Consider the following 72,089-nt stretch of genomic DNA (forward strand, 5'->3'; position numbering starts at 1 on the left):
ATACAATGCCAAAGCCACACTGGAATGGTTTAAAATGAAGAAAGTGATTGTCCTTGAATGGCTCAGTCACAGTCCAAACTTGAATCCAATTGAAAATTAATGGCAAGATTGCAGTCCATCAGTGATGCCCAACAAACTTCTCAGAACTGGTGCAATTTTGCAAGGAAGAATGGGCAAACATTACATCATCCTACTGTGCCAAGCTGGTTGAAACCTATCCAAAAAGACTCACAACAGTACTTGCCAAAGGTGCTTCCACCAAGTACCAACTTAAGGGCTGAATACTTATTTAATCAGTACACTTCAGTTTGGTGACTTTCAGTCTCCTTAACATTGTTATGTTTGATCATTAGTGCTTTGAATAATAAAAAAGGTAATTTAAAAAAATGATTTACATTATTTATAATTAATCAAAATGTGAAATGTCGTGGTAGGGGTGTGAATACTTTTGCAATACCCATTTCTGACTGATATATTGCCTGAAGCTGAATCACAATGTTGGGTTTGTAATTATTATAAACCATTTTAAGTGGTAATTGTACAATTGTAAATATATATATATATATATATATATATATATATATATATATATATATAGTTCTTCCATATTGAGAGAATATATAACATTAATTCATAATCTGCTGTTGGGATGAATATGAACAATAACTCGTTAACATTAAAATACAGTTTTACTGAATTAAGTATTTTATATTCGTGTTGAGATTAATATTTATTTAAATTAAAATAGTTTTATTAGCATAATCATTTTTCAAAAATGAAAAAAGTTCACTTCCCATATCCTTGCCCAGGGGTTTTTGAAATGGAAAACATAAAAGTTGCTTAATGTCAGATTTCACACAACAATAAGCTTTTCTTCTAGCTACTGAGGTATGCTACATCATGAATCATGCATAACTAATACAGCTTCTCACTTTTCAAGATGTTAGAGCGGGTATTCTGAATTGGGTATTGTATTTAAGGAACTGTCCCACCCCCCTGTTTTATCATTGGCACGTTAAAGATTTCATGTGAATATTATTTGGATATCTTATTTACATATGTACCATAAAACTTCCAATACTCGCCGGGTTGATTTGCATAATCATGTAAACAAAAGCTGATCTCTAATAAACGCCGGGTTATTTATAAATAAAGAAAAGGGAAAATCGATAGTTTCTAAAGATGCATTAACACATTTGAAAGAACCTCCCACAACATATTTATGTAAACTTTTATTTTTAGTTTTTTTAGTTTTCTTGGCATTAAACATACATACTGTATATTAAAAAAAAAAAAAAACACCATTACGGGTGTTTTTATTAATATATTTCTCACTTTAACTATATATATATATATATATATATATATATAGCTGTATATTTGTACTGCTGTTAATTGTAGTAATTGAACTGTCAATTGTGACATGAACAATGCATTAATGAAGTATAATGTTGACGGTTTGGTTTAAAGCGTATTTCCACAGTTTTCCACAAAAGTGCTTTTTGTTTATTTAGTGACATTTCACACTGTTAACACAATTACCGGTATCTTGTTTTCAATCCAGTGGTAGTTCCCCATACATTGAGTGTGATTTGTTTGCATGTTTGGAAGACAAATTATTAACAAATAATAATAATTAAACAAAAACAATAATAATAATATAAAAAGCCTGGCCGCGATGTCTTTGTATTTATGAATGTTTAATACAAATACCAGTCCCCTACAATCGCAGGTCTCCAAATGACGCCTGGGCTTCTTGCAGTTATTTGGAATAAACGCCGGGGCCTTTAATTTAAGTTTGCAATTTATACAACAATTAAACTTTGTCTTTCTTTAAAATCTGAATTATCACCCAGAACCTGTTCTGCTTATGTCGCTGAACTAGGAATTCAATAAATTAGTTGTGTGTATTTTATAAGCAAACAATGATTCAAACAGTCTCTATTATACAGATTCCATTCCAGAAAGTTTTAGATTGAGATTCAAGAGCCACTGATATGTTAAAATTGTTCAATATGGAAGCCAAGGAGTGCAAAGTGATGGCAAATCATTAAGGCGACATTACAGCAACCACGGCAGAGAAAGGGGTGGTGACATTTGAAAAATGTAAACAGCATGCAGAAAAACACCGACATCCCTCAGAAAGCAGCAGCAAACATGAAGAAAATGTGTGGCGGAAATAGGGTCCTATACATAGGGCGAGGAAACAAATTAAATGGATGAAATCAATTACATATATTGTTCATTTCTTGAAATGAAATTTGTATTACGAGCATGGAATTATGTATCCATACAAAATGGCATAAAATGCACCTCGAAACACATCTTTTTCAACCACAGTACGCTATTTCCACCACGCAATTTCTTACTGTTTCAAAAATAATAAGAACAAAGGAATTATAGTTTGGGATCTGAAGTTATTTCCAGTTTTCCTAAAATAATAATAATGAATAAATACATACATTAATGTTCCGTTTAGATTCTTTTGTTTATTTCATCTTTTGATAATAAGAATTGTCTGTAAATGGGAGCCAAAAAGTAATCAAGATTTCCTGAAGCATTTTATTGAACAAGGTTATTAACTACAAGTCATGTATAGACTACTGTAAGTCTGAGCTCTGAGCATGTGAATGTTTGCGTGACAGAATCTGGCAGTCAATTATAAGAATATAGCTAAATTAGTAAAAAGGTACTTTATAATTTGCAAAATTAACCTAATTTAGTTTAATTAGTTTTGTACTGTCTTTTCTGCTGGCCACTTATTTTAAAATTCTACTTGGTTGGCCTTGTTATTCCCACAAGCTTATACTTTTTTACTTACTGAGGTAAAATATAATATGTCTTGACAATTCTTTAGCCCTAGTTCAATTGTAAAATAACTGTAATATGTGCAGTAGAGTTCATGGATGTTAATAGTTTGTGACAGGTAACCTGCTATAGTGAGATTTTTAATTCCTAAAAAACAAGGTACAAATATGCAAGACCATTTGGGGTTTGCATTACCATTACATTACACAAACAGGATACGATGCTTTCAGTCTAAAGTGGTTGAATGTTTCAGATGCTGACAGACCTGTTTTTCTTTTTTTTTTCTTCTTCCGGGTCTGCACAAGCACTTAGCTCATTATTAGACTGCAATTTATAAAATGCACACTTTAAAGGCAATAAACTATATTGCAGATACAGCTATTTGCTAAGTAACTGGTAAAGTCTTCCTGGAATGTGTGATTAAGTGAAAGTAATTCATTCTTGAGTTGTTTATTCAAAGATAGAAAGTAGGGCAGTAAAGATAATAAAAACTAAAGCCCATGTATCATGAAGATATACAAAAATAAATATAATGCATGAGTGTGAAGAAGAATACAGTGAACAATGAAGTGTAAATCTGATTTGATCATGCATCATTTAATTATTTAAATGTTTAAAATGTGTTTAAAAAATACATTTTAATCCACAAAGGACTGGGATCTGATATGTCATACACAGAATAAAGGCAATAACCCCTTGAACTCTAACCATCCACAGTTGGACACCTGGTACTTCATGGTGACTTTGTTTGCTAGATTCCTCTTTCCTCTTTCTTCTACCTGAATGAAGACATGCACTCATGTAGTGGGACTGTCATTTTAAATTCATGAGTGCCTAGAAATTGTGACATTAACCTTTATTATGGGAGGAATTAATTGTGTACATTACTGCATGAAATGTACTTAATTTACTCTACTGTAGGTTTGATATAAATGTGTACAGCCCTAATCAAGCTTTAATAATATCTTCATGTATTTAATATGTTGATATTATTTAATTTCTGTTGTGTGGATGTTAAATTTATACTTTTGTATACAGCTATCAACGTAGAGAAGTAAAATGGGGTAGTTCAAATTAAATAACAACAATTATATTATATGTACATATTAGGTTAATTTGGTTTACAAACAGAAGATCTGGAGGAAGTAATCATTATTAAAATCATTCCTGGTGTCTTCCATTTTGTCATGGAGAGGAAATAAACATCTGTACGACACATTCCATCTTCCACAGCACTACAACCATATCCTGAAAAAAAACACTGCAGTAGGTGGGAACATTATGAATAAGCTCAATAGGAATTTGAAAACCAAACAAGCACCTACAATACACATACAATGATATGACTGATGAACGAACAAATAATTAAAAACAGGACGGAACTTACATGACTGCTATAGGTTATGAATAGAAAATTGCTGTCAAGAATGTAGATACACTTGACACTTAGTCTCACAGCTGTAACATTATTTGTAGCTCTGAACACAAACCTATAACTTTCTCATTTCGGGCAGCCTTTAAAAAACAACTGATTATCATTGCCTTAGCTAGTGGTCTTACAACACTGAAATGAACTGTTTGACTGCACAGATTGTGTCTATCTTAATGAAACAGTTGCACAACAGAGCTGGAGGAGTTAGAAGGTCAGCTGGAACCTTTTGTGTCATCCAAACAGCATTGACTTTAGTTGATACCAACATGACAAATCATAGGCTAATAATAATAAAGTATATATTTCTGTTATACTTCAATATGTCACACTCAGTTTCTTTAGGTAGGGATATTTGATTTCAGGTTGTACAATTATTTGGGTCATGTATTTGTTTGTATTTCATTATAATGTTTGTGTCTGGTTGCCATGAATAGCACCTTATTATTTATCCTGCTCAAACCTTGCAAACGTCAAATTTTAGTAACCATTATACATATCAACACATATCCGCATACACCCATGATGTACACTTGTGTGGTATACCCAGGGAAAGCATTACATATGAACATTATTACATAAATAGTTGGATAGTTGGCAAATCATCTGTTTTCAGTTATCAGAGCTTTTTTAATTTTTTTTCTGACACCACATTGGCAGTTCTCATGATGATGATAATGTTATTTTTTTAAGTATTTTATCACTTGAAGATTTCCGATACCAATTACCTTTTTCCTGTTGTGATAATACAGGGATAAATAAGGTTCTTAATGCTAACTCAAATGTTAATGAATTAAATAATTATATAGCATTAATTCTGACATTTTCAAAAGGGCACTGTGTGCATTTCAGTCACTATAAGATGATCATGCTTAATCTATCTCCAAACATTTGTTGATGAAGGTTAAATGACGGTAAATGCATAATTGGTGTCTCTCTGCGTTTATTATTGGTTACTGAAGAATGCAAAATAAAAAGAGCTTTCTGAATAAATCTGCTTGTGTAATTGTTTTTTCAAGTCAATTAGTTTACCATATTTTTCTATTAAGGAATGCTGTATCAAGGATTTATATGGAAAAGCCAGGCATTTGTCACCCTGGGAAAAGTTGCACTTTCTGATCACATATTAGACATATCATATTTAGACAATTATGCATTTTGTGTGATTTTGCTACTTGCTTTACAATTCTATTGTGTGTTTACTTTAAGTATCCTGACTTCTTATCAGTTGCCATAATGGTGATCACAGAACAAGAAAGACAATAGAAACATTGGATAAGTAAAAGAGTGAGGGGTTAGCCATGGAAAGTTGGTTGGCAGAGATTTGAAAGTGCAAGAAAATATAGGTTACACAGTGTGACTGAACTAGTAATACATGAGGCTAATACTTGCTAAAGGTTGGGTTGTAGGTTCAGCTCTCTTAGACAGGGTTGTCAGTTTACTTTAAGATCACCCTCTTGTCAGTGTGGTGGGACTTAAGAGATGTCCCATATACAGGGTTATGATTACGTAGCTCACCAGAAGGAAAGAATCTTGTTTTCAAAATAATTTCAATCAGGTCTGGGGGAAGTTATACAGAAATGGACAAGTAAACCATTGCAGAATACTGTTTCTTGTATTGCTGATGAATTTCCCATTCTTAACCTGCAAATCTGATCTTTTTCTTTTATACCAATTAGTTCCTCTTGATTCTGTTTTTATGGAAGCCGTTTTAAAGGGGTTAAATCTAGCAATAAAATAAGGTTTCAATAACAACAAAAAGCAGAAGACAAGGTGGATGTTGAGGACCAGGACTAAGAAGGCCTGTTTTAGACACAACCAGTGTTGTTTATTCCTAGCATAAGCCTTACTTAATCAAATGGAGAATATAGTCAACTATCTGTTATCTATCCAATGCTAGACCGAATCTTGGTTCATTCTGCAGTAACTCCCTTTAGCTGAAAATTGACGGTTCGGTATATGCACACTAATGCGTTCAAAGAATAAAGATCTCTGTAAATATAACTGAAATGACCATGCACATAACCTAGACTGACATTGATTTGTATTTTTGAATGCACTAACAGATTAATAGAAGTAATGGCCAAGCCAACAGATAGATATACAGTAAACAGCTATACCTATCTATGAAGTAAAATGTGTTCATATTTGATTTAATTCAGAGAGATGGGAGGAAAGAAGAAAAAACTAAGAGTGACAGGCAGTGCCACAGTTTTCAAGGGAACCATTTACTAAAAGGTTTGTTTGCTTTTAAATTCTGCATGAACATCACGGAACTGATGTACTTTGAAATGACTTCTTGAAAAGTGGCACTGCAGGAGGTTAATATTTGCATATTTCTAAATATTTAAATACTCTTGAAAGTATAATGGTATTTGTTTTGATTGGGTACTTGTAAGAACTTTGAACAGAACTAATTTAATAAAGGAGAAGAAATTCAATTGTCTGTTTGCTGCAAAAGAAAAAAACAAGTGTTGCAGATAAAAAGTAAAGATTAGCCTTTGGGGAAAAAACAAAACAAAATCAAAAGCCTTTTTTTAGCAAAGCCATTTGACCTGAAGAATGCAAGTATATATATATATCGTTATATATCGTTATATCTATATGTGTGTATATATAAACATAATATTTTTCCCCCTTCAAAAGTCATCAGCTAAATTGCAGTCGTGTCTGCATGTGGCAACACGATAATGTAGTGGTGGTAACGAGACATTATATTATTTTTTCCACTTGAACATAGTTTGTGAATGTATTGGGTGATGAAAAAAAGGAGCACATTTTGCACTGAAGCAGAAAGGTTTCAAAGTTGTCCTCACAGTGTTGACAGGGGCTGTGCAGGGAATAATAGCTCATCTAATGGATGTTTTCTTAGTGGTGGAAGCACTACAAATGTAGTGCATTATGGCAACATTAGCTAGTTTCTCCAGGCAGAAATGATTCCCTGTTTCTAATTAGGGGTAATAATGGTACATTGTAAAGCCAGAAAAAGCATTAGAAACAATAAAACTTCACACGACACTAGACACATGCATATTAAGTTCCATAATTTTTTGACAAGAAGCACAAAATGTTATTTTTCTCTGAGTTACTGTATTAGTTGCAAGTAAGAAATGCTCAATCGAAATGAGGTGGGCATTAAATCAGTAGGGAAGGAACTAATAGCTGGTTTCACAGAGCTTGATTAGGACTACTCTACCTAAACCAGCCCATAGAGTTGTTCAAATAGATATACAAATGAATAGCCTGGATAGGAACAGGTGTAGAGGGTATACACAATCCCAGAGCCAGAATCCCATCCATATTGAACATTATTACATAATGTAAACTGTTTATGGTTTAATTTGTTTATGTATATGTGGGTATGATGTTCTTTTTCCACAATATATTGCATTTTTTTTCTGACTTAAATCTTTATTGTTTCATGAAATACTAAATTACAAGACAGGGATTTTACAGTTATTCAGTTTAGACATTTGGTTACAGACATACAGAATGTATACAAAAAGTTAATTACAAATATCCACACACTTAATTAAATTAATTAAATTAATAGTTAGTTGACACACCTTAGCAATAGTAAGTGATGTGGATATTTGAGCTATTTGAGTCAATGTGCTTTTCCCAATACTCATTATTTAACTTTATACATGTATTGTGGATAATGTATTGTGTGTTACAAAGATACATGTAACTCTGTGGCATTAGTTACCACTAAGTGAGTTTGAACTGCGTCACAACATACAGAAGTAGCATTGACAAAAAATACAGAAGTTCTGACAAGATACAGAAATTAATAATTGTATAATTAATTACTTGGATGAATAAATGACAAGTAATTAGTTTAACCCTTAATTCAGTTATTAAGTTGCTACTTAATTAGTTTACAAATGTCTTTGTTTTAATTGAGTCTACTTATTCAGAAGAAAGAAATATGCAACAGATAGACATCTACAGCAGGGGTAGTCAATAGGCGGCCCGCGGGCCAAATCCGGACCGCCAGACACTTTTGAATGGACCATGAGAATAATTTTAATTAACTTATTATACATTTTTTTTAAATGTAATGTTATGGAGTGCTTGTTATTGTGTGGAACCTAGTCGCAGCCAGAAACCGCATCTAGTTTGCATGTATAATCTCGGATGATGTGTGATTTTTCACTGGTGATATGTGGTTGTGAAGCAAAGATATGTTTGATTCCAAATCTGCCTGATTTCATGGAGATTTTGAGCTGAGTTTTTGGACTTCGAAATGACTCCAGATCTCCAGTTGTCAAAATCTTATGGGGGAGGACCCCCAGACCCCCCGCCCTGAATTACTTTGCTCTCATTTTTCAACACTAATTTTGTGCAGTGCACAGTGGGACAAAGGCAAATGGGAAATACTTGAATCTAATAATACACAAAATGCTTGAAAGTTTCTATTATGTTTATCTATATGAATACAATAATCTTTAACATTAAAAAGTGGTCAGAAACGGTTTTAATACAAATATATACATTTATTAAATATTTTATTTTTGTACTTTGTCAAATGAATGTGCTAAAAATAAGGTATGGGGTATATTAATAATTCACATAATTGTGTGTGTGTGTTGGAAAGGGTCATTTGAAGGTGTGACGCCCCCATGTCTGGACCTTGACTATACCAAGAAATTTGGACCCTGACACAAAATAATGGACTAACCCTGGTCTACAGTAACCCATGGCTACCATTTCTATTCTCAAAACATAACTTGATTCTAGAAAACTGGAACATACTTCAAATAAAAGACTATAGAAAATATTAATCCAAAATATATTTGCTCTCCAAGTACACCAACTGAAAACACTGACGTGTATATCTCAGATATTAGATTAAGTGTGACCTACAAATTGTACGGTACTACTCCTCAAGTTGTTTGGTTTATTAGGGATAATTGTCTGCAGTACTATACAGTCCTCCAACAATAAATAAATATATACATACACTCACCTAAAGGATTATTAGGAACACCTGTTCAATTTCTCATTAATGCAATTATCTAACCAACCAATCACATGGCAGTTACTTCAATGCATTTAGGGGTGTGGTCCTGGTCAAGACAATCTCCTGAACTCCAAACTGAATGTCTGAATGGGAAAGAAAGGTGATTTAAGCAATTTTGAGCGTGGCATGGTTGTTGGTGCCAGACGGGCCGGTCTGAGTATTTCACAATCTGCTCAGTTACTGGGATTTTCACGCACAACCATTTCTAGGGTTTACAAAGAATGGTGTGAAAAGGGAAAAACAGAGAGTATGCGGCAGTCCTGTGGGCGAAAATGCCTTGTTGATGCTAGAGGTCAGAGGCGAATGGGCCGACTGATTCAAGCTGATAGAAGAGCAACTTTGACTGAAATAACCACTCGTTACAACCGAGGTATGCAGCAAAGCATTTGTGAAGCCACAACACGTACAACCTTGAGGCGGATGGGCTACAACAGCAGAAGACCCCACCGGGTACCACTCATCTCCACTACAAATAGGAAAAAGGGCTACAATTTGCACAAGCTCACCAAAATTGGACAGTTGAAGACTGGAAAAATGTTGCCTGGTCTGATGAGTCTCGATCTCTGTTGAGACATTCAGATGGTAGAGTCAGAATTTGGCGTAAACAGAATGAGAACATGGATCCATCATGCCTTGTTACCACTGTGCAGGCTGGTGGTGGTGTAATGGTGTGGGGGATGTTTTCTTGGCAAACTTTAGGCCCCTTAGTGCCAATTGGGCATCGTTTAAATGCCACGGCCTACCTGAGCATTGTTTCTGACCATGTCCATCCCTTTATGACCACCATGTACCCATCCTCTGATGGCTACTTCCAGCAGGATAATGCACCATGTCACAAAGGTCGAATCATTTCAAATTGGTTTCTTGAACATGACAATGAGTTCACTGTACTAAACTGGCCCCCACAGTCACCAGATCTCAACCCAATAGAGCATCTTTGGGATGTGGTGGAACGGGAGCTTCGTGCCCTGGATGTGCATCCCACAAATCTCCATCAACTGCAAGATGCTATCCTATCAATATGGGCCAACATTTCTAAAGAATGCTTTCAGCACCTTGTTGAATCAATGCCACGTAGAATTAAGGCAGTTCTGAAGGCGAAAGGGGGTCAAACACAGTATTAGTATGGTGTTCCTAATAATCCTTTAGGTGAGTATATATATATATATATATATATATATATTATACATACATAATATTGGAGACTGTAAGAAGGATGTGACAAGAGTGAAGATGGATATGATTGCATTTTTTATGACTGCGTATTTGATTGCCTGGCCAGGCTGAAACTATGCTGAATTATGTATCTGTAAGTGAATAATATGTAAAGGTCAGGCTTTGCAGGAAACAGTTTAATCAGCATCCCTGTTCCTGCACTGGAATGTGTAAAGGATAATGAGTGTGTGCAACCATGTGTTTGATTGGGCTAAAGCCAGGGTAAACATTTAAACATAGTTTTGTATTTTAAATGACAAAAGTAAGATAACATGTTATATACCAAAATAACAATTTAGTTAACAGTGAACACAAGCAGGTCTATTTAACGCCCCTACCCCCCCCCCCCCCAACTAATGCACCCCTATATTGTAATTATTATTATTATTATTATTATTATTATTATTATTATTATTATTATTATTGGCTGACTTACACATTACAAGAGCAATGCAAAAGTGCAATAATACAGTGCATATTTCCGAATCAAGCATAATTACAGTTTTAAAAAAGTACAGTTAATATAAAATACAAATCATACCTCCTAGATCCTATAGACACATTGTAATTCTGTTAAGTCATATGTTCTACCATTCATAGTGAAACCATTCACATTTAATCAGAAATTGAATATGAACATGAATGGAGACCCAAGAACTCCACTATACAGACAGAAACTGCAGAATTATGTTGGATCCTGAAACACAAAGCAGTGAAATGTGATTCCAATAAATTAAAAAAATAACTAGATTTGACAACAAATATCACCCACTTGCAGCAGCTATTTGTTCTGCAGTGGAGAAATGGTGTTGTGTGAGCAGTTTATTTAGAACCTAACAATAAAATACATTGCAAATGATGTACCAGCTTTATGTATAAAATAGTTACAATTAAAAGTAAATAAAAATGCATCCAAATCCACTTTTTCAGCCAAACATAGTGTCATTGTTTGGTTTGTGATTTTGTTGAAGTGGTTGCAGTTGCCAAAAAAACCAATCTGTTGACTGACAGCAGGCTTCAAAGTTTGTCTCTCATTATCCCTGTGGCTGTGTGAAAGGATTATGATGCTATTATACTGGCATCTATCTATATAAGGTTTTGTGCACTGTGATTGTTTATATTTTTTTTAAAGAATGTATGGAAGTACACTGCCATACTGGTATTTCTGAGAAAACCAGGTCATATGCATAGTATGTATATACATACACACACACACACACACACACACACACACATATATATATATATATATATATATATATACAGGTAATCCTCACACAATGTAGTAGTTACACTCCTGTAAATCACTGCAATAAGGGACATCATGTTTTTGGGAACATATTCCTGTGGAATCCATGTAAATGTCTGGAAATATCAAACATGTACATAATATCAACACAAAGTTCATATAAAACACCAAAATAAATTGTTGAACTTTTTAAAATTAAAATTATTTCTATCAGATCCCAACAATCCAAGCACTGAAGTTGAAACATCTAAAAAAACACAAAACATAGAGGCATGGTTTCTTTCCTTCTTCGGCCTTCCTAGCCTGAGCTGCAGCATTGTACAGCCAGGACAACACACAGTTTGAAGGGCTAATGTGCGTGTTTTCTTTTGTGTTTATCACTCCGTCAACTAAGGGACTGTAGTTCAAAATGGTGGGTAGCACTGAAAGACTGTTTTCCAATTCATTCAAATGCACCCTACAAAAGGCAGAAGTTGGAAGGGGTGTTCCAATCTGTAGTGAGCATCAATGCTCCCTTGAAAGGGGCCTTCAAAGTGGGTGTTCCCCAAGCAATGTACACACTTCTGTGGATTTCATTTTTATACCCACCAAGTATTGTGTTAATCCCATAAAACACTGCGTCTGAAAGTCAAAGCACAAAAATGAAGCAAGAAAAGATGGGAGTTTGTCTAGAATTAGCAATCATATAACATAATACTATGTATTACATAAATAACAATGTGATTATTGTGCTTCCCCCGATAGATAAATACAATATAATCAATGTTGGAGACTAATTCATTTGAAATGTTACCTTGCAATTTTTTATTAAAACAAGCTTTGTTACTGCGTATACTCAAGAACTTCAGAAAGCACAGCCTGTCCTCTGGATTTTATTCATAATGAAAATGATAGCGATATAGCACAGAAATATAAAATGTCTCACATGTATATATGTTTTATGACCACCACCAGTCTATTAAATTAACCACAGCTATGGTTGTTGCTACTTGTAGCCTATTCAAATGTGTTTGGCATACCAGTTGTATTAAACTATTTCTGAGGAACATTTCTTATAATCATGTGTCTACCTGTTAGACATAAAGATCTGGAAAATGCCAAACGCATTTAAAGACAGGATTACTTATCTGTTGGTCAATGTGTGTATATTCAGACAGACTTCATACTTCAGTGAAATGTCACACTTAAGCTACAGTGGAAAACAGGAAATTGGTTTCTACTACACACATGCATTTGCATCAGAGATACAACAGAGGTCTGCGCTGAGAATGAACTTCTTGAACTTGAATGATTCTCTGTGTAACCTTCAGATTCCACTTCATTAGCCTTTTGTAAATTGTTAATGCTCTGATGGCACATATTGTCTTCTGTCTGCCCAGCTCTAAGTAACGGCAGTTTGATGTGATAGTATCCACTCTGTACTGCCCTACCAACATGAAAGCCTTTCATATGCTGTTCACATCAGTGCTGAATGCGAATTAGTTTAGACAAACTTTATTAAGCAACTGCCAGTGCTGTAGTCCAAAGATCACAGAGATCTAAGCCCTAAAGCAGAATAATCAGGGCAGTTAGATTGGACTAAAATGTTTCTTCACCCTGCTCTTTTTTATAGATGGCTCCTAGTACTGTCATGTTTATTTAATTTTGTTACATGTATTTCCATTCATTTTTTAGGTTAAACTTAATTTGCAGCAGTATAAAAGCCAAGGCATACCATTCTTTTTTGGTGATGGGTCTGAAGATCTAATGTGACAAATGTTAGATATTTAAACTATTTAATATATGTAAGCAATGTCATTTCTGTTCTACAGAGGTTTCAGGGTTTGCATTTTACTGGAATTTGTTTGTCAAATATAATGTACTGTGCTCTAGACTTCATCCATATTGTGATAATTAGTATATGGGATTGGAAAAGAAAATCAACAGCAACACATCATTATTTATATTAGATCAGACAATTACTTATATTGGGTAAGATAATTACTTATATTAGATCAGATAATTATTTATTTTGGGTAAGATCATTATTTACATTAGATCAGATAATTATTTATATTGGGTCATGATTAAATGTGGGACTAAACCTACATACCTTTTTAGTCACCAACAAACTTGTGTTATAGCAGCTGCCTAAGAAATAATATGAATAATAATTGGAATATTGTGGTTGAGAATATACAATATAATTGAATTTGAAAGTATTCACACCCTTAATTTGAAACAATTATATTCTGTGATTGATTTTGTGTAACATGTTATTAATTAAACTATATTTATTTACCAGTTATATATTTTTAGACTTTGTCGATCACAGATTCAGCCTAGAGAAGATTTGAACAAAATTAAATTGGGACGTGTGTAAATGTTTCAGTACATTCCTTCGATTTTTATATGGCCACAGTCCAATGACTGCACAATCTCTGTTTCAACACCAACTGCAGGTTTAATGTAATGTAGTTTGTTCTTATTACAGTTCAATGAATATATATATATATATATATATCAACTGTTACAGCAAATAAATAATGAAATCTAAATACCGATATTCTCGATAAGTATCAATTTCATACATGTCAATAGGACATACCATAATAATTTAACTTATGTTTAAACTTGTTTATATTTTGTTTTCATTCTATTTTACTTGAAAGCTTGCAATACAGCAGATGCTTTTCCTTTTGAAAATGTTATTTTTACATCTCATCCTTGAAGTATGTTCAAACAGTTCTGTATATCATTTGTTTGATTTTGATTTTATTTTCTGTGAACCAAATTTGAATCAATGCATTAGTTGTGGATAAATAGGGTAATGGACATCAAATCTGATTTCATCACCACATACATCAGCAATCAAGTATCGCCCTCAGAAAGTATATATTTTTTAAAGCTTCTGTGAATCAAGGTTCTGGTGTACTCCTCTAAAGCATAAAATGCATTTGCTTCTTAGACAGTTCTATGAATCTGGGAAATTAACTGCTTCCACTGGTGGATATAAAAATCCTGAAAGGTAAAGGGAATGTCAACATTGCAAAAAATCTATAGCTGTAGCTGCAATATTCATAAGAATTGAATTTCTTCAACCGCAATGAAATAAGTATTGTTAAAATATACCATTATCATATCATCTTTACCTTAATAATCAAATATACACTCACCTAAAGGATTATTAGGAACACCATACTAATACTGTGTTTGACCCCCTTTCGCAGTTTTGCAGTTGATGGAGATTTGTGGGATGCACATCCAGGGCACGAAGCTCCCGTTCCACCACATCCCAAAGATGTTCTATTGGGTTGAGATCTGGTGACTGTGGGGGCCAGTTTAGTACAGTGAACTCATTGTCATGTTCAAGAAACCAATTTGAAATGATTCGACCTTTGTGACATGGTGCATTATCCTGCTGGAAGTAGCCATCAGAGGATGGGTACATGGTGGTCATAAAGGGATGGACATGGTCAGAAACAATGCTCAGGTAGGCCGTGGCATTTCAACGATGCCCAATTGGCACTAAGGGGCCTAAAGTGTGCCAAGAAAACATCCCCCACACCATTACACCACCACCACCAGCCTGCACAGTGGTAACAAGGCATGATGGATCCATGTTCTCATTCTGTTTACGCCAAATTCTGACTCTACCATCTGAATGTCTCAACAGAAATCGAGACTCATCAGACCAGGCAACATTTTTCCAGTCTTCAACTGTCCAATTTTGGTGAGCTTGTGCAAATTGTAGCCTCTTTTTCCTATTTGTAGTGGAGATGAGTGGTACCCGGTGGGGTCTTCTGCTGTTGTAGCCCATCCGCCTCAAGGTTGTATGTGTTGTGGCTTCACAAATGCTTTGCTGCATACCTCGGTTGTAACGAGTGGTTATTTCAGTCAAAGTTGCTCTTCTATCAGCTTGAATCAGTCGGCCCATTCTCCTCTGACCTCTAGCATCAACAAGGCATTTTCGCCCACAGGACTGCCGCATACTGGATGTTTTTCCCTTTTCGCACCATTCTTTGTAAACCCTAGAAATGGTTGTGCGTGAAAATCCCAGTAACTGAGCAGATTGTGAAATACTCAGACCGGCCCGTCTGGCACCAACAACCATGCCACGCTCAAAATTGCTTAAATCACCTTTCTTTCCCATTCAGACATTCAGTTTGGAGTTCAGGAGATTGTCTTGACCAGGACCACACCCCTAAATGCATTGAAGCAACTGCCATGTGATTGGTTGGTTAGATAATTGCATTAATGAGAAATTGAACAGGTGTTCCTAATAATCCTTTAGGTGAGTGTATATATATATATATATAATGCTACTTGCTCCTTATTTCAAAAATCAGTTGTCTGACATCTTTATATTTATGCATAAGATAAATCACCCAATCCTCCCGATTCTACATGCATTGAAACACCTAGTAGAAGAACATTTTTAAGCAATCAAGGCTAGTGGGGGCCACCCCTGTAGCTCCCGGAAACAAAGGCATATGCATTGAGCATTCACGATATAGCCCCTCATTGTAGTGTATGGAACATCTACCAAAGGTCAGAATTCCGGAACTGGGGGGGCTCCCAGAGAGAGGAGGTCTACTGCCATGTTGGATAGGCGGGGGAGGTGAACTGCTCTGATGGAGTGGAGCTGTGGCTGTGCCCACAGAAGCAGATGGCGTGGTAGACAGTACAGTCTGCACCCATGAACCAGGAATACGTGCAGCGGGGTAGCTGGTCAGTATTTGCTCCAGGGGTCACACAACAACTAGCGGGCTCACCTCTGTAAGTGCGTCTCCACTTGGCAACGTTTATGGACACAGGGGCACTGCAACACCAACCAGACACAACCTTGCTGTTGCCGGACAGAACTCTGTGTATTCCAAACACCAGGTGGAGGATACATAGGCCCGTAGGCTTAACCACACCGCTTGTGCCAGGATTTCCGGGGACACAGAGTGATGCGGGGTCCGGGGTCCAAGGGGGCTGAGGGTAGTAGGCCACCAGCCGAAGTGGGGCCTAAAACCAAGGCCTGCACACACGGATGAGGAGGCGTAGCAGAGCTCGATCCCAGCAAGCTGAGAAAGCGAGATCTCCTACAGCCGCACTCGTGGGCTGTAGTGTGGGTACAAGCCGGCGGAGGAGCCCCTCAGAGACGCACGGATTTTACAACCACTGCTAGCGCTCCTGCTGTAGAGGAAAAAACCCTGTGGACAAAAAAAACAGCACAGCAAGCAGTTGGAATATATAAGGCACTATATAAACACGACTATTATTTTTTAAAGTGCTCTATTTGTAACAAAACTGAAAAAGAAAGCTCAGCCGGAGCCCCAGTGCACAGACGGAACAGAATCGGATTAGCTATCAAATAACTAATACAAAAACAAATAGAGACAGACACACTAGTAAGATGGTGGCGAACAACACAGCCGTGAAGCTAATAACAAGCAATAATAATAAGGTCTAGTGCATAGACAAGACACAGAGAGCTCACATTCTCGGGTGCAGCAAAATGGTAAAAGAGGACGAACCTGCGCAGACGTCACATTTTAAGTGGGAAGGGACGTGTTCTGAGTGACGTGCGCAGGGGTCAATGGCAGCTTTGATAGAGTGACGTTTTCGATCGGGTTCCTATGGAAGTGTGTAGAAACCCCTCCCCCTTGGGCAGTGCTTCCAACTTGAAAGATAACACATGTGAGTGTATTGCGGCTTGTGGAGGCAGTGACTAGCTTCCCATACAGAGCGCAATACAGGCTACATGAACCTGTCCTCATTCTATTACGTTGTCTTAAATACACTACATATACATACAGAAATAAATACAGAAATATATTGAAGACTCTGTATTGGAATGATGAAAAAAGTGTTTTATATTAACTATATAATATTTTATATTTATAGTAGAAATAATGACATTTGTGCAGACTTGGCAAATTTGATTTATTAGTAAAAAGCCAAACAAAGCAGTTAACGATACACCCTTTCTTAAATTCTCTCACCCCTTCTGTTTTTGTATGATAAGAGAAATGGGTGTGTCCGAATGTATCACCCATGGGTTTGTCCATTTGTGGATTTCCTGTTTCTCCTCTCAAAGCTAAAGATGTTACCTCATTGTTAAGAAAACCACAAGATCGTACAGTTTTTATGCTTATAAAACTGCACTCATGTTTGTAAACATTAAGTTCTCACTGAAGGAATTCCCTGACGTGGTGCTTCCTTGATTAAAGTTCTATTTGCTTTATCTCTATGACTTTATATATGTATGTAGACAGGTTCTACATATATAAATAAAGGCTTTTTCAAGACAACACGTTTAAAATGTAGCCTATCAATTTGTCCCGTGATGGGATGAAATGAAAGGCACTGGAGCACTGTAACACACAGAGTTTCTGGGGGCATGGAGCCCGTGGGCTAACACATGCTGTGTGCAGCACCTGGAAGCTGCTAGATGCTAGCTGTAAGGGCATATTGGTTTCTGGAGGAGCAAAGCAGGTGGGCTAAAATATGCTGTGGGCAGTATATTGTCAAAAGTGTAGAAATTAAAACAAGGGCAGTAATGTTAAGACTGTACAATGTACTAGTTAGAGCTCATCTGGAATACTGTGTACAGTTCTGGGCTCCACACTTCAAGAAAGATATCGCTGCTCTAGAGGCAGTTCAGAGGAGAGCAACCAGACTTATTCCACGTCTGAAGGGAAAGTCCTACTGAGAGACTGAGGAACTGAACCTTTTCACCCTGGAACAGAGGAGACTACGTGGGGACTTGATTCAAGTCTTCAACTTCATGAAAGGCATCGACCACATCAGACCAGAGCTTTTCCTGTTCTGCAGGGACACTAGAACCCAGGGACACAAATGGAAATTGCTCTCAGATTGTAGGGGTTTTGGGCACTGCCCCTGTCTGGATCTTAACATCTGTCAATCTGACATTCTATATACCCTCTCTTACTCTCCCTCTGTTGACCTTTCTATTTCCATTCCACCTTGCTCCACCACCCTTCCTTGGTGTCACCCCTCATCCCTCTCTATTCTACTCAACATTATTCTGCACTGTCCTTTTCTCACTACTTACTTATTTACCCTCTTTAATAGTGTAGAGTGTCGGGGTACGCCCTCGCCTGGTACTACGTGCGGTGTTATAGGACAAACCGTATGTGATTAGTCTTGTTGGGGACTAGTTCCTCTTGCATAGCGGCGAAGGAATACGCCATATGCAACAGGTGTGCCAGGACACTGCGCATGTGATTGTGGGAGGTTCCCTGCTAAATTGAGTCCCTATCATGCTTATGCTTTGTATTGAGATTGGTTAATTGGGTTTGATCATGTAGGGTGAATGAGCGGGGATATGTGTACTACCGGTAGGGGGGTTGGACCTGCCGGTGGTCACACATAGTTGGGGGATATATAGTGTGTAATTGGCGGGGTTTATGAGAGAGAGGTGCCCTGTATGGAGTGGAGCTGTCCTGAATACTCCTGAATAAAACCCGCTTTGTTTTTGCACCACATCATGACAGTGTTATTTGTACTCCCAAGAACGTTACATTGGAGTCAGAAGTGTGACTGAGCGAAACACTCACCATTATCCTGACAAAAAGGCGATGGAATCCAGGGGGAGACGTGACGGTCGACCGTCCCTGCCACCAGACATGACTGCAGCAAAGGCCAGAAGGCTCCGTTGCTATTGGGCGGCCTTTCGAGAAGGCCTTGCGGTTGCTGCCCGGGACTGTCGAGACCGTTAGGGCGAGAGACCACAACCCCTCTTGTTGAGGGGACAGTGGGTGGTGATGGAGAGCGGGTATAGAGAGGAGTACACCAGGGCAGCGCGTCGGGGCCCCAATTGAACGGAGGCTCCAGCCCACTACCAGGGGATGACCCCAGAAATGTGGCAAAGGATACACTCCATGAGGGTGCGGCAGACTGGAAGTTCGAGTTGGGCAGACGAGGTGGCCGCCCAAAGGGGAGAAGAGGGCGTCGACAAGACAGCTGTAGCAGATGAGGTGACCATAGTAGAGGAGGTGGCCACTGAAAGTGAAGAAGAGGGCGTAGACGAGACGGCTACTGACGAACTTATTCTACTGTGATTATATGTGCGTGGGGTATTAGGGATGTAAAGGTAAGAAGGGTTGGGGGGAGGCCAACCTGTAGTTAAGGGGGCATGAATGGGTTTGTGAACGCGGGTGTGTTTGTTGTTTTCCGTGTGTGTGAGTGTGAATGTGGGTAGTTCACCAGTGGGAGGGGGCAGGTTAACACTGCCTCCGATAGGACCCCAGTTTATTCTTTTTATGCTTTTGTGTAACTTTTGTTTCTAGAGAAGGGGGCAGTGTAGTGTGACAGGGGGTACGCCCTCGCCTGGTACTACGTGCGGTGTTATAGGGCAAACCTTATTTGACTAGTCTTGTTGGGGACAGGAATGCCAGGACACTGTGCATGTGATTGTGGGGGTTGGACCTGTCGGTGGTCACGCATAGTGTGATATATAGTGTGTAATTGGTGGGGTTTACGAGAGAGAGGCGCCCTGTATGGAGTGGAGCCGTCCTGAATACTCCTGAATAAAACCTGGTTTGTTTTTGCACCACATCGTGTTATTTGTACGCCTGAAAATGTTACAATATACAGACGGATGACAAATGAAAGGAAAAACCAACATAAAGCGTCTCAGTAAGAGACACGAGCCGCCAGAACAGCTTCAATGCACCTTGGCTCTACCAGTCTCTGGGACTGTACTGGAGGGATGGAACAACATTCTTCCAAAAGATATTCCCTCATTGTCTAACACGTCGGTCCAAAATCTCCCATAGGTGTTCAATTGGGTTGAGATCTGGTGACTGTGAAGGCCATAGCATATGATTCACATAATTTTCATACTCATCAAACCATTCAGTGACCCTCATGCCCTGTGGATGGGGGCATTGTCATCCTGGAAGAGACCACTCCCATCAGGATAGAAATGTGTCACCATGGGATAAAGGTGATCACTAAGAATAACTGAGTAATAATGATAAAAATAATGATTTGCAGTGACCCTTCCCTCTAAGGGGATAAGTGGACCCACACCATGCCAGGAAAATGCCCCCCACAGCATAACAAAGCCTCCAGACCCCCTCACTGTAGGGGTCAAGCAGTCAGGCCTGTACCGTTCTCTTGGTGTCGCCACACATGCACTCGCCCAGTTGTCGAGAATATAGTGAAGGATGACTCATCTGACCATATCACTTTTTTCCACTTCTCTGTAGACCAGTACCTGTGGTTTTTGCACCACTGAAGTCTCAGAAGTGCATTTGTCTTTGTAATGAGGGGTTTATGCACTGCAACCCTATTATAATATCCTCTCTGTGTAGTTCTGCATTGACATTCTCAGACCCCTCTTTCAAAGGCACTTTCCTCTTGCCTTCTTGATCTAAAATCGAGGTCAGTTGGGCCTGCTCAGCATTTTTATACATGCCACAGAGCATGATAGGATGTTAATTGCTTAATTGTTTTATGCAGTACACCTGTTTGGAGGTGTCTGCATTCATTATGTTCCTCCTCGTTATGTTGTTACACATAGCATTGTCAATGTGTTTGTGTATTTATTTTCAAATATATCCCCTTGTTTTTCATTCCAAATGGAATCCCAAATAACTGAATTTGGTTTACCACAAAGGCTTCCATGCTGCTTCAGGGGAACATCTGGAGGAAACCAGCTTGTCCAGAATACAGGATACACCATGCAAACCAACACTGTTTGAACATCTTTGAAAAACATATAAATGCGTGCTGAGACAATTTATGTTACTTTATTACAGAATTAAAATATTGCCTCCTGCAGTCATGGGTTCAAAGATAAATAAGATATCTTGAAGACATTCCTTGAATGTCCATTTCAAATACAATAAGAATAAATGCACAAAGGGCACATGAATATGATAAAGTCACTAACTGTTTGCAGAAAGCTCTTGACAAGCATTTTTTTTGCAGTATTAATATTGCATAACACATACATGTATAGACATTCATTAAGGCCTAATTAAAAGTTGGCAAAACTATGGTTTTCAAATCTTTTGCAAAAGTGTCCAAAACCATTAAACCCCCTCTTTGATTCTTCTGCCAATGTAGGTGACATCTATTAGGCCCAGCTGTTATCAGTTTTGTCCATGCCAATTGGTCTCAATGCTTTTGCGAGTTTATTTAATAAGATTTGTCCATACCAAACGCTCAGCCATTTTGCAATGGGTAGGCAAGACCGAGTTTGAAAAAGCTATTACTATAAAAAGGTTGTAAATCCTTCATTATAATGAGCTGTCATCTTTGCCAGCCTTAAGCACTGCAAGAGTTGTCACTTTTAGTTCGTAGGCAGATTTCAGACTAGAGCTGTTTTGTGCTTGCATTTAAAATAAACGTTGCCAAGTTAAACATTAGCAGGGATGCACACACTTCCTAAGAAATCCACAGTTTGAATAGACAGCCTTGGTCAAGATTAATCTGGACAAAATGAGGCTTAGCCAGGTGAAAAATTCAAGTCATTTTTATATGATATTAACTTTATACATTTAGTCATGCTTTTTCAGATTGTCATTTGCATTACTTAAAGCCACCATTTTCAAACGAGTCTTGAGAAGATTTTATGTTGAACTGAAATTAAGTTGACCAATTTGGGTCATTAACGAAAAAATTGCCAAGATTAGCTAATTAAATAAATCTGTCAGTGTAGAGCCACACTGTTTCATCCAGCATACATTTTTAGGTATGGAATTATAAATCTGGTTTGAAAATTTTATAAAATGGAAGAGCACTGTTGATGGAGTGAGAAATAAATAACTAAAAAATATTTCACATTCTGTGAGCAATCAAACCTGCAAATAAACTAAACACATTTTTTACTACAACAGTCCTGGTCCAATCCTAGTCCTGGAGACCCAATGTACTGATGGTTTTTCATCCACCCTTAACTCATAACACCTCAATTAACTAAAACCTCAATTGAACTAATTGAATGAACAGGCTTTATTTAACATTTAAAATTTAAATTACTAAAAGTTGGATAATGTGGGTACCTAATATCCTTTTAAATTTCAACCTAACATCTCCAGTGGTTTAAAATTCTTAATAAACTCTGATTAAGCCAGTTATTAGTTCAATTTAGGAATTAAAATCCCCAAAACTAGCAGGACATTGGGTCCCCAGGACCAGTGAAGCCTGTGTGGTGGCAGGAGCTACCAACAGATGTGCCTGCTCCCACCCAGAGAATGTAGCCCGAACATGTTTCTGCAGCCGGAGGGTACTATATGGTGGCTGGAGCCAACAGAGCCACTGCCGCAGCCAGAAGTACCATGGCCAGGAGAAGTAGTGCCACCAAACCCTGAGAACACCCAAGAAAGATTCAAAGCAATGCCGTGGCCAGAGAGGGAAACGTGGCTGCCTCCAGAACCTGGAGGATGGAGCCGTCAGATGAAGCCACCATATGGCCCGATGGTGGAGAGGTGGCCGTGGCATGGCCATCCTTGGTCACCGCCAGTTTCTTTAGTGAGGGGGAGGGTGTGACACAGTGCTGGGCAGGCAGGGAGAAGCACTGTATCTCCCAGATGCACCAGGAGATGACTCACTGCAGGGGAAGCACCTGACTAATGGAGCTTCCCTGATTGGCTGGGCTGCTGTATATAAACAGGAAGCCAACACTCTTTGTTGGTTGTGAAGGCAGGAGGAGAGCCTGGTTGGAGTGACAGTGGAAGAAAACCACTGGTAATTAACTGGTTGTGGTTTTGTTTGTATTTGTTACACAAGTTATATGTTTGGAGTAGGGACTGTTTCACATTTAGGTTAGGGTCAAACAAGGAGCTAGGGTTTTGTATGACTCTTTGTTTTATGCCCATTTCTCACTGTAAATAAACATGCACTTACTTCACCTTACTCCCATGCCTCACTGGGTCGCTGTGTTCAGAAGAGACCCTGCTCATAGAGCCCAGAGACACTTTAAGGAGGTCTATATTCAATCACACCTGAATCACTGGATACAACTTTTAAGTGTTTATTACAATCAAGGATTTTAGATTTCCTATTTACTGTTATATGCACTGCATTTGGGAGGACTTCAGATTTTTGAGAGAATACATTAACAGGCATTATTCAAGTTATTTACTTCTTTAGCTTTGTCAAACTGTTTTATTTGATGTATCCCCCTCTACTGAAATATATATATATATTTTTTTTTCAATTCCACATTATAAAGATTTCAAATTATTTCCTACAATATTCATAAAAACAATTTTGAACATTAATTCAATTTGCTCAAGTTTATAAGAGGAATAATATATATATTTGTAGCAATCTATTCATGAGGAATGTCAGGGATAAATATACTGCAGTATACCCTCTATTTTGTGTTATTTATTGTACTGCTATGTTGATATGGCTAAATTATGTGTATATTAATATGGTTTGGACTTTTCTCTGCTCCTCTTCAGTGAAAATATGTATCTTTTTAGTTTCCAACAGCACCAATTACAAAAGCCTGTGGTATTTTCATCTGAATCTGAATGCTTGTGATCTCCTGCTCTGTACTACGACCTCCATGTATGGCTAGGGCAGATAATCTGTTAGCTGTCAAATTGTCTTTGGTGCATCGCTTAATGTCATGCCACCTTTTCTTAATTTCATGCACTGGTAGATTGGATCCTCCCACTTCTGGTAGCCTACTAAAGGTTGGCAATTTAGAGGACATTAGCTAGGATATCATCTGACTTTTTACTCTGTCCACCAACATTTCAAATATCTTTGCAGTGTACCTGGCATTTTTCCATTGGGAGAAAATTCCACCAGTCACCTGAACACACACAGCTTGATTTGCAAGGTCATGGTCTATGCAACAACTGGGTTACAGAGGATCCAAACACTACCAATTGGACAAAACTTAACAAAACAATTCTCCAACACACGGAAACAAAGCATGCATAATGGTGCCCCAGGCTACTTCGAAATGACCCAGAAAGCATAGCTCTGAAATCAAGTTTAAGCAAAGAAACTGTCAGCCACCCTTACCTATTCTATTGTGCCTATATAAAACACACCGAATGCACACACAAAGCTACATACCTCTATTGCAACAATCAGTTGCATATTATGGTTTTGTAAGGCCTCATTTGTTAAACTGCCATTTATTTGGCACACAAACTATGTATTCAGTCTCCTTTGTAGATCACACAATAATGATCTCAATATCATTTAAGTCTTATTGGACTTCAGAAAGAGAAAAACACAAATCCCTTCAACTTAGATGATCTTTGAGAAATGTCTGAGAAGAAGAGCACAATTCCACAAGAAGTTACTATATATATATATATATATATAATATTTGAAAGTCTGTTGGAGGAATATTGATGGGTTTAAAGAATAAGGGTGGATTACTCACTGTTGAATAGGACTTGACATTGCATTCAACAGAAAGTTCTGTCTTCCTTGCATCAAGTCATGTCATGGAATTAATCGACTACATAACGTGTGAATTATACCATTGTAATTGAAGGAATTCATACTCTTCATTGGAAAGAATGTTGCACAGACAGTTGTTTAATGAACATTTATTATTAATTGTATCACCAAAAAGTTGAGTTACACCTTTAAATGATTAAAAGTGATTACAAATAATGGCTCCATAATACAATACAATACAAATGACCGTGTTTTATTTCATTTGCAGCTCTAATACATTTCACTGAACTTGTAACAGCTGATAAAGAACAGTTACCTGCATGTCTTTTTTTAGATATAGCCTCAAAGATTTTGAACAAAGAAGTGTTACTGAGATTTTGGGTCTATGGGAAAGAGGTGCTGTTTTTTGTTTTTGTTTTTTATTATTCATCTCTTGATCATGAAATACAAAATAAGGTTGGTTCATTTTTTATTAGAGCATCTTGATGTGCTGCAACTTGGACACAGTTCCTGCCATGTTTAATCCCTTAATCAATTACATTTAGTTTAATCCACTGCTTTTTTGTTTTATGTATCACAATCTATCCTTTACGAAACAGGCGGGGTGCACTTATTGGAGTTTTATCACTTTTAGGGATGTAGTTGACCACTAGAGGGAGCAGCTGTCCCTTTACTATCACAACCTTGTTTGGTGAAGGAACAATACACAGAGATATGTAATGAACCCAGACTCCATTATCTGAATAAAAACCCCTTGTCTGGGTGGGATGCTCTGTGTTGGTATTAAAAGGATAAAACACACTTTGGATATTTATTTTAATTGTCTACGTTTTAATATCAATGTTTATAGAAAAGGCGGTTTGATAATTTAACAAAGACTACTCCTCCAATGCAATATTTTGTTGAAGATAATTAGTATCCTTCTTATTTTACTTATTATTATTTAAAGAAAAAAAAACATAAACAAAAACATTTGTTGTGTTAAATAATGCCTGCACACTTGTTCAGTAGACTCCATCCCACTAGATCTTTTTTTTTTTTGTTTGGGTCAATTTGTTTTGATTCAATTAATTATTTAACTGTACAGCTGCATCACCGTACAGGTGCAAATTGTTTACGTATACATAATACACTAAATTATTGTTCAGCATCAGTTAAATAATTTTCTAATTTTCCTGACGAAATTTGTTATGTTCTTGGGCGGTTCTGTTTGTTAACCCTTATAACTAACACATTTTGCATTACAGACTCAAATCAAATCTGCTTGTGTGATAAAGTGTCAGGTGAATATTTGCACACACACACGCACACTTAAACATCTAGAGCTTTTCTGAAACCCTTTCTGTTACATCAGTGGATGTTTTCCTGCATTTACAGATCATCACATCTCAAATGAGCCTTTTTGTTTACAACAAAGCTGATGACCAGGAAAAACCCTGGATTTATTCCTAAAGACAATCTGTATGGAAATGTTCAATTAATTAGACATGAACAGGCAGCTGAAAACCTACACTGTAGAATTAAAATACTAAGACATTTGCTTATTTTAATATTAATATCATTACTGCCTTTGTTACTTACATTTGTTTTCCCAGTCTTTTGAAATGAACCACCCTGACCTATATTCATAACACTATGTGTAATGCTTTTTGAATAAGCTGAATTTAAAGCAGCATTTTAGGATATGCTAATATATGATATGATAGTCAGTGACTTTTCCATGAAACCTTTTATTTTACTATAGAGTTTATTGCATTGCTTATTGTGCAACAGGCGTGACATCATGAACTGTGACTGGGTCTTAAAGCATAGTTTCTTTTGGACAAGAAGACGCAAATATTTGTTTTACAACAAAAAAGATGTGTACGCCTGCATTTAATGCAGACAGATTTTAAATCAAAGAAAGTGGAGGATGTTTCTCTAAAAAGTTCCTCTTTCCTAGAGGAAAATACAATCTAATTTAAAAGTATGAAAATAAAAGTTTATAATTTTTATATCAGAAAAAATATTGTATGTAATAACCCTTACTATGTGTAATTTATATTATTTGTTGTTATTTGACTGTGTCTAAATACAAACATTTCGTGTAAAAATGCTGCAAAAGACACATTGTAGCCAATTATGCCCAAACTAAATTTAAGATAGCAGAATTACAATATTCATAGTCATGCAAGGCTAATTTGTAACTCCCTCAGGTAAGTATTTATTTTCTTCTCTTTTATCAAGGGAAAAGTTCTCTATTATAGAATAATGAAACTCTTAAATGCAACTGATATTTTGAAGTAAAACAATGTATTTGTTTTTTTTACTGTCATGTAAACAATATTTTATTCTGTTTTTGAAGTATAGTTGGACATTTAGTTGTCACAATCTTTGATTAATCTGATCTGCAGATGTGGCATAACACATATAAATACCTTGCTCTTTCAGTTGCAAGGAAAGAAGGACCTCTGGGCATAAAGGATGCTTGACAGATAAATGAAAATAATTGGTCTGTTCTGTTTTGTTGTTGAAATCACTTGCACTTTCCTTGACCAGGTCAAACTGTCACCATCCATAATGCAACTTTTTGTTGTTAAACATTTGCTGTTCCAGTTAGGATTATAGAGTAAGGAATTTGTATTGTTTGGTTGTCAGAACAGACAAACTAGGTGTCTGAAGATGTGACAGCGTTGGGTCATTTACTGTGAAGGTGCATGTAACCCAAAATAATCTAGAATCATCATGAGGCTAACCCTAGTCTTGTAATGAATCCCCTAGTGTAGAAGGTCACAATTACATTTTTAGGTGTGAGATAATATCAAAAAAGTTGGGGGAGAGCAAACACTCCGAACCCCTGTGAATAAGGCTAGATAATAAGTGCAGTGGAGGGTAACCAAACTGAGATAGTGTTAACTTTAAAGAGTTAAGTAACTTAAACAACGTGAAATCTATAAGCTCCAGGAATACGTTTCTGTGGAAAGTGTTACGGGTCTCTGAGGGAGAAAATAATGTGGTTGTAATCTGTTAGAATCAGATAAAGGGCACACAGAACAATGTTGTGGTTCTTGCACAGCTCAGCTCAAGTTGCAACACTGCTTCCCCAGAGGCAAAGTCCCCTTCCACCTGGATGTTCGCTCAGTCAGGTCGGTTTGGTCCTCTTCTCCAGCTGTACACACTGAAGCCACTCCTGGATCTCAGTCTCAGTTTCTTCAACCAGTGGATCAGTATTTCCTGGCACTGGTCACTGATCCCAGATGAGCCCCCAAATTTGTGTCATGAATCTCAAAGGGAGACTCCATAAAGCAGAAGATAATATGGTTCTAATCTGTTAGGATCAGATAAATGAAATGCAGAACAGTGTTGACTGTGACTTCTGATTCTCCATTTAAATTCTGTAGAGGCCGTGTTTTCATCACCACTGTTAACGCTACACTGCCTCCCAGCTGCTTCCCCCTAGCGGATTCCCGTAAGCATTGTCATTAGTGTTTCATACAAACCTACTTCAACAGAGGATAGAAAGACACTATGAATTATCTGTAAATCACTCAAATTGTGTCAAGTAGTGGGTAGCATAGAAAATAAATATACATGGAAAAAAGGACCAATTTAATAAAGTTATATATATGTATAAATAGTTAATTAAACAGTTCATAGAACAGACGATTTTGCAAATGGAAAAAAAAATGGTATTCAAACCCTATGCAACTGAAAGTCTTGAAATGAGGTCACGATAAATAATTCTCAATCCATGTCAAATAATCCCCCTCTGTAAACAAACACGGCTACAGCAGATTTTAGCGTCTTTGTTTCCTTATCATTTTGATGTAGTTTTTGTTGAAGGTTGATGGCTTTCAATACAGTCCGGTGCAATCCAGAGTATAACATTCTGTACCAATTTGTCAGATTTCACTGGCTTGAGACGCTCTGTTGCAGAAGAGGCCATCTGAAATTAATTAATTATTTGAGTACAAGCTGTAAATCCATTTGTGGTCCACACCTGCTAGCCTCACCAGCACACAACTACCTGGGGGTTGCAACAGAAGGTAATCCTCTACATTGCCTGTGAACAATTTAACAGATCAGCGGCATGATGTTATCTTGTTGGACTTGGGTTAAGTTTGGGCACCCCAATACTCATCTTGAATTGTTACTGATGGACTTCAAACCTGGTTTAAGGCCTGTGATATGTGGTTTGGTTTTGTCTAACCTATTCAATAGTCCATTCTAATTTCCAAGAGTGTATTAAGGATTAAAAGTGTTCCTGAAAGTATTTATTTTTATTTTATTCTTTAGAGTACTTATACTTTATTGAAATAATTGTATGTTAGACTTTGCGATTTGCTTTGGATAAAAGCATCAGACTAAGAATTATTATTATAATTATTATTATTATTATTATTAATATTATTATTTCTAATATGAATTTTCTATGTCTGGTTTGCCAAGAATTAATCTGTCTTTGACTATCTACCTCTGGCAGGCAACCTGCCTGAAACTAATTTGCATAGACAGACACCAGAGAGAGCAGATGCTGGGTAGAGTAGATATCTGATATTAGATTTCATAGGGAATTGGTTAAAGTAAAGAACGACATAAAATGCTTAAATTTCCTTTTGGAAAACAATGATGTCTTTTACAATTAACTGAGAGATGATTAGCTGGATGTGTGCTGGTGAAGGCTGCCTATGTTTGTGTTAATGAAAACAAAACATCTTCCTATTGTCCTCTAATGTAACTCATTGTAGAAACTGAATCCCATATCATTCACAATGAACACGTTGACACAATAAATATTACTAACATAAATCAATTAGACTGATTTAAGACAATATGAATGAAAAGTCTAGTGTGTTACTGTAGTTCAAAAATAGTTCTAAAATGTGTGCATCTGATATTGCGTTAAAAATATGTTTATACATTTCACAATACTTGCAGAATTTTAACAAATAGTCTGAGAGAGACTGCAGTTTGTTTTTCTTTAATGAAAGGGATAAATAAACAAACAACAAAGCTGCAGAAAAGAATGACCTGAAATAATAATTATAACAATATTTGTGTCTCTCAATTTATTAAGCATAATATGCTTTCAAAAAACCTAATAATCAAATAAAATTAAAAATATATTGAAATGTAATTATCCACACATTGTACATTCCAAACACATGTCCTGATGGTGGCTTTCCTATGCATATAGAGATGAAGCCTCTGGCAAACAGAAACCCATCAATAAATTACACATGTTGAAATTTCTATTGGTAGATGGGTTTTTGATTTAATCTGAGCTCAAGATTCTGCCCTTGCTTTGCTCCCTCATAACAGCAGCACTTTGTCCACTTATTTTTTGTTTGTCAAAAATGTCTCCCATTTGGACACAATTCAAGTTCACTGCAGCTCATAAATGCTGTTTAGGTGTCAGATGGAGGACTAACACATCCAGCCACTGGTCTGTTACCACTATGTGGTAAGCCAAGGTAACCCAACCTTTAAACCCACCAAACCCTGACAGTGCATGGCCATGTATGTGCACCTCCTTGGGGAATTGTGATGAAAATGATATAGATGAGATTTAAGCCAGTGAACTACAGGACCCAACATGCACTGTCAACAGAGGCCTTTACCAGTTGAACAAATCAGGAGCTGGCTTAAGTGTTCCTTTTTCTTATTCTGTTTTAATTATCAGTGGCAGGTGTCAAACCGAATTATCAATTATATAATCACAAACACAATAAATAACTGATTTGTGTTATACAAATTAAGGGCAGATTGTGTCATGTACTTTGCAGAGTCGAAATAAACAGTTTGTGTGACATGCTTCTATTGAAAAGGGAGTAATACACTGAATTTACATTTTATTATGTTCTTTCAACAAATTATCAGTATCCTGTATTCAGTGGAGTCTGGTGGGATACACAATATAAGGCAATCAGTTCAAGCTGTACAATTACACATTGCACATTCAGAAGCTTTGGTGGGGGGGTGATGATGTGATAAATGAAGAATTCCAAGTAGATAAGCCTCCATAGGGCAAGGCAATTTAAACAAATCCCATTCAAATAAATTGGATTGTTCAGCTTAAAGGCTTCTTGTAAGGGTTTTCTAAATTTCATTAGCTGTGGTACCTTTACTATAGTCTTTGTATCCTAATAAAATGGAAAAATAAATTTTTCATATGTTCAAATGGCTTTTAAATGTCTAACCTGCATGGTTAGTTTATATTTAAAATAATTGTTCAAGGGCTGGGGTTCTGTCGATGGTTTTAGTTATAATCGACTGATTTAAAATTATTTAAGCAATACTATAAATGTGCAGGGTATTTCTGAAAACATTTTGTGATTTTAAATTGAGTTTATATGTAAATTAATGAGGACAAGGAACACTCAGGTTCTAATTAATTAGAATAATACCAAAGTGGTTTATGCAACAATAACACAGCGCTCCAGAGACGACCAGTCGGAAAGAATTGTTTCAAGTTTTTCTAAAGAACATTCTATCATTACGAGGATTACTCCCTTTGGTTGCTGGGTAACTATGTGACGTAAGTGAGGTACCCCAAACCTTATCACATACTTCTTTATCTTTTGACCTCTATATGACTTTAAAATAGATAGGTGTGTTTATTGTAAAACCAGCAACACAGACACTGAACTAAATATGACCTACCCAGAGAAATCCACAAAGCTGAAATGAACATCATTTACACAATCTTGTGGCAGCAAGATACAAATACAAAGATTATATTTGGCATCTAGATAAAGCACTGTTCCTTGTCAGTAACAGTGGCAGAAAACTGTCTCTGGGAATCCCAAGACTAGTCAGAATCACGTTAAGGCAGAGCCCAGAGGCCTTCAACAAGTAGTGACAAATATGTAATTATATCCATGTTAAACAGTGGACAAGATGTATACATTTCCATTAAGTTAATATTGTATTATTACATAATAAATAATTTAGATATCAGAGTGCTTTTGCTATTTTATTGTTTTAAAGGTTAAAGGTAGGGTGTGCAATCTTTTCCAGAATTTTTTTTTGTTATACTGGTTGAAAGTCTCTTCACATCCTGATAGCAATCAATACTTTAAGTGGTCTAAATGTAAAATATATATATATATATATATCTTCTGTGGAAGTGACAGGACTAAAAAATGATCGACCAATCATTTATTTCGGTCCAAATGTAATGATAGGATGTCCTTCCTGTCTGTCAATCTATATTTGCATACCACTGCGCAACTTGTTCGCGCAGACAATCACACGTCATCAGCGCGGGAACCTTGATGCTGTGCAGAGCGAGCGCAAGAATGGAAGGAGAGCAGCTGCCTTATGCTCCTTCTCTTTTTTTATTTTAAACATAATAACCGTAAATAAGTTGTTTACGTTCGTTATTATTGTAATGTCTAACCTGCGAATAAGATATAAGGTAATCTGTAACCGTTGCGATTGATTCCACCAACACATCTCTCCTCCTGGCTCTGAGACTCTGCTGTGTGTGTGCGCATGTGTGATAGAGGGGGCGTGGCTTTGGAGAAGCCTCTGAAGCGAGGGCAGGCTCTATGCTTTCAAAACAAGCTTGCTAATGGCTAGCCTCTCTGGATTACACACCCTAGCTTTAAGTGCCTGTGGAAACATGTTTTGGGTGATATTGAAATTAGAAAAACTTAAAATTAATTAAAATTTTAATTAAAAAATAAATCAACTAATATGTAATGCACCTAAAATGAACATGTACAAGTTGAAGGTCTTGCTACATTCCTAGTCTGATGTCTCAGCATCCAAAGCATTTTTTCAAAAATATTCAGTCTCTATATATTTGTTCATACAATATCATGAAATGGCACCAATCCACTTCAGAGTAATTTAGTAATGGCTTTTTTGCAAATTCAGGTCTCTTCTTTTTGAATGTAAATTGAAGCTTAATGACAGCCTGAAGCATGGAGGTAGATCAATTTGGTTTGGTGCTTTTTATAATTGAGGCATGGATGAATTCCAAAGTATACCAGGATATTTTTACCAAGATTTTGCGCTTTCCCTGTTGAGTAGGACAAACCTGGTTGCAAATGGGACTTTCCAGGACGCTGAAAATCAGAAGTGCACATCCAAGTCCATGACCAAATCGTTAAGCACAAAATCAGCCGATAACAATCTCCAGACCTCAATCTAATAGAAAAGGTGAGGTATAAACTAAGAAAAGCAATTAACAACTGCAGGCCAAGCAACATAGAATAACTAGAAAGGTTCTGCATGGGTGAGTGGTAGAATATGTCTTCTGATTAGTTGATGAACATTTACAAAATGCAACAGGAAACACCTTCCTGATGTTATCAAAGTGGAATAAGGTTCCATTGGCTCAGTTAGAAATGTACATCACTATGTTTGATAGATATGCTACATATACACTACAGTTCCAAAGTTAGGGGTCACTTAGAGATGTCCTCGTTTTCCATGAAAACATACATGACATGAGTTTGAATAGGAAATATATCAAAATGAATAGGAAAAATAGTAATTGACAAGGTTAGAAATAATGATTTTTAATTGAAATAGCCTTCCTCCTTCAAGATCCCTTTTACCCAGTGGTGTAGTCTACATGATACGCCGGTATACGCCATATACCCACTAGGAAAGCTCAAGGATTTCCGTATACCCACTTAAAAAAGCGCAAGATACGTAAACAACATCGTTTTTTGACAGAACTTTCACACCTTCATTCATAAATTCACCCCGTCTGTGTTGCGAAGTGCTGACATTTGGACCATTGGGGCTTCCATGGCCTGTGACCTGGATCTGACGTCACCTACCAAGGAACAACACAGTTGCTTGGCGGTCATTCTCGGCGCAAGTTTGAAATGAGCTGATGTGAATCACTAGGAGCTATGAAACATAAGCAAACTCAAACTACACTCTTTCAGTGTTTTCGTAAGCCTGCCCCTGAAGCTACTGCCGCTTTGGGTGACACTGCAGCTGCAGCAGATGACACGAATGTTAACGTTACAGAAACTACAGAAAATGAGTCGGATGAGGCTGCTATCCTACGCGGTACAGAAAACGAGCCCGATGCTATCGTAACGTTACCTGGTAAGTAAAAGTAGCATATACGTTATCATTAACGTAACTGTAACAGCAGGGGATTGTTGGTATATTTAATTGTATTTAGAACTAGCTAACTTCACTAATGTTATGCCGGGGTCACTACACAATTTTAAGCCCGATTTGGCCCTCACGACAGATCGGCACTGATCGTCATGACAAGCAGCCTGGTCGGGGCGCGTCCCACTGCCGATGGTGGTGTAGTGAGGGACGGGATGCGATGCCATCGCTTGCCCTTTGATCTGATCATAATCTTGTCGCAGCCGCTATGAGTTTATTAAACATGTTTAATATTTACAACTCGATCAGCACCGATCGTGGAGAGTGACGTGATCAGCAGCCAATGAGAGCTGAGCTGACTGAAGAAGAGAAAAGAAACAGAAGAATAAACATGACAGGAGAATAAGATTTTCACAAGTATTTAGTAAAATACTTCAAATACCAATGGTTGTTTCGGGGCAGGTTATTTTAAAATACTATTCGCTCTGTGTGTTTGTCCGCACAGACGAACACAAACAACATCTGCGGCTTGTGGTCGCGCTCTTTCTGCAGTTTTGCACAGATCTGCAGAAACCCCACGGTTCCCATTGGTGGAGCAGCGCAGATCTGCACTACACAAACGTGACCTGTACATGTGCACGTCCGTGTTTGTTGACCTTTTCTCTGTGTAGATCACGTGTGTTTCTGCATCTTGTGGGAGTGTGGAGGCTGTGCCGCAGATCGCCACAAGGGTTTCAGATCAGTAGTGCAGCGTGTGTCCCTGTACTGAAGCGCTCGGCTGTGTGCGCTGCTTCACGACGCAAAAGACACAAAATAGTGTCGGTGCAAAATAGTCGTGTAGTGTGAGCTGCCCACTGTTCACAGAATCGGGTTGGATTGTAGAAATCGTGTAGTGTGACCCTAGCATTAGTGTGGTAGATACTGTGTGTGTCTGTGTACAGTACAGTAGTAAACAGAATACAATGTTTATATCTCCTTGTTCAGATGATGAGAGAGATGATAAATCCTGGCCAGCCTTGTGGACTGAAAGTCAGGCTAGGGAATTTTAAAACCGGCATCCTTGGTTAGAGTGGAGGGACAGAAAGTTAGGTAGATATCAGCACACATGCAAAGCTGATATAAACAATTGAAATTCATAAAGTCAATGACTATGCAAATGAGTTAATTCATGGACATCTTAAATGTGCATTAATTTTAAACATTTGCACCATTAAATTACTATATGGTAATGTTAGTTATCAATAGTTGTCAGATAATTAGCTATTGAAAGAGTGGAACATTTTTCTCCTTTCGCCTGCTTTTCATGCATTTGTTAGCCATGGTGTGAAGATTGTAAACAGTTTATTAAATACTTTTGAGTACATTTTGGCCCTGTTCAGCAGATGTTATTGCTAATATAGATACAAAATTCATATGATGATGCTACTTAGTCATGGTTTTGTTTACTTCCAGGTTGTGCTGTTTGCAGTGCAACAAAATCAACTGGCATCCTCACAGAAAAAAGAGTGTCCATATCTGAGGAGTGGGTGTACTTTAAGATCCAGTCCTCAAACGCAAACAGATCAACATCTCTGGCCTCTTTGAGGAACAAGATACGATGACAAGAGACATCCAGGGCACACGAAATAGCACAGGAGCTCACTGAAAAGGGTGGACAGGATTTACTTGGAAATTTGTTGAGATCTGTGTCAGAGACTGTGTTGGCTGAGACAGATGCTGTATTCAGAACAGCATACTATCTTGCGAACCGACCTTTCACTGACCATGACAATCTCATTGAGCTTCAGGAAAAAAATGGTGTCAACATGGGCACTAGTCTGCACTCAAGGTACAGTTCCATAAAAATTGTGGAACACATAGCAAAAAAAATAGTTCACAGTATTGTGTCGTCTTCTAGCAAGTTGTCTGTTCTCATTGACGAGGCCACATCTCTCTGATCTGCCATGATTGTCAACGTGAAAGCCTCAGTAGATGGAGCTACTCCTGAATTTGTGTTCCTGGAGCTGGTTGAGCTGGAGAGCCAAAGGGCAGAGCATATAGAAGAAGCTCTACTTAACTGTTTGGACACTGCAGGCTTCAGTGAAGAGTGGCTTAAAAAGAACTGGGTCTCATTTGTTTCTGATGGAGCCAGTGTCATGTTAGGTAAGAACTCTGGTGTGGCAACCAGGCTGACTGCAAGGTACCCTAACCTCTTCACATGGCACTGCATGAACCACCGTTTGGAACTGGCTATATCTGATGCTGTGGATGAGGTTCAGGCAGTCAACCACTTCAAAGCGTTCATGGAGAAGATCCACAATCTCTACAGTAGGTCCAATAAAAATTCACGGGAGCATCTGGAAGCAGCGCAAGAAGTGGGCTCACAAGTCCTGAAAATTGGCAGAGTTTTAAGTACGCGATGGGTGGCCAGCAGCTTCCGTTCTGTAAAGGCTGTGTGGAGATCATAAGAAGCACTCAACAGACACTTTGAAAATGCTGTGGGAGACCAGACAAGAAACAGCAAAGAGGGACAAACTTACAGAGGCCTGGCACATCATATGCAAAGCAAGGATTTCCTGTGTGACCTTGGACTCATGTACGATGCACTGTCTGAACATGCAAACCTGTCTCAGCAACTCCAGGCCCATTCAATCACACTCTTTAGAGCAGACCAGCTTCTGAAGCACACCATCATAGTGCTGGAATCCTTCAAAGACACCCCAGGAGAGAAATCAGAGGAGGCACTGACAGCACAGGCTTTGGGACATTTTAGATCGGTTCCCCTGGAGTCAAATGCAAAGCTCACACCAATCAATGCTAAGCAGTTCCTACAAAGTCTGATCAACAACATGGAGAAGCGCCTCTCATTTGAAGGTGAAATGCTTCATGATCTCAGCATTCTGGATACAAGCAACTGGCCATCAATACCTGGCATACGGCATGGTGAGGCACAAGTGAAACGACTGTGCCGGCGGTTCAATCTTTGTGAAGAGCAAGCAGTTAATGGTATGAGAGATTTCCTTGACAGTGAGTGTGAAAGGGGCTTCAGTCTCATGAACAATGTATGCACGGACACAAGATCTACACTGTTGTTGTCCAATGTAAGTAATTTGATGATGATCAACATCAATGGGCCCCCTGTAAGACTTTTTGAGCCAAGGAAGTACGTTACAACATGGTTGAGAAGCCATTGCTCTGCCACGCAAGCAAGGAGGCAATGCACACCTCAGATGGCCGAGTATAAACATATTTGGAAAGCTTTGTAGACTACCAGGCTACCCACCCTCCCCCGTAGTGACTTAGTGACCCCACTCCTCCCCTTCTTACCCCACGCCAAGGACACTGCCAGCAATCTAGATGGAACAACATAAATTGACATGTTGATAACACATAAGCAGTCTTTCTTTTACCCTGTACAAATCTCCCATTTTACCACCACCAAAGCACCCCCAGACCATCACATTGCCTCCATCATGCGTGACAGATGGCATCAAGCACTCCTCCAGCATCTTTTCATTTTGTCTGTAAGTGTTCCATAATTTTTTCAGGGCCTGTGGACTAACACAGTAAACCCAGTATGGATACTTTGATGATGTTAAGTGCCTTTTCAGCCTTCGTTTATTGAGGTGAAGCTTATTTGTTAATTAACCTTGTTTGTTTTTTCTTATTTGAAGCTTATTTGTCTTGTAGCAGTTCCTGGATGCTTTCTCATGTATTTAAGCTGATACAGTACATAGCCTAAGTTTGACAATGGTTTTGGAAGACACTTTTTGTGTCCTCATAATTCAGTTCATAATATTCTGAAATGAATGAGTGTTGGTGATAGAACTGCACAAATGTTAATTGTTACTACTACTGATAAGCCTTAGCTTTCCATTATTGTTAATAATAGTTGCAACTTGCACTCTTAAATGTGCATTGAAAATTGCCAGCTGATAAAACCTGTGCTCCAGGGACCATATTCATATAACATCTAAGGCTAAATGTAGCTCTTAACTGGCTGAGTTAGATGGTGATTAACACTAAACAGTAGAAAATCAGTCCAGTCTCCCCAGCTGTAAATGTCATTGACTGTTAAAGTCTTGTGTTGCTTATAATAAATTGACATGTTGATAACACATAAGCAGTCTTTCTTTTACCCTGTACAAATCTCCCATTTTACCACCACCAAAGCACCCCCAGACCATCACATTGCCTCCATCATGCGTGACAGATGGCATCAAGCACTCCTCCAGCATCTTTTCATTTTGTCTGCATCTCACAAATGTTCGTCTTTGTGATCCAAACACCTCAAATTTAGTTTAATCGGTCCATAACACTTTTTCCAATCTTCCTCTGTCCACTGTCTGTGTTCTTTTGCCCATGTTAATCTTTTCTTTTTATTGGCCAGTCTGAGATATGGCTTTTTCTTTGCAACTCTGCCTAGAAGACCAGCATCTCGGAGTTGCCTCTTCACTGTTGACGTTGAGACTGTTGTTTTGTGGGTACTATGTAATGAAGCTGCCAGTTGAGGACCTGTGAGGCATCTGTTTCTCAAACTAGACACTCTAATGTATTTGTCCTCTTGCTCAGTTGTGCACCGGGGCCTCCCACTCCTTTTTCTATTCTGGTTAGAGCCAGTTTGCCAGAGTTGGAGAGTTGGAGCGTTGGGGAGAATGGGGAGTTGGAAAGAACGAGAGAACCAGAGAGATGAGATAGAGTGGAGTCAGTCAGCTAGCCAGTGAAGTCTGTTTCCAGCCTTAAAAGCCTGTTCGCAGATAAAGTTCTTGTTGGTTTGCATCCTGTGCCTCCTCTATTATTTCTGCACAGCGTGGTGGAACCACAATGAGAGGCGAGAAAAGCGGTGCTCCTTACAATATTGTGAGCCAGCTCACAGATCAGCTGCTAGGGGGAGCTTATGGGGGGCTGGAAGAGGGCTGACCAGACCCAGCACACACCATGGGAGGAATCTTTACTGGCCCTGGAATCAGCCTCCCTTAATTAAGAGAGTACTGGGAGAAAATTTAATTGTGTTTCTTCCCCAGCTACACCATTTAAGATGGGTTTTTGATTGTCAAAAGGGGGGTTGGAGATAGACCGGAGAATAAACCAGGGCTACAGATTTATGTTTGTAATTGTTTTTTTTTCCATGTTTTGTGAGGAGAGTCTTGTTGCAACTTTTGACCAGTGGTTTTATTTTTTATTTTTTCATTTTTTGTAATCCTCCCAAGCATTTGTCATGGAAAGAACAAATACAAAATAAAACCAATCACTGTTTCCTTCACTCTTTTGTCTGCCTCCACTGTGTTCTGCTCTGTAAGCTGTGCTTGCAGTGTGAAAGTTCACAGTATAGTATATATATATATATATATATATATATATATATATATATATATAAATACAGATGGGTGAAAAATTTAAGGAAAAACCTGAATAAATTAGTGCAGGAACATAACAAATGCAGAGGTGTACTGCATGATACAATTAAGCAATTAACATCCTATCATGCTCTGTGGCATGTATAAAAATGTTGAGCAGGCCAAGTTGACCTCAATTTTGGATCAAGATGGCAAGAGGAAAGGATCTAAGTGACTTTGAAAGAGGGGTCATTATTGGGGCATGAATGGCAGGAGCTTTAGTCACAAAGACGCTCAACTGGCTAGTGTTCTCGACAAGTGGGCGAGTGCATGTGTGGGACACCAAGAGAACGGCACAGGCCTGACTGCTGGACCCCTACAGTGAGGGGGTCTGGATGCTCTGTAATGCTGTGGGGGGGCATTTTCCTGGTATGGTTTGGGTCCACTTGTCACTGCAAATCATTACAAAGTTATTCTGAGTGATCACCTTTATCCTATGGTGAAACATTTATATCCTGATGGGAGTGGTCTCTTCCAGGATGACAATGTCCTATCCACAGGGCACGAGGGTCACTGAATGGTTTGATGAATATGAAAATTATGTGAATCATATGCTATGGCCTTCTCAGTCACCAGATCTCAGGAGTGACATGTTTGACAGCGCTCTCCACCACCATCATCAAAACACCAAATGAGGGAATGTCTTTTGGAAGAATGGTGTTCATCCCTCCAGTAGAGTCCAGAGACTTGTAGAATCTGTGCCAAGAGCATTGAAGCTGTTCCAGCGGCTCGTGGTGCCCAACACCTTACTGAGACACTTTATGTTGGTTTTTCCTTTAACTTTCTCCCATCTGTTATATTCATAACCATACAATTATTTACTTTGTATTAATTTGTATAAAAAATACTGAGTATATCTCTGCATGATCTTGTTAAACCAATTTTTTGTTACAGTTCATCAAGGGTATGAACAAACCTGGTGGCTACTATAGACTTGAACAATGGCCTGAACAACAGTCTGTCTGCAGGGTAGCCACCGCCTTTCAATAACCTAAGCATTTATCAAGGGGTTTATAAAGTAATAATTTAGATGTGTCGGTCATATTTTATGTCACCTTTAGATGCACATTATTATTGGAATTTTAAATGTAACTGCTCAGAAAAGATAGACACATGAAGTATGAACCTTTGGTTATTAAGTCAGGCATTTATATATTAAGCTTAATAGCTCTGTGTGGTCATATGAAATTATCAGGCTCTTCAGGCTTGCTGAAATCAAAAATCTATAATAAACAGTTAATAAAACTGAAAAGGTCAAATGCAAATAGCACAGGTATTTTAAATTATTCAGCTACACTTATGGGCTTGTACAAATAACAATGGGTCATGAATTTCCTGTGTGAAATAATTTGAACACATGAAGGTCATACCCAGAATAAAAAAGAATCAACCTTACCATCAGTAATCCCCATTCCTACATTACTTGATACATGACTGTAGTGATGTAGTTTTTGCAATTTTGCAACCTGGCAACAACAATTATGACTTTCATTTTTTTTACATTTGTTTTTATTATTATTATTATTATTGTTCATTGTAATACATAAACAATTTAAATCCAACCATTCAACAACAACAATCGGTTTGGGATCCCCCGTAGTGAGAGTGAAATAAACTAAGACTATCACATGTTTAAAATTAAATTCTAACTGCAATTAAACTAAAACAAAATTATTTACTACCAAGGGAGCACAACAAACATAGAAGCTTTGTCTTTCCTTAAAGTATTTTTTTATCGAGCCAATCAGTGATGGAATACTAGCCTATTAATCAAATTTGTAATGTCGTGCTTCTTTCCTATATAGTTTGTAATGTGTATCTACTTTTGAAATGGTAAAATATATCTCCAAGGAACAGATGGGATGAATAAACTGCTTAAAGAAAAAAGGCAGAATGTAAAGGGAAATAGAAGACAAAGATCATGCTTTAATGAAATTGTAAAAGGCAATAAAGTACAAACAATACAAATAGATAATATTAATTAATCCCATGTAAGTCATTCAAATTGATTTAATAGGTTTAATGCCTTAAACCACCTGTGTCCCTTTGAATGAGACCAGATATTTGGCTCAAAAGTAATATTATGAAATGCCCAGAGCACCCTTACTGGGAGAATGGATGAGTTCTGGCTTTTACTAAACTATCATTGTCAGTCTCTGAGGATTGTGATTTTCCATGGCAGTCGCCCATCTAGCAGCTGAGCAGGTCTGCTTAACTTGCTTAACTTCTGACAGAACAAAATAAACCCTAAACATATTGTGACTGTTTTTTTGCTTTCAGACTTAAACACTAAAAAATAGGAGCATTCTGTAACACTTTGTCAATCAATTTTTTATGTTATTGTGTATGTGTCAATTTGAAAGAGAAGGGCTGTTACAGACTTAGATGTTTTCATAAACTATATTGAACAAAAATATAAACACAACATGCAACAATTTCAAAGATTTTACTGAGTTACAGCTCATATAAGGAAATGAGTCAATTGAAATAAATTAGTTAGGCCCTTATCTATGGATTTCAAGTCTGACGTTTTGATGGAATTTCCACCAGAGCTTCAGTCAGGTCAAGACCCTGGTAAGGACGACGAGCCACAGATGAGCTTCACTGCGACGCTCTCTGACAGTTTGTGCAGAAATCCTTTGTTTATGTAAACACACAGTTTCATCAGCTGTCCGGGCAGCTGGTCTCAGATGATCCAGGTGAAGAAGCCCGATGTGGAGGTCCTGGACTGGTGTGGTTACACATGGTCTGCAGTTCTGAGGCCGGTTGGATGTACTGCCAATTTCTCTGAAACGACATTGGAGTCAGCTTATGGTAGAGAAGTGGACATTCAATTATCAGGCAACAGCTCCGGTGGCCATTCCTGCAGTCTGCAGCCAATCACACACTCCCTCGAAACAGTAAAGTGGCATTGTGTTGTGTGACACAACTGCACATTATATAATGGCCTTTTATTGTCCCCAGCACAAGGTGCACCTGTGTAATGATCACACTTTTTCATCAGATTCTGTCAGGTGGATGGATTATCTTGGCAAAAGAGAAATGCTCACTAACTGGGATGTAAACAAATGTATGCATTTTGAGAGAAATAAGATATTTGAATGTATGGAACATTTCTGGGATCATCAGAAATTATGGAACATGGGATCAACATTTAACATTAAATTGTATGTGTGTGTGTGTGTGTGTGTGTGTGTGTGTGTATATATATATAAACAGTGGTCAATATGGAACAGCATACAACAGTATGCCATACCAGCACTTCTCAAAAATACCAAATGTACTGTAGCAGGTGCGGCCGGAGCTCCCCACTCTGGATTCAAGGTGCGCACCACAGACACCCCTCCGAGCGCTCCTCACCGCAGTGGCTCCACCCAGTAGAGTGTTACACCCACTATGCCAAAAGACTGGGTCTCCCGACACGGGGGGGCTTAACACTGTACGGATTTATGCTGAGGGTTAAGTCACTTGTAACGTGCTGATTTACCACATGAGCCCCATTACATTCTGCCTCATTTTCACAAATTATATATATTTACATTATTATTATTTAAAAATGGCAGCCCTATTATTCATTGTAATGTATTCTGTGTTTCCATGGCAACCATACTACATTGATTTTTCAGGTGTGCGAGAATATTAAAAAAAAATAATATAGTAATAGATTGATGTTGTTTTTAAACTTTCAAAAATATTGGAAGAGATATATTGCCAGGTTCCTGCTTCTGTGGATGATGAAGGTCGTGTAAATACAGGAACCGAAGGCGATTCTTCAAAAACACTATGGTTTCTGCAGGATCCCGCAAGTTTCGCCTGGACTGAAGATTCTCCCCAAATACATGTCCATGTGACTCCACTGCTGAGAGCTGTTTTTGTTGTCCTCCATCATTGCACAAAACAGTAACGCATCGCCTGGAGAGTAACGTAAAAATAACTTGGGTGCTTAGAAAATCGGATCTGAATGTCCAAACTCATGTCACATGAGGATCGGATGGCAAAATATCGGATTTAGTAAAACATATAAAAGTGGTCCAGATTGGAACTGAAAAAATGCAATTCCACGTGATTTTTTCTGTTTAGACTATGTAAAAAAATCTGAACTGTGTCACATATGAGGGAAAAAATTTGATTTTGGTGCCAGTGTAAATGTAGCCATAGTGACACTCATTCATTTAAGTGAGTCTAGCAGTGGACATTTTCCTAGTTACTGGAACAGTGGTTGGAGAAATAATGATAATTATTATTATTAGTGTTAACGAATAATGAGTGGTAACTAATAGTCAATCGGCATTTCTACATTCTTTTTTTTACTTACGCAAAGTTAAAATTCTGTCAATTTTTCTCAGAGGTGAAACGGTTAACATGGGTTGCAGGACTACAACTGTTTTTTTTTTTTCATACTGGTACTTTTAAATTTAAATAAATATATTGAACACATCCAGTAATTCCACAAGGTGAGATACATAGAAAGTTATGGATTTATATGGAATATAGCATTGCACTGTATATAGTATACAGTATAATAAAGAATCTGTTATTTGGCTATAAGAAGAATAGTAATATTTTGTATAGTACAGTATACTGTCAGTATGTGTATCCCTCACTTTTTTGTAAACCCCAGTTCATCTGAATGTTCATTCATAACACCATTAATTCTATTTCACTAAGCTATTGTCTGGGCATCTACTCTACTTTCTTGAAGTGCTCTTTCCTACACTGTTGTTCTAATGTCATCGTAGGGAACATGGTTTAATAATTAATCATGCTGATTTATTTACAGTATTTCAGGCTAAAAAAAACAATCTATTTTACTGTGTTGAATTGTGATAGATGCCTTCAACATAAGTAACCAAGGCATACAGATATTAAGTCTTTAATGCAGGAGTTTGAACCTTAAAATATCCACATGCCAAAGTAATGAGATAACATACTGCAAATGTTTATCTTCTTCTTTTACAGCAGGAAAGAGCAAAACTTAATAAACATATTCAGTTTGATTCCCTGTGCAAATGGCGATTGATTTCATATTTGGCTGTGTCAAACTTGTGTTGTAAATTAAACATAAATTGTAATTTGTGGTAGCTAGTTGGATTTAATGTTTTCACACAGGTCCTGCAGTTCTAATACGAGAAGACTTTGTTTTTATTTAATGTATTTCTACAGTGTAACATCTCATTACTCTCACATTCAGTTACAATAACTGCACTGTCCTCACATTTATTTAATAGCAACTCTGTTAAAGTTATTATACTCTGGCCTGTAATGCTGCCATCCTGACTCTGAATGTACCTCTTCCAGCTGTATTCTCTAGGGTTTTGATTACTATTCGCTTTATATATGAGTTAAAATTGTTGTATTAAAGGAAACTGAAAAGATTACATACATTGTTGATGGAAGCAACAAGGACTAATTTTGTATTTTTAGGCATTAAGGAAATTAGGACAGTCGAAGAAGGCTTTACGAGGAAGAACTGAAAAACGAGTTATGACTGACCTATGTGCAGTCTTTTTCAAAATTACATGACATGCCCAAGTACCATAAAGAGGCATTTCCCAAAAACAAACTTGACCCCTTTTGTTCTGACTTTAAGTGATAGATTGCTGCTTGTTCAAATATCAAAGATCAATAATGGAAGTTTCAAAAGCAACATGAATTAAAACCAGTAGAACTATGCCAGTAACACATTTTGGAAATAAATTATATCAAAGTGCTTTTTTTTTTTAGGTCATTTAAACATGAAGTGCAAGGACATACGAATTGTAAAGGGGAAATCCAGCTTTCCCGTGGTGATAAAACTGGTACAGGCTGAAAACAAAACCGTAAAGTCACCTTTTTTCTGTCATCTGACAGCTGATACCAGATCATTTCCATTTAATTTCCAGTTGTTAATTGACATACTGCTTATCTTGCTGCAACTTACGTTAGGCATACATAGAGCTATTGTTCTATTTAAACATTTCTCAGTCCCCATTGATTTTCTAAATTAGCATTTTTATCCTTTTTTTTCTTTCTTATCAGTAAGTACACATTTTCTTATTTCAGCTACTTACAATATGGTTGTATACAATATTTGTGTAAAATTCTCTTCAACAGATTATGTACTCTAGGTTCTACACATAAAATGTGCCCTTTGTTTAGTCAGGAGCATACTTGAGGGAGCACAGACAGTATCATGATGAAGAGAGATATCACCATTTTAAAGATATGCTTTATGATGAAAGTATAGCAGAATGTACAGGTGATGTCAAACAATATCATGACCTGGTTGTCAATCCTAAATCCCAAATTGCCAATCAATCTGTATTTTACACAGACAGCGATGCGTACAATTATCAAAACTATGATGCATGCCAACTTTTCAACGTTTATTTGTTTTGTTTGTTCAATTCTTATTTTCAAGAAAACAATCAATCAATCTATCAGTAAGGACAAAATATGATAAGAACACTGAAAGCTCCCTGGAAAAAATGTTACATCAAATGTCAAGCATTTTGTTCATTCATCTGTAGATCACATAATATTGAGATGAGCACAATTATTTTATTTTTTTCACCCCCCCAAAAAATATGGTGTCTCATTATTTACATAATAACATTGTTTTACATTGGGGTAATCAAAACATATAAGAATATTTTGATAGAGCAAGCAATCAGCTATCTTTTTATACTGTATCTGAAAACCTAGACTATCATGTTAGGTAGGCAGCATAAAGTTAGCATAAAGTATTTTCAGGACAGGTTGTCACATGGATTTTGGGGTTAGCTGTCACATTTTTTCACATGTGACAATCAAGCCCAGTATAAGCATGTAACAGCATCAGTTGGAGATTCAGCTAGTAGAATACATATTTAAGGCATCTGATATTTACTTTGGTCGGATTCCAAAAGAAACATGAAATCTTGCCTTCCAGTTAGCTGTGGCACACAACCTGAAGGTGCCAGAGTCATGGACAGATAAGGAGCAAGCCAACTCATATTGCTTTACAGGCTTCTGAAAACGTCATCCTGCGGAAACCAGAGGCAACTAGCTTTGCTTATGCCAGTAGTTTTAAAAGCGAGAATGTGGGTGCTTTTTTGACAACTTGGACCATATGGGTGAAAATTCAGAAAATTCGCAAACCAAACAGTAATGTTTTAATTAAAGTTAATCGTAAATTAATCGTAAAGGATCTATCTACAATATCTCCTGATCCAAATTGTCAACTTTGGAAATATTCCTTGATTTTCTAGTAAAAAAAATACTTTTTTGTTACTTACTAATGTTATGCATTAATTTATTATCTTATTAAACCTCAAAATGTCCTGTCTCAAGGCATTGTTTATGTTAGACTCCTGGAGTTGGTTTGACCACCAAAGTTACCGATTGTACCTTTAAATACTGTGAATTAAACATGTTCAATTATTGTGCAAATTATTGCACAATAATTCAATGTGTTATTGTTGGTAACAAAGACATTGGATATAATTGTGACAACCAACCCCATATTATGTGACAACTTACCCTGTGACAGGTTTGGTTTGTCGCAAGTGCACACTGTCTATTAATTTATAAACTCATAATGAAATGAGACATTAACATCTTCATGATCATTATCAATTTGTACATTAGATATTATTCTTCCATTTTGATTAGATTAGAGTTTTATATGATGTATCAAGGCCGGAGGAAAAAGTGTGACAGCTAGCCTCAGTCTCCCCTACAAATATATAAATACCTGCAGATAATCTAAAAAAACAACAACAACAAATGCTGTGTACGTTTGGATTTCCTAGTCCCTAGAGAAAACCTTTGTACTTTCACCAGTGACCACCAGCTGTTGTTTCGTACACCCACTTGGATGTTTCCCAGCTGCAATCCTGTTTTGTAGCTGATTGAAAATGGTTAATTGCTGCTGTAGGAAACAGAGCCAAGTACATGTGTTTTATGCCTCGCCTACTCTTGCTCTGACTACTGATAAATTCTGCAAGTACCGCACTAGAGCCAAACACCACGCTATTCAGGACCAATAAAATTGTTACCCATCACACCTTTTACCAGTACATAATTGTACCTTTTCCTATTCATTATCTTTTGTAGATTGATGCAGCTTTTTTTTTAACATTCTCTACAACATATGGTCTGAGAAAAGTTATATATATTTTAGAATTTATATTATTTGCAATTTACTCAATGGATGCTAAGGAATTCTGCATGAAAAAAATACTTTAGTTACATTTAATTGACTTCTCTGTGTAATCAGCAAATTGTAATATGAAATATTCCAGATTTTATAAATGTACCAGCCATGGATTTCATGAATAAACCGATCATTTGGAAGTGTAGAGTAAGCGATGTGAAATTCTTACATTTCCAGTAATGCAACTATATTTCACCTCAGTTCAGTGTACTAGTCATCTTTAGCAGTAGTGACTACAGAGCACATTAATTATATGGATTTACAAACAGAATATAAAATATAAAACAGGATGGCATATTTTCCATAAGCTTCAGCATAATTCCTACTTTTTACAATAAGATTTGGTACATTCCTTGTTTTCAGTGGGAGTTATTTCTGGACATTTTTTCAAAGGGGGCATTTTAAGGTAGAAACAACAGGACTGTGCAATGTTTTTATATTGTTAGCCTACATCTGTGTGTTAGTAGCCTAATAGTGTTGCTATAGGATAGGCTGAACAAAAAACTTTATTTTGTGTAAAACATATTATTGAGTGCTCGCTAAGGGAACTGTTTTATGTGGCAAACTTGTATCTGTGTATATATGTTTTCCAACTTTCCATGCATCTTTAGATTGCTATGTAGTCTTTTACATAGACATCCACAATGTTCCAACCAACCTTCTATAGGGCAGATTCCCCAAAGGCTTTGATTTCCTAACATGCTGTGGAATAAAGTCAGCGCTGCAGCTGGTAGTGTAGTTGAGGCAACATTACCTTTCTGTTGTACTTGATGAGGTCGTGTTCGCTTATATAATCCAATGCCTGCATTTTCTTCCCAAAACAAGAATAATGACTGTTTTAAACCTTGTTAAAAGAACTCCAATGCTGGTCTGAGGTCAGCTGTCAATTTAAACAGGAACTATATTCCCCTCAGTTAAGATACACATGTAGATAAAAGAACCATGCTGAGGACAGTTTATTAATATGGTTGTCCGACTAAACATAATTTGTAAAATTAGCACGAAGGAATTGAAAACATGTCATATGATATAATTAATGGTTCAAATACATATTCAAATTTACCCAAATAATATATCGATAGGATGCAATTCAATTCAAAGTTGCAGATCACTGTAGCTCCTTCATTTTGTTTTTAAATAAACATTTTCAATTAACAGGTAACAGGTAACATCATAACTGCAAGCAGTATTTGCCAGATAATTGACTTTAACTTTCTTGAAATAAGTTCTCCATTCAGTCTCAGACATTTAACTAGCGCCATCAGACAATAATGCCTGCTGCCTCAGACATTAATGCTCAATTCCTTCACCTCACAAACTAGTGTTAATGTAAGTGTTAATGAGATGATAAATGATGTGCAACAATAAATAACTAATATCCAACTCTTATGAGGTGCCAACATGAGCCACCATTATTCAAAAATACTGGCAAACCTATATACAAGGATGTGGACTCCATTCAAGCTTCTCTAGAAGATTGATGTGACAAAACATGTGATAGACCATACTCACTTATTTTAGTAATTTACTGCCACTTAAAAGCCAGATGCTTGCCATACTGTTGGTGTCAATAATCTGAAATCTGCAAACAGCAGCTCTGGCACATATTCCAAGTGAAAGGAGCTTTTTGGGAGCAGTTTTTTTTTTTTCTTGAAACTTCAATGCAAAGCCATAAGTACTAATAAGAGTGCAAATTAAAATTAACTGCGTGTTACTTATCATCCACTTAATTATGGTCGTGTGTTGAAAGGACCTTCAAATGGCAGAAGTTGCTATAAGCAGAAAGTATACTTTAAACTTGCATGAAACAGACTTGAAATGACCTATGTTATTTAAAAAACAGCAAGCCAGGAGGATACTGCTAACCTTCTGAGGAGTATACCGTAGTACAACATCACATTTCAGGATTTCAGATATTTGGAAGAGGTTGTTGGGCTGAGCAGCAATATCGGTATCCTGTTTCAGCAGATACCCATTATCCTTTTGCCAGCAAGCCTCTATGAGGGGATGTTCAATTAAAAAATAACAGAAAAAATAAATCATATACCAAAGTGGATATGTCATATAGCAGAAGAAACACAATCATATACCAAAGTGGATATATCATATACCAGGAAAAATATGTCACTTTACACAAAAAATATATACCAAAGTCCCGTGGTGGAGATGTTGGGTTGGACATGCGCAGTGTGCCCAGTTGGTTAGAGTGGATCCTTCACAGGGTCACAGGCATTAGAACCGAATGAGGGAGAAATTGATGCAAACATTTACGAGCATGAGATGATCATTATCACTGAGTGTACATATACATTAATATACATTAATCAAGGCAAGCCAATTAGAGTAGTGAAACCAATCTAGTTTCATGACTGTACAGTACTGCCCTTACATAGTTATTTTGATCAAACTGTCAATTAAGTGTCTGCCACACCACTTGTGAATATACAGCTTTGTCCCTAGTTTATAAGGTTTCCTTTCACCCAATCACATTTTGGCAGCATGACACTAGGATGTGTGATACAGGTGTAACTTAGAGGTGGGGGTCTTTGGAGATTGGTAAGGAGCCAATCAGAGGACAGGTATCTTTTGGACTCTGGACACATAGATAAGCCAGGGTCTACCTGCCTCCTTGGAATTTAGGGAACTAGATAGAAGGGAAGAAATCTGTTTATTGTACCAAACCAGATAGCATAGAATTTCCCATAGAAAAATACATTCTAACAAATAATATCTTACACAACGTTGCCACATCGTTGTACAACGTAAATTATGTTGCTACAATGTTGTGGCAACACTGTGTTAGCTGGTTGGTTACTTCAATCTAGACTATAGGTGTGTATAGAGTACATATACATATAGGTAGGCTATATAAATATGTACACACATATTTTGTTGCTTTTTTCTGAATGAATACATTAATTGGAGATTCCAATAATTCAATATACAACTAATCAGGACAACTGTCTGCAGCGGCTGTAGGTACTTAAATGAAGTTTCAAATTAATCCTCATGTCTGTTGGAGGGGTGGTTATGAACAGCACTGTGAGTTCAGTGTTGCCGGTTCGGTTCCCGATGTGTGGATGCTATTTGTTATGTACAGATTTTTTTTTTATTACATTTTTTTAATATAAATATATATATTTCCCTGTGTTTAACGGTATCAGAGTAGAACTAACAATTATAATGGGATTAATATAGCGTTTACACAGTTTTTCTTTATTAGAATCGAGTGTCAGTATCATGGTTCAGGGACTAGCCCAACACCAAAGAAATGAACACATTGATGCACTAGATGTCCTATCATCAATCTTTAATTTGCTGCGAGTGAGATTTTGAGTCCGCCACCATGGGTAATAATGACCCTTCTTCTGAAAACACCAACATGATAAAAGCATAGCCTATTAATAATAAAGTACAGCATACAATAAAACACAGCAAGCAACGTATACACTAGCCTCAGAGTGTACACCTGTAAACTTTAATTTAGGCTTCATGAATGGTATCTTGATTAATGCCTGTGCATGTCCGCATCGATGTGTCCCTCATTTGGCTCTAATGCCTGTGACCCTGTGAAGGATCCACTCTCATCTCTATCCAGCTGGGCACACTGCGCATGTCCAACCCAACATTTCCACCACAGGACTTTGGTATATATATTTTTTCTGCTATATGAAATATCCACTTTTGTATATTAATTATTTTTTCTGCTACATGATATATCCACTTTGGTATATGATTTTTTTTTTCTACTATATGATATATCCATTTTGGTATATTAATAATTTTTTCTGCTATATGAAATATCCACTTTGGTATATTAATAATTTTTTCTGCTATATGATATATCCACTTTGGTATATGATTAATTTTTTCTGTTATTTTTTAATTGAACGGCCTCTCAGACTGTCATCCTGCTGAATTGTAGCTCCCACCTGCAAATTATCAAGGATAAACGAGTCAGGAGCAGTGCTTGGATATTTTACATAAACACTTGTGATATAATTGTTGTCATTGCAACTTACACATTAACAGAATAGGACCCTTCTGATATTTGTAGAGGTGCTTAATCTATGTTAATGTTGGTGCTAGTTGTATTTTTTGGAGCTCATGAGAAAGATTAATTCCTGCCAGCTTTACTACAGCTTACACTACCCATGATCCAGTGGACCAATACCTTAGAAACATAAACACACCATTACAATAATACAAATTAATAAAGAAAAACAATAAACAATAATGCACCTTGCTACACCTGTTCTCTAACACGTATGTTGTAAACGTATATCCATTTGGAAATGAATGCTGGGGATGAACAAAATCTCATTATTACTCAAAACAGGTTTTAATTAAACAGTATAGTGTTATGGTGAGATTATGATTTATTAGGGATAGTTTTATATTTTGTAGAAATGAGCAGAATCAAAACCTATGCTTTGTGCAATAGCTAATCCCTTTTATAAAGATTATTCCTTAGATTTTTTAAATGCTTGTTAAATATTAATAGAATTTCAAAGGATACGGCCGTGTACACATTTAGGATTTCTAGAAGCCATAACAGCTTAAGATATTAGCCTTCAAAATATTCTCCTTGGAGTGTTACCAAGAATTATTTAAACTTCTTCACACTTTTCACCAGATTCTGTTTCTTAGCAATAGCTGTTAATACCATGATTACAATGTAATGGAGAAAGTTCTAACTTAATTATTTTCTAATCATATTTCAAACATCTATCCTCTTTTCCAGCTCTAAATAAGTTTTCTGCAACTATAAAATGAAACTTTCAGAATGGAAAGCTGTTTTAATAAATGTAGACTATTTGTACACCAGTGCAACTAAAATGTTAAGATATACTGTATGCTGACCATGACCTTTTTTACATAAACCAAAATGGTACTTTTTTGTCACAATGTATATATCCCAAAGTTCTATACAACATGTTTTCCCCATGTCTGCATATGTATTAAACATGGAAAACTAAGCTTCACATTGTGAAAAAAAAAAAGTGTACAGGAAAAAATATTCTATATTTGTAAGGAACAGCTGATGTGTTAGTGATCATTTGTTTCAAATTTAAAAATCACTGAATGTCTTTCCATTATTAATTTATAATGATTTTAAACAAATACAATTTTACTATTTAAGCAGTTAATTTGTTCTGTTACAATTATATGGTTAATTGATTTCTATTTTGTATATGACAAAATACCAGAATATGCTAGTGCAAGTGCTAGTGATTTACTCTTGGATTAAATCACAACCTGTATCCATTTACCAATACATGATGTTGGCTTTCAGTTAAGTAGATGTAAGAAGCCTCTGGCAAACACAAACCCACCACCAAGAGATGGCATTTATTTTAGTGGGAGGGTTTGGATTTAATCTGATTCTTATTCTTTGCTTGATCCACGTTAAGCAAGAGTGTTGATTCCAAATGAAATTTCTTTAAGCACCAAATAAACTAGTCTACTTAAAATGCAGATATACATCAATATCAATTGTCATACACTGGACAATGGTTTCTCATTATCATTGATTGATACTTAAATATATACACTACCGGTCAAAAGTTTTAGAACACCCCGCATTTTTCCAGTTTTTACTGAAATTTAAGCACAGTTAAGTACAGTTTCCTACACCATCAAAAGGCACTTGGTCGAGTGGCAGTAAGAAAGCCATTGCTAAGATGGCAAAATAAGAAAAAGAGGCTTGCCTGGGCCATGAAGCACCACCAGTGGACTACTGAAGACTGAAAGAAGGTCTTATGGACGGATTAATCAAATTTTTAAATCTTGGTTCATCACGCAGGGTTTTAGTACACCGTTGAGTAGGCGAAAGGATGATTCCTCAGTGTGTGACACCAACTGTCAAACATGGAGGAGGTGATGGTCTGGGGTTCTTTTGCTGGATCCAGAGTCGGCGACTTGCACAGAGTGAGTGGCACCCTGAACCAAAACGGCTACCACAGCATTTTGCAGTGCCATGCAAAACCCTCTGGTATATGCCTAGTTGGTCAGGGGTTCATCCTACAGCAAGATAATGACTGAAAACATGGAATGAACTGGACAGAAGGGTGAAAGAAAAAGCAACCTACAAGTGCAACACATTTGTTGGAACTTTTGCAACATTGTTGGGAAGAACTTTCTGAACAATATTTTATTTCTTTTGTAGAAAGAATACATTGAGACATTAAACTGCATACATTTCAACAAAAACTGGAAAAATTGAGGTGTTCCAGTATTGTGTATTTTTTCTTTTCATCATCATTATCACCCCCAGCCCATGTCGATCCACTGCTGGATGAAGGCTCTCCAAGATGTTTCCACTTGATCTACAGCTTCTCTTATCCATTTCACACCTGCATAGTGTATGATTTCATCTTCCATTCTGCTATGTGGTCATTTTCTAGGTCTTTGTTAATCTCTTGGATTCCTTTTGATAGTCACCTTTGTTCATCTTTGATCTGTTCTTACAATGTGTAAAACCCATGGCCATTTAAACATTTTCACTCTTTCAATTATGTCACATATTTTGGTTTGCTCTCAGATCCATTAATGTATGTATCTCTTCTTGTTATTCCAAGCAGACATCTTTCCACAGTTCCTGTATCATTTTCCACAGCCATAAGTGAGCACTGGTAGTATGCAAAGTACTTTTCCATACTTTCCTACCTACACACACACACATTTAAAACTAAGACATCTAATTTCTTAAGTTTGAAAGGTTTTATTTAGCTTAATATCAAGTAAGGAAAAGAAAATCACTTGTTGCCAATCTGTACATGAAAATGTGAACACATCACCTTTTCCTCTGAACAAACATGTCATTATGTTGCTTGAAGAGACTTCCAATCACAATGACACAATGACCTGTATGGCAGGTGTTCCATGACACTTAGAACTGAAACACCCTTGGGAAATATGAATAACCTGATATGTCAATGCCTTGCTGGCAATTCAGTATAAACATTGCAAGTGGAGTGATTGAAGTGTGCATTAGAAACTTGGCTCATTTCTAATTTTGATTAACCTTGCATTTAGTACAGCTGTAAACAGATTGAATGAATGCAAAATGTATCATCTCACGAGGGAATATTTTTCCATGATTTTCAGGGATTCGGATAATCAGATTTGTGCAGATGGATATTGTTCATATTTGTTCACTGAATATATTTTGGGGGAAATACATTAAAAAGCTTTATAATACTCTCAGTGATATTTATATTTTATGACATGTTAAAATAAGTTTGATTCATACAGATGGTTACATGGGATACAGTATCAATTTAATTTTATATTTTCACATACAAGATTAAATCACAAGAAAAAAAATGTTATACATTTTTAGGTTCCTCATAAACCATTTTCACTCAATCTCTCAGTTTTAAATAAATACATAAATCCTTGATTTCTACACATAGCTGTTAACAAGAAAACTCCCTTACTAATTACCTAATTATTTCAACATGAAATGTTTCAGCATTTCAAATCTAAGCTGTAAGAATATTTTTTTAACAAATGTTCTTACAGCTGAAATGAAACATTAGATTTCCAGCAATCCATTTTTTTATTTAAAAATATGTATTTTTGTTAATCTCTGTAATACTTTTAGTACTTTTAAATATATGACTAATAAACAGCAAGTAATTAGTGGTGTGGTCAGCCTCTATATGTATCTGTAAGATTATAATAGAATGTCATATTATTTGTCATAACAATTAATTTAAGATTGTTTATGGGAAGACAAAAACAGTAATCATTCAATAATATTGTTAAGTGGAGGCAAAATGAAGAAGCAATCAAAAACTCACTTGATTGAAAGAAACATAATATAGCAATACTTCCCTCTTAAACAGAAATAGCCCATTGTGCATTTAAGTCCAGACTCTATTAATAGCGGGGCTGTTTTAACTTTTAATTTAACCTGTCTTCAGTCAATCAATAAGGAAAATGTTCTGTTAACACCAACAGTCAATCAGAGTCGAACTAGAACTGATTGAGATAATTTATCCAATGAGAGTGCAGGTTTAGCTAAATGAGGCTTTGGAAAATCTTTGCATATTTCATTTACATGTCCTTTTAAATAGTTTACTTGCAAAGTGTGATTAAAAGTCTACCTACTAGAGTTGAGGCCCTCACTTTGATAAGCAGAAGGTTGTGGGCTCTCTGGATAGCACAGAGGTTGTCTCTTGACGGTCATCCTGACAAGAACCTGGCATCATTCCTGGAGTTGTTTTGTGCCTTAACTAAATCCTGTTTGTGCACCAGGAGAACTATAGTGTTGGCACAATAAACCATTCTGATAGTCTCCTGCCTGGTGTTTTCACACATAATGTTTCCTCTTGGAGCTTAAATATTAAAATGTTTTATGTTTCCATGACAATCTTGACTAACACTCCTCTGACCAATCTGCATGGTTAAGTGCCCATTCTTTATGTTTTCATGTTATCCTCATCCCAGCAAATGTCTGAGCTGCAACTCTGCCATTATACCATCTACTGAAAGACATCACTTTACTGTTTCTTATCATATGGAGACAATTGATGTGGAATTTAAATCAGCAGCAAGCTAAGAAATGGCGCAGAAAGGCTTAGCCTTGGAATTAGCCTGTCTTCTCTTTTAGCTGGATTCCTTTTTTCTGTTTATTGATTGTACTCTTTATACCATTAAGTAAAACATTGAAGTTCTTGCTATTTCCCAGCAGAATATCCTTTCCCTTGTGACAGGAAATTATGGACTTGTGCTCATTATATCATCATACATTACCAATAGATGAAATGCCAGTAAAATTAATCCATTTTGTTTTCTAAGGGATATTAAAGTTTCGCAAATGTCTTCGAAATATAGCTTTACCTTCTTCATAGAGCTAATGTGACACAATTTGTTTTTACCACCACTGTATGTGTGTGTGTTTGCGTGTGTGTGTGTGTGTGTGTGTGTGTGTGTGTGTGTGTGTGTGTGTGTGTGTGTGTGTATTTGAATAAATTGATATATTAACCAATTTAAAAAGATGCTTTGAGATGTGCTGTTCAATAACAGGCTGACTCTGGCACAATCAACATGCAAGCAGGCAGAATGATGATGCTACTGGCTGCTGTCAGTCTCAGAAGCCACCAGCCAGAATGAAAAGCCTGCCAGCTACTGTCAGGCCTTAAGACAAATCACTTTTCCATTTGAAATAGTACAGTACAGTAGTCATCTGTAAATGTTTAAATGAGGAGAAAATTACACATTTGGCTGATAAACTAGTAGTTCTGTATATAAACCACTTTAAAGCTTTTAAAGTAAGCTGACATAATAACACTTATACCAGAGAGTCTGTAATCTAGAAACAACTGCTTTGATAAAAACATATTAAGTGTTGGTATTAATTTTACTCACAGCTCCCCTCCACCTTTCTATTTTTACACTATACACACATACTGTTCACACACATGTCATGAGGGGGGCGTGACTGCTCTTAATCACTTATTTAATTATCATTTGTTGGGTTCTTTTTTACTATTCATTATTGTGTGCACTAAATTATCTTATTTTACTGTTTCTCATTGTTATTTTCATTTATTAATAACCTTTATTTCTCTGATTGTTTTGATTGCTTAATTGCTTATGTACGTTTTTTAGTTTTTTATGAGCCCCAATTATAAAATGCGGATTTTAGGTATTATCTAGTGTATTTGTTGCGTTGGTTATCTTCCCTGATTGTGTTTATTTGCCATTTGTTTTGCACAGCCTTCGTGCTCTGTGCGTGTCATACCAAACCTGTTTAAATAAAATAATTGTTATTACTTACCACCTGCTGTTGTGTCTTGGGGTCCGATGAAGCCTGCCTGGGGAGAGAATTTGAATAGGGTTGCGAGTTCTTCTCTTGCTCATCAATTGAGGTGGCGTAGTGCTTACGTGTTTCACACTGAACCCCCTCAGCTGTGACACACACACACACACACACACACACACACACACACACACACACACACACACACACACACACACACACACACACACTTAAAAATATGTGTACATTTATAAATTATTACTCACAAAATGAATGCGTCCACTTGGGGCATTATTTAAAGACTGAAATTAATTGGTAAATATGGCAAATAATTTACATTTAAAAACGTTTTTTGTATTGAAGCCCAATCTTGTCAGATTTGGGAGTCAAACAAAGGTAAGCCTGGAGAATATTTTCTCAACATGTTGAATGTTCTTTGCTAAATCAACCTTTAGTTAAATTTTATCAAAGGTATAAATACATCTGGGGGCAACTGTATAAACAAAATTGTAGCCTGATTCAAAGACTGAAAACGAAATCCACAACCAGTGTAACAGGACAAGAATGCCAATGCTCTAAATAGTGAAATGTAAAGTATAAATACAAGCATGTATGTTAGGATCCTAAGACGAAATATGGCCTTGTATTCACAGTGGTCCAGCTTGAGGTTAACTTGATAGTGAGCTATTTACTTTTTGCCCCAAAGACAATTTAGAGAATTTACTTCAGCAGAAGCCCACATATAATGAATGCTATTAAGGATAATAAAGGTCTATCAAAACAGAACTGTTCATGGGGAAAAAAATGCATTTTACATTACATGAAAATAACTCTAGCAGAAAACATATTAGCAAGAGTGTAACCATATGAGACACATAGCCTTTATTATAGTATTTCTACAGTGCGAGTAAATAAATTGCTGAAGTAAATTAGTATCCCTTTTTGGACTGTGTGTCCCTGCCGATACCCTTCACAGTCCAGAGAGATTTTCTCCTTTAACATCCATAGAGCTTTGTTAACAGGTTTCACCCATTCTTGCTGATTCTGCATTCAGATGTCAGGCATATCTTGCTGGATATTGTAGTCATTTTGACAAGGACATTACATTCTCAGACACACATGATTTCTTGGCTAGCAAAGGTGAACAGGCAAACAATTACTTGTGAGTATAGGACAGATAAGGGAAATAATATATAAATAAAATAGGCACACATGGGTTTAAAAAAATATCACTACACATCCCTTGTTGCTTTTTGGAAATACTGAGTGTTACCTCACACGCTTTGAAACAAAAATGCCATTTTAGTTATGCACTTTCTTTTATCTGCTAATTAAAATGTAGCTCTTGCCTCAGTTGATCTAGAGCTTATAATGAGGATAGGGTAATCATTATCACTCATTATTTCCTGCAAATCCCTTGCTTTATGTTTTTGCTATCAAATCACTTGTTATTGTAAGAATTTTACATATGAATGTGTATAATTTCAGCTGCAGTTTTAATGTAATATATGCCATCCACTTTCAATGTTCTTGTGTCCACTCAATAGTATGGTACTATTAATCTACAATCTAGGTACTACAATCCTAGTTTTGAAGGACTAAGTTGAATATAGTAGATGTTGTATTGGTGGTTGTTCTAATTGTAGTGTCAACGTATTAGTAGATAGTTAACTAAACAACATTGATCTTTACTATAATTTAATTTATTGTAAGGTTGTTGGATAGAAAATACACTGTCACTGTGGTCCACATTTGTTTTCTGTATATGAAAGCTGCTGTGAATGTAGAACAACAGCTGATTTATGCCTACTGTTTTTGTTGTAGTTCTTGTGTATTTCCTTTTCACAGTAACATGGAACTAGTGCACATTAACAACTTTTAAATGTCCATTTCAAAGGCTGCTGTTGTTATTCTGGCATATAGGGCTTCTGAATGATAGCCTTCCATAACTCATGTAGATACAAATAGCTTTTAAGGAAAAATATATAATTATTTAAATCATTCTCAAGTTGTTATTATTATTATTATTATTATTATTATTATTATTATTACATTGTTTTAATACCTGAATATATATATATATATATATATATATATATATATATATATATATATATATATATATATATATATATTATATATATATATATATATATATATATATTTATTATATATTTTTACATGCATCTTTCAATTACATATGAAGTATACTGTGGTAATGGTTTACTTTCCTTTCAAGGTTTTGACATTGTTACATTTGAATGTACACATACGTGTGTACACATGATTCACAACAGGTGCAGTTTTGCAAAAACAAGATCTCGTGAAACAGACTCTTTCAGACTCCAGCATTTAAATATTTCCCTGTGGTGCACACCTGGCTATTTAAGCACTGTCTGTAAAAGATTAGCATGTGTGGATTTTCCTTTTAATGAAGTGAAGTATATGCCATTATTTACATCTGTAAGTGATGTTAACACAGCCAGCTAATCTGATAATAATGCACAGATGATTAAATGTCAGTTAGCACTTTTCAATAATATTAATTTCCAGTTAATAACACTGAAACCTAAATTGGGATGTTCTTATATGCAAGGCACTGTGTCATGCTATGTCTTTCTTATGACCATTATGTTTTTATGGATGTATACACTTTAAAGATTTGCTGAACTTCCACACTAAGTAAATGTATGGCAAGGGTTCATTGTAGCCCGTTGATCACAACAGTGGCTGATCAAACAGATGCCTTACTATTAGCAAGTAGGACCCGTTTTGCTTTATAGGCAAATAGCACTTATAGAAGTCATTTCATGCCATCTAGACATCTCAGGCACTTCTATACCTATTTTGCTTATGGATTTTGGTTCTGGTTTTAAAACAGTTCTGTTACATTAATTACTGAAACGTCTATGTGATTTGAAAATAAATCCAGCTATTATCGTGTGGATTAGCGCATTTCTGTGTGATCGGCCACAGTGTGTCAAGGTGAAAGGGGTTTTATCTGATGAATTGATTTTAAATACAGGAGTCCCTCAGGGTTGTGTCCTGTCCCCTGTTTTACTCTCAATTTACATAAATGAAATGATGAGCAAAACTGAGGATTATGCTTTGATTAAATATGCAGGTGATATGGCACTAGTGGCATGTCTGAGAGATGAATCTTCGCTGTATCAGTATCTATAGAACGCTGACACTGTGACTTCGGGGTTTGCTGAAAGCTTCTTAGAACTACACATTGAGAAAACTGAAATGTGCTTTGGCAATCATTAGGCTCAGATGCTCCCCTCTTGAAACCACTTAGGATAGAGGGACAAGATGTGGAACAAGTCTCTAGTTTTAAATATCGTGGGACTGTGACTGTGACAAAACTTTAGGTTTTCTGATAATGTTGATTATTTATACAAAAAAGGCATACCAATTACTTTTTCTTCTCAGGGAAGTAATACGTTTTAATGTCTGCAAGGAAATCTAAGTGTCTGTCTGTAGATCTCTAATTGAGAGTTTTCTCATTTTTAATATTGTATCATGGTAAGACAATGTCTCCGTAAGAAGTAGAACAAAACTGCCAAGAGTTATCAACCATGCAAACCAAAATAATTGTCACAGAACAATTGAAACTATCAGATCTGTATCATCAAGAAGTCAGAAGGAAAGCTGCACAATTCTCTGATGATGATCCACATTCTCTCAATCCATTGTTTCAGTTATTACCATCAGGTTGACGTTTTAAAATTCCACTTACATGAGCATGTGTCTGTTGCTTGTATAGGAGGGCTTGGGGGTTTATATGGACCTGAGGATGTAGCTGGCCTATTTTTAATATTGATTATTTAGTAATTGCTGTGTGTTCAATGTTATAGATTTTTCTTATGTATTGTGCCATGATAATTTCTGAAAACTAATTTGAGAAAACTTTGAAATTTCAGAAATATGTTCTAATTAATGGACAACAAAGCTTTATTATTATTATTATTATTATTATTATTATTATTATTATTATTATTATTATTATTATTATTATTTACCTGGATGCATTCACCTTATTTTGTCTGTATTATGTTGAGTTACTAGGAACTTAGAAGTTCCCCTGGCCTTTGTCACAATCTGAAAGAACTGTAGTGAAATTTCTGAATACATTCTTCAGAAGAGTTGCCTGGGCTTATTTTTAGGGACAGGATTAATATGATTTAGTGATGGTTCAGTGGACAGATATTGTAGATGTCGGCATCATCCACATTTAAATTATTGGTAATCTTTCCTGAACTCTGTGTCAGATGAACCTGACAGTCAGGAAAAATATCATTTTGCCTTATAAACTCAATTTAGAAGAGTAATTCTCCTTAACTGTACTGACTCATAGTTCACTAGATAGCATCACTAGATAGCATTACTAGATTTCAATTATAACTAATTACTATGAGAAATAAATGATAGAGAAACCTAATGTGAAGAGAATTAAGAAAAATCATATCAGTCTTTATATTAATTATGTGTAGTTTATTGTGTCTTTAACTTATGTACATATAATAGAATTTGCCATTAAGTTATCTTATACAAGAGTGTTTTTATCTAAATCAGTGTATCACGTTGCTTTAAATTCACCTCAGGTATGAGTGTTGCTGCAGCAGCTGTCACTGCTCTTTTGTGATATGAGTGACTTGTGAAGTAAGTGCTGTCTAAGCCGATGAATTCTGTGTCTTGCTTTAAAACTGTGTTGAAATGGTATATGTTGCTTGGAGAGTCTTCAGTGTGAGAGACATATACTCCATGGTAAGAAGAGACAATGGGCCAGCTATTTAGTTGTAAAAGTCCTGGATCATGCTACATTTATTGTAAAGACTTAAAAAATATATATTTAAAAAGCAACCTTCTGATTATAAAAACTAGAAATGAATGCATGTTAACTACTTATAATCTAAAAATAGTATTCTAATGAGCTCACCAAAGCAAAGCCAACTCTATCTTTATGGAACAGTAGATGTGGATTTACAAACTCTGGGTCAGAAGGCAGCCTAATTGAACAGGCTTCCTCTAGCATAGGACTTCTTCAACATCACTTGTTGTTTGTCTGTCCTTAGGCACCTCAATTATAGTGTATCCTGCTTACCTTATCGCATCCTGCCACCTCCAACCTTCTAGCCACCTTAGCTAATAACCTTAAAGGGGAACTAGGGCAGTCCCAAAAATGATTGGCGTGTATGTACTCATGTGTTAGTCAGAGTGTATTTGCGATTTTTCTGTTCCACTCTCTTTTGTGTAACTTATGAAACATAAAAGTATAACCTTCATCACAATCATGTCTAATGTAAATAACCCCAAGGAGAGCTCTTTGGTGTTTCAGGATATGATAGAGCATGGGATTTTGTCTGGTAAAAATTATGTTCCGTGTTAATGTGACCATATGGCTCTGTTTTCTCTGGAACACTTTGAGATGAGATGGGATTTTAAAGTAACCTTTAAACAGAAAGACATTACGATTTGAATCAGGAATTATTTATACTACATTGAGAACTAAATATAACTAAATAAATATCAGGTGCTTTATTTATCAACACTCAGTTGTATCTGTCAGTTTTATTAACTGGAATTCAAGGATAATTAGTCCAAGATATGACTAATGTTTTCACATATTAGAATTCACATATAGCTATATCATTGGATGTGGGGAATGCTCAGGCATGTTTAAGTTTACACTAATATCAATTTTATTTGAAGAGCACATTGAATTAAATATTGACTTCAATCCCACGTACAATTATGATTCTCCAGGGGGAGATGCATTTGTAGATGTATCGTAATTGGAAATGATCAATGTACTTCTAACAAATAATGATGTGTGTAGCTTGAGAAAACATTGTTTCAGTGTCTTTATTTTCTTGTCTATACAGATATATTAGTGTTTATGTAATATTTAGTCTCCCATAATCATTGAAACTTGTTATTAGTACTTACTGTACACAGTCCTAGACACATTTCTGTGTGTGCAAAATCTTTTAGATTTGCAGACAGCAGAAGTATGGCAGTATAGCTGTTTATCTCATCTACAATGCTGAGTGTGTTCATCACAATCAGAAAAGGGTCTTTATTTAAATCTTACAAAAGCTAAAGGGTACCACAAATCATGTTAGAATCCTAATGATTTGAATCTTAGACTTCAAAAGCATCAATGAGTCCAGTGCGGATTAAACCATACGTTTTCTCAAGAGGCTGAGATTTTGGTGTACTGAAAGATTTGGGTGCTTAAGCCTTTTTTGTTTCATGTTTGTATAAAACAATTTTCACTTCCAGCTTTGACTTGGCCTTTTCATATTGTTTCAAAGAACAGATAAGACATGCTAGAGAAGCTTTAAAAAGTCTAATGTTTCAAAAGGTCTAACACTTTGATCTATCATCTTCAAGTATTTGTGAAAGTAAGGGGGCAGGATGCACCATTGGCATCTTGAACACAAGGGAGCAAATAACTTTCTTGGAACTAAATATCATGCAAATCAATAACTAGTAGTCAATTTGTTTCCAAAATATTATAGTGCTTTGAGATACAGTCTCCCTTTACCGAGCTATGATTTTTCTGAAAGAAATGTGAAAAGGAATTTATGGAAAGTAGCAAAGAAATACCAAAGGGATCCAGGGGAGCTTATAATATTAATTCTGTGATATTTTGCAAAGAAGACACCATTTTTCCTAATAGCTTATTTAAGTGTAAATTCAAGGATCACAACTGATGAATGCTAGATTGGTTCTTGTGACTTTTATAAGAAAAAAAAAAAAAAAGAATTGTTAAGCAGTGCTCTTTACTCCTGTATGTAGTGAGGGACCTTACAACCCCTTTGTGAATAATAAAATGAATAATTGGCGAGATAAATAATACAATTACCATTCCCTCACAATATCATTGAATATACTACAAAAGAACTCGTCATCCACATGAAACTAAAAAAAAGAATGATGACATAATTTCCTTTTTTTTTACATTACATTGTTATTAATTCTTTTGATAAGGGCAGATCATTTTTTTAAAAGTGGATAATACTTGATAATCTGTTTTGTAAAATATTCTCAGTGGTGTCTTTGCTGGAATGGCAGTCTTTGATGTGCTTACTGTGCTGATCAGCAGGGGGTGGGTGGTATTGCATGGTGATCCTCCCAGAACAAGGAGGAATCCTCACCGGTTTGGACTAAGGCTGGTAATGAGATCAAATTCACCTGCAATTATTTATTAAGTATTGGGAAATGTGTGCCATATAGTCAGATGTATGTCCACTGACTCTACATAAACAATAGACAATTTGTTTTCACTGTACATGAATTTGATTCGTCATCTTCTTCACCTCTTCTTCTCATCAACATTAGAGGCAATAACAAAGTGATTATTGCAACTTTTATAGGGGAATTTCAGAGTTAAAATCTGCTATGACATGAGCTTGAGTCTCAGTGACTGTTGCAATACAAACTGATGAAAACCGATGAAATCCAGTTTTGCACCTCCCCTTGGAGAATCCCATTCATATTTGGCTCCTGTGTCCTGGTTTGATTCCTTTATGGACAATAGGGTTCAATATGAACTTCAAGTGGAGGCTTTTATCAGTGAAGCCACTTGGCAACCATCTGTAATGAACATGCCAAATGATCACACATTGTCACACAGTGGGTTCATTTAGGGTATGTTTTAAATATTCAGGATTTAAATCTGTGTAATCACACTTAAAATTAGCAATTAACATTCCTCAATTATCATATTATACTAAGCTCTGTATTATCAGTAATGCATAGTTGCTGTTGCATTTAGAACATATCAACAAGGTGTTTCTGTGTTTTATTTTGATATGATTTTTGTTTCCTAGACTCCAAATAAGATTAATGCTAAACTTATACATAATGTATAGTTACAAATTGTAGTTTCATTAAGTATTGAACAGTAAAGCTAACGGAGAGTCTGTGTTTAGGTTGACTGATCAGAGAATGAAAACAGTCAAAAATTAAAAAAAAAGATTTTTATTTTGGTATACAGTAGGGCCTATTCACATCAGTGTAAGAGTAAAACGGAACATATAACCAAAAGGAAAAATCGTAGAAGTGAAAATCCATTTACCCACCCCAGTTGCTGAGATCTGCCATTCCTGGATCGTTTTTTGGAGTCTTTTATTTGTTACTTTGAAAAAACTTTGTTTTCGGGACATTGCCTACATTAAAGTGTATATTGTGTAAAGTGTATATTGTATTACTTTGGACATTGCTTGAACACGAATATATTTCCGTGTGTATTTTGGAATCCTTGCACCGAAGGAAACACTGTTTTCATCTTTGGACTGTGAACATTCCCATCAGTCTCTGATTTAGTTAATGTTAAGTTCATGGTCATGTGTAACAAAAATATTGTGAACTGTGAAATATTGTGCTATTTGTGAAAAGGATATTGGGTTGAATGGTTATATAACAAATACATTGCACAGTGAGATTAGACTGATAGAAAGACAATCGTTTGCAGAGAGATTATTAATGAGTTAAAGAAAGAAAAATGAGATTTAAATAACATTTCAAACTGTTCAATTGTCCTTCATTGCTGGATGAGTTATGTTATTGTTTTTTTTGTTGTTGTTTTTGTCTAAATCGGAACCATTTCATTTTCTCAGACAGCAAAGACAGTAAACAAAGAAATACCAACAGCTTACTGCCATGATATTCAATGTATATGAATGAGTACATTGTTTTAGAAATCCATTTTCTTTTGATGTAAATGAAAAAAAAGATGAAGTGCGAGAAGTCGATATCGACATGGTTTTGCTATAATCTTAGTGCTGGTGAGAGTGAAATGAAATGGGGGATATTTTCCATACTATGGTGTGTGAGAGTGAGTTCTGATGTACCACCCCTAGCCGATTCCTACCTGCTTAATAAATTCTGTTTTTAAGTTAATTTATCCATGATCCAAATTTATTATTGAGTTTTCCTTATTCATGTAACGTTCAAATTGCACTTACACTTGTTTTAATTCTTGAGATCGTAATGTAAAAAGGTGAGCCTGTGTGATTATGGCATCAAAGCCTTTTTCATGGCTGCTATTTAAATTGTTCAGCTTTACTGTGTGGTCCATTCCTCCACCCAGCCTGCAAAGCTGCCAAGCCTATTCCATAGAAGAAGGGCTTATCTGTAAATATTAACTTATAATGGCACAGCCACCAGCACAGATTAACATCGAACTGCTGATGGAAGCTAGCAGCCCGCTTCTGCAGGGTATTTGCTGTTATACAATCATTCCTACCACAGGTGATGGAACTAACAAGCAAAACACTTTGTTTTATCAAGTTATTTTTCTTTCATAATACAAAATTGAACTTCAGGAACATATTAAAAAATATCCTAGATATTGGGATATGTGGGTGCAATTCAGTGATCTTAACAGGTAACCCTCAAAAAAGATACTAAACATTTTTATTCATTCATTTTTTGTTGTTGATCAATCTATGTCATTAGTCAAACAATGTGAAGAAACACTTGAAAATAAACAAACAATCAAATAAACATATTCTGGGTAAACATATTGTGCAATCCTGTTTCAAATTCATGTCAGTAATATTCAGATGACTATTGAGCATATGGTGTAATAATACCAGTCTTACGCTCTTTATTTTTCAAGAGAACCAGTCATCCCCTTCGTTCCCCTTCAGAATAAAGAGCTGTGCTGTGGTTGGGTGTATACTCTAGCAATTATGGCACATTTAAGGACGTATATTAAGGATATGCAATGTACAAAGTCCTTGTAACACAAAGTTTATCAGTGTTTTCATCCATTTCTGTGCAGCAGGTTCACACATTAAACAGAAAAAGGTGAACATATAAACTATACACATGTACCACTACAGTATGCCCTCTTGTACATCACACAGTGTAGAGGACACATTTATAAACTAAAGCTGGTACAAAATCAAAAGTTTTACCCTCCTGCTAATTTCAAAATTACAAACCTGTACTCTGTGGGATCTTTCTTTGGTCGAGGGTTTCTTTCTTCTACACATAAAAAAATGTCATTAGGTTCCAGTTTATAATTTGCAATTAGTGGGTGATTTAAAACCAGCCAAAATAAGTAAATGAAAGTCAAACATTTCAAACAAATTGTAACTGGAGGTAAATGGTGTAATAGTTTGGAGTGTAAAGGTGACATTTGTAGCTTGTGAGATAAATACATGAAAATGAAGAAACCATTATAAAGGAGTGGGGATGCTAGTGAGAACAGGGGAGCTGCAGAGTGGGGTCAAAACCCTCCTAGGACCACCTAGCACAATGCACAGGAATACTACAATTGTCTGGTTCTCTGGAAAGGTTAATGGTTTGATTTTTCTCCCAGCTTGAAGCAGCAAAACCCCAAACTACTTTATCTCAGTTTATCAGCTACACTACATGGCCAAACATATGTGGACACCTGCTCGTTGAACTCATTCCAAAATCATGGGCATTAAAATGGAGTTGGTCCACCTTTCCTGCTATAACAGCCTCCACTCTTCTGGGAAGGCTTTCCACTAGATGTTGGAACATTGCTGCAGGGCACAAGAGCATTAGTGAGGTTGGGAACTCATGTTGGGCGATTAGGCCTGGCTCGCAGTAAGCGTTCCAATTCATCCCAAAGGTGTTAGATGTGGTTGAGGTCAGGGTTCTGTCAAGTTCTTCCACACCAATCTTGACAAACCATTTCTGTATGGACCTGCTTTGTGCACAGGGGCATTGTCATGCTGAAACAGGAAAGGGTCTTCCCCAAACAATTGCCACAAAGTTGGAAGTGCAAAATCATCTAGAATGTCATTGTATGCTGTAGCGTTAAGATTTCCCTTCAGTGGAACTAAGGGGCCGAGCCTGAACCAAACTTTACAGTTGGCACTATGCATTCAGGCAGGTAGTGTTCTCCTGGCATCCGCCAAACTCAGATTCATCCATTGGACTGCCAGATGGTGAAGTATGATTCATCACTGCAGAGAACACGTTTCCACTGCTCCAGAGTCCAATGGTGGTGAGCTTTACACCACTCCAGCCAACGCTTGCACATGATGATGATGCTTGTGGGTGGCTGCTCGGCCATGGAAACCCATTTAAATCTCCTGGTGAGCACTTCTTGTGCTGATGCTGCTTCTAGAGTTTGAAACTCTGTAGTGATTGTTGCAACCGAGACCATACAATTTGTACGTGCTATGCGCATCCACACTGCGATCCCGTTCTGTGAGCTTGTGTGGCCTTCCATTCTGCAGCTGAGCTGTTGTTGCTCCTAGACGTTTCCACTCTGGCAGGGCAGAAATTTGACGAACTGATTTGCTGGAAAAGTGACGTCCTATGACGGTGACATGTTGAAAGTCACTGAGCTCTTCAGTATGGCCCATTCTACTGCCAGTGTTTGTCTATGGAGATTGCATGGCTGTGTTCTTGACTTTATACACCTGTCAGCAATGGGTGTGGCTGAAATAGCTGAATCCTCTACTTAGAAGCAGTGTCCACATACTTTTGGCCATGTCGTGTACATTGACAGAAATACAAGTCTGCAAAGATTATAATGTATATACAATGTCATGAAAAAGTATTTGCCCTATCTAATGTTTTGCAATATTGCATATTTGTGACATTGAATGATATTAGATCTTCAACCAAAACCTAATATTAGATAAAAAGGGACCTTGAGTGAAAAAATAACACACAATGTAATGAAAGTTATGCAATACCCAATGCCCCTTGTGAAAAAGTAAACCATCCCCTTAGACTCAACAACTGCTTATGCCACCTTTTACAGCAATTCCTTGTCCCCTGCCTTGACCAAAATTTAATAGTCACATTAATACAACTGCAAAACAATGTGAGCATCTCTCTCCTTGCATTAAGTACATTTTCACTCGACTTCCTCTCACAATTCTATAAATGTTCAGAAGAAATATGAGAGAGTGATCTAGACAATATGATCCTGTGCTGCCTGACTATAAAGAACTTTATATGTTCAAGTAGGACTAAGCTCTAATTACTGTAGCCTCTATCTCGGTATCACAGCAGTACTCACTCAAAAGCAGTGGTTGCATAAATCACACAGCAGGCTGCTGTGTTCATCTATTCCAAGCCCACAGATCACCAACACTTTCATCTGAGCTGGAAATGCCCAGCTTGGTATGAACACTCATCAGCCAGCAAAATATTAAGACATACTGCAATACGTAGTGGTATGGGCTCATTGGACATAGATTCAAATTTCATTATAACCGTAATATAAAGCACACAATTGAAAAATGGAACTGGTAAACTCCATGAAAGTGTTTGCTTTGGCCATTACAATCACTTAACCTGAGCTACAGTTTAGATACTGCTGACACCAGCACAGTGCCGGACAGGAAATAAAAGCTCTGCCAACTGAAACATCTTTCAGTATATACAACTTATCTTTGCTTACTTGTTTGATATTACCTGCAAACCACTAAAGTACACTGGAATGCTCTGATTTTTACAAAGAAATTAATTTACAAACAACAAACATATGTTGTTTGTACCTACTTGTGATTAAGCTGGACCTTCTGGTTCTGAAATCAGTAATTGTTGCTGTACCTCATTGGTGCATCAATTACATTCCTCTAATGGCTGTAAATTAATTACAGTGCTAATAAAACATAAACAGTGTGTTTAATGAAGCAGTAATAAAGACTACAAATTCATTGAAAGTGTCAGAATTTAGACTAACCCTTAAAAAAGCATTGAGTCTAATGTTTCTATTACTATTTTCATATTAACCTAAGGGTATAGTTTTACATAAAAAAGATCATAGAAGAAGAGAAGATCAAATAAAACCCATTAATACATTTTAACATTTTACAAAACCATAAACAAGCATCAGTTCTCTTCTCAGAGTTGTGGTATTCATTTTTAAAATCTTAAGAATGCATCTTCTAAAATATGACTTGCATTGTCCTTCACATATTTTCTCACCAGATGTAATTACAGGTTTAAACTTAAAGAAAACACACAAACACAAAAACAAATGGGTACAACAGTAATTCTGGTTGAGCTTTTTCAAATATAAAACTCACACCGAGACTCACACAATATAACTGATTTAGTTGCTGTACAATCCATTCAGCCATCTATCAGGGTAGCAATTTTCCACATTTCAGTTCAATTTCAATGTATCAAATTGCTTTAAGATCCGCTCAACACAATCTGCCAATAATGGCCAATGAGGATGGCTTGGACACATCATTTTCAATGGTGAATACCTATCTAGCATCTGGTCCCTATATTTAGCTTGGAGTGTGCAAACCAATTGTATATTTCTTTCGTTATCATGATTATGATGAAGGCTATGAACTACACAATCCAGTGAATGGCAAATACACTGCACAGGTTATAAAATAGGTTGCTTACCTTTAAAACAGTGAAGACAGAGTGATTCTTCCTACAAGTCGTGCTTGCCCCATCTAAAGTAAGCATTCCAGTTATAAAGCTATTATCTTCCAGACACTCTACAATGGCCTATTTTATATCAATGGCACTTGTCGAGATATGTGCTGACAAACTTCTTGTTTATACAACTTTTTTACTTAACTCAAATACAAAGAAGACCATTCATCTTGAGGTAGAGACCACAATGATGCACCAACAGCATCAAGTACCTGCAGTTTGGAGGTGTGGGCCTCAAAGGAAGTTATTAATAACGTCTGGCCTATCTATTCTCTGTCTTACCCAGTAAATATTTGCCACTGGAGTGAAAATACAAGTACCTCCAAAGGCACTCTATTTTTTACAAGCTAAACATAATGTCCTGTTTACTCTCAGTATTAAAGGCATAACATGCCAGAGTAGCAGGAAGACAATATATTTGGACTACGGTATATATACATACAGTGAGGGAAAAAAGTATTTGATCCCCTGCTGATTTTGTACGTTTGCCCACTGACAAAGAAATGATCAGTCTATAATTTTAATGGTAGGTGTATTTTAACAGTGAGAGACAGAATAACAACAAAACAATCCAGAAAAATGCATTTCAAGAAAGTTATAAATTGATTTGCATGTTAATGAGGGAAATAAGTATTTGATCCCCTATCAATCAGAAAGATTTCTGGCTCCCAGGTGTCTTTTATACAGGTAATGAGCTGAGATTAGGAGCACTCTCTTAAAGGGAGTGCTCCTAATCTCAGCTCGTTACCTGTATAAAAGACACCTGTCCACAGAAGCAATCAATCAATCAGATTCCAAACTCTCCACCATGGCCAATACCAAAGAGCTGTCCAAGGATGTCAGGGACAAGATTGTAGACCTACACAAGGCTGGAATGGGCTACAAGACCATCGCCAAACAGCTTGGTGAGAAGGTGACAACAGCTGGTGCGATTATTCGCAAATGGAAGAAACACAAAATAACTATCAGTCTCCCTCGGTCTGGGGCTCCATGCAAGATCTCACCTCGTGGAGTTTCAATGATCATGAGAACGGTGAGGAATCAGCCCAGAACTACACGGGAGGATCTTGTTAATGATCTCAAGGCAGCTGGGACCATGGTCACCAAGAAAACAATTAGTAACACACTATGCCGTGAAGGACTGAAATCCTGCAGCGCCCGCAAGGTCCCCCTGCTCAAGAAA

The sequence above is a fragment of the Amia ocellicauda genome, chromosome 13 (genome assembly GCF_036373705.1).
Source record: "Amia ocellicauda isolate fAmiCal2 chromosome 13, fAmiCal2.hap1, whole genome shotgun sequence".
Lineage (NCBI taxonomy): Eukaryota > Metazoa > Chordata > Actinopteri > Amiiformes > Amiidae > Amia > Amia ocellicauda.